Source organism: Musca vetustissima, unplaced genomic scaffold, assembly GCF_032173495.1.
Source record: "Musca vetustissima isolate MV318-11 ecotype Yass unplaced genomic scaffold, APGP_CSIRO_Mvet_v1 utg24613, whole genome shotgun sequence".
Classification (NCBI taxonomy): domain Eukaryota; kingdom Metazoa; phylum Arthropoda; class Insecta; order Diptera; family Muscidae; genus Musca; species Musca vetustissima.
This window is the reverse complement of record NW_026886464.1, coordinates 1-72089: the sequence shown is the minus strand read 5'-3', so window position 1 is coordinate 72089 and position 72089 is coordinate 1. Positions and strand designations below refer to the sequence as shown.

At 34.8% G+C, this 72089-nt stretch overlaps 3 non-coding genes across 3 annotated transcripts; 2 read left to right on the top strand and 1 right to left on the bottom strand.

Moving 5' to 3' along the window:
* Positions 1–41925: 41925 nt before the first annotated feature.
* Trnar-ccu (transfer RNA arginine (anticodon CCU)) lies at positions 41926–41998 on the bottom strand. Its single transcript has one exon. It is a non-coding gene; the product is annotated as a tRNA-Arg (tRNA).
* A 7340-nt stretch (positions 41999–49338) lies between these two features.
* On the top strand, positions 49339–49411 carry Trnar-ccu (transfer RNA arginine (anticodon CCU)). The gene has a single exon. It is a non-coding gene; the product is annotated as a tRNA-Arg (tRNA).
* A 298-nt stretch (positions 49412–49709) lies between these two features.
* Trnar-ccu (transfer RNA arginine (anticodon CCU)) lies at positions 49710–49782 on the top strand. Its single transcript has one exon. It is a non-coding gene; the product is annotated as a tRNA-Arg (tRNA).
* Positions 49783–72089: the final 22307 nt, after the last annotated feature.

The window sequence follows — 72089 nt, the reverse complement described above, 5'->3', positions numbered from 1 at the left end:
TTTATTTCAAGGACTAGTAGACCTGCAAATTTCCTGAATAATATAATTTTTATCCCTAATATTAACAATTTAAATCATGTTTTTATTTCACATTTCATTGACGTAATTCTACAAACCCTTTTTCCATTTTCCATCCCACACACTTTTCTTAAAGATTTTTAATAAAATCAAAAACTATTATATTTTATTTACTTGGCAACTAACTTTCCTCCTTCTTTTCTTTTATGTTTATTACTTTGTATTATGTCAGAAAAACTACTTCCATTTTCATGTTGGAAAACTTAAATCCTAAACAAGAGCCTGTCAATGCGATGTCATTGAAAAGAAAGACCTCATTTCTAAACCACAAACATGGTGCGTGTTTTCTGTCCCGCTCGTGTTTATGCACGTACAGTGTTCGGAAACCATTAACGAAAATGTTATTTGCTTGTAAATTTGTTTAAGTGGTTCTAAGTTGAAGAGCTTTACTTTTTTTTAAATTTTTATATGAGAAAAGTTCTGCAAATTTGTACACCTATCTCTTGCGGAAATCTGCAATCTTTGAGATTACACTTTACTTGAATTTGAAGGTGTATATCGTATAATGGTTTTGTGGTGATGTATGTGATGGTTGCGTTTTCGCACGAACTCAAATATTTACATATTGAAATCCGTAACCACTATGGGATGTGGTGACGACAAACAAGAAAAGTTGAAACATGTACAAACATGTTAAATCGTCGATTTCTTATGGAAATGCCATGGCAATTTGAAGGATTGTGCTGTTGTTGATGGATGTGTTAAGGGGCAGGCGAATGGAATGTGAATTAAAAGTGAAGTTGAAAAGTAAACTATATATTGTTAGAATATAATAAAGATTTAAAATTATAGGAAAATTTGATGAAAGGATTTGATTTTTTATAACAAGGACTTCCTGAGTCCCATGCCTCGATATTGAAAGGAAATTTCTTTGGAGGAGTATCTGAATCACAAGCACGCTGTTTAAGGGAACCCCCACCCCCCATTCACGATTTTAATTTTTCTAGATTTTCAATGGACTGGCAAATCAAAACCAATGCTTGTTAAGGTTTGTAACTTTGCACATATATATTTGAAGATTTAAAAAAGAAGAAAAATAATTTGCAAACATTTTTGTTATTGTTTTGTTGTTGTTTTTTGTAATTAAAGGAACGTCCTTATTTTTGATGGCGGGCATGATAACTCCTCACTGGAACATCGGAATCCGAAAATTCCAACGGTGTTAGAAAATATGTTTGGAAAATCACCGATTTTTGACCAAAAACCTAGTTAAAAAATAAGGAAGATCTTCACCGATTGGCTTTATCCTAGTTCATACGATAGCTATACAATCACAGAGAAACGTGTAAAAATTTGGAATCGATTGGGTTATTAGTTTTTGAGTTATCGTGCCCGCCATTCGCAAAAGAGAAAAGCGCGTTTAAAGTTTGAGAAGCCCTTTAGCCGTCACTTGATGCTGACACAATAAATCGGCTATATCTTCAAGAGTTCTTAAGATTTTCTCTTGCAATTTTGTAGGGACATTCTTGAATTAGTGTAGATTCGAATTAAATCAAAAAAAATGTTTGACCCCGAGAATGGGGGGTCCCCTTAAAGGTATTTTTTGGAGAGCTATCTAATATCATAGACAGACGACAGCCTTAATTTGCATTAAAAAATCTTAATTTGAATTAATATTTACCCTGACAGACGAGAGTTTCTGCGTTTTCAAACCTGTTTTTTGTTTCAAAACAATTGTTTGTCTGTGTGTATGAAGAAAATGTTGGCGATTGTTTCCAATACTATTCCGGATTAGATCTTTATGCCGTGTATAAAGGAAAAATAGGAGCTTTGATGTTAACAAAACAGTTCCGAATTTGAAAGAGTGTTGAAATTTGCCTTTATTTATAATTTTTATTTCTATAAACTAAACAAATTTGACAACAATTAATTGATTTTCGACAGCATTGCCATATTGAAATTGGTTAATTAAGTATATCAGTATATGAGGATAATACGGCATTTACATTAGAACTTTTTACCGGGTTAACCTACTTTATGAGGATTTATTTGGCATATATTCAAAGTAATTGAAAATTTAAACCCACTGGGTTAACAAAATCCGGTTCAATGTAAATGACCTTTAATGTACAAGTTAATTTGAATTAAGGCAGTTACTGTAAATTAAGGTTGTCCTCTGTCTAGGCTATAAGACACAAACTGGGATTTTTAAATAAATTTCTTTGGTTGGCTTGAATGAATTTATTTACAGGATTATGTGAACCCAAGCGTGGGTTTGACACAATAAATCGGTATATCTTCAAAATTTTTGATAAGTTCACTTGAAACTTTAAAGAGAAATGTTTGAGAGGTTATTGGTTTATATTAATGTCACATTTTTAAAAAAAAAAAAAACCTCCCAGGAGCTTCGAAATATAATTATAAGATCGGCTCTGGTAACAAATCATGGATCTATGCATACGCGATCGAAAAAAACGCTATGTGTCTTTCTTGGATAAAGCTCTAAAAAGGAAACGGTCGCATATTTCTTTGGCCAAGCTGTCGGACCACCGCGGCTCAGACTTTTGATACTGAAAAGTAATTGAAATGAACATATAAGGAACATAACAAAAAGTGCACATATACCGAGTATTATACTAACTGACGTATGTACACCAAATACATATTTCAGGGATTTTTAATGGGAATGTTTCCTAAAATCTGAAAACCCCAAAACGTGGACCGAATGGATATTTCATAGCAGAGTGTGTATAAAATCCTCAAACTACTGCAATTTAGAGTGCAATGTTGTATGAGGCTATGCCTAAAGGGCATGGAATTAGTGAATATTTGGGGTTATCATTATATGTGGAGCTATGCCTAATTAATGATCTATATAGCTCAATTTCGAACCCAATATTTTTGTATATCCCCCAAACAGTTTTGTATATCCCCCATACTATGGTAGAATACGCCTATATTAATATAAAAGTGGATTATATACAAATATTACAAATTTTTTGTAGGGAGATTTATTACCAAATACGACTACAAAACACCAAATTCCATCGAATTCGGTTGAAAAACGCGTTCAATAACCCAAAAATACCGAAAATTAGAGGATACCCTTATATGGGGGCTATCCGGAAAAAATGTACATATATTTAAAATTTTGTGGAGAGATTTGCTTCCCTATAAGAACTCAAAGTACTAAATTACAGCCTACTTAGTCGAAAAATACCCTTAAAACTTAAGAAAAGTGGACCTATATTTATAATTTGTATGCACGAAATTTTAGCGAATTTTGTTCAAAAACTCAAGAACCCCAAAGTACCGAATATTGGGGGGTACCTTTATATAATTTTGGCGATTTCTCTCAATTCGTTTAGGGGCTAGAGTAATTACAACAGACGGACGGACAGGACATGCTTAAAACGTCATAGACTTTTAACATGCGAATCAAGAATAGATACACTTTATTGGTTCGGAAATGATTATTTCGATGAGTTACAAACGAAAAACAAAATTAATATACCCTCCATACTATGGTGGAGGGTATAAAACTCCAACTCTTGTTTTGCCACATGACTTAATTAAGTATAGAACAAATTCGACGCAGTTACACCGACTTTTTAAAGAGTTTTTCAATCAGACCTTTTCCTTTCATGAACAAGTTATTTACCCTCATTAAATTTAAGAAATAATAATAAATGCGATTTTAAATTCCCATTTAATTCCTTTCCAAAAAACAAAATTCGGCAAAACCTACATTTACCATTTATTCCACAAAAGAAGTTCATTACAATCGAAATATCTATGTATGCTGATTCCTAAGAATGTAATTTCGTAAAGTAAATAATCGATTTGTAAAATTATCGAGGCCACATACAAACAAAAAAATAAATTTCTTCTTGTTACAAACTTCAAATATACGAATACACAAACAAACCTGACAAGGACATCAAAAAACAACTTTTCCTACAAAGAAATAAAGGAGCACCCACATCAACTGTTGAGAAAAACTTAATGAAATTCCTTCAAAGTCTATCCTCTCTTTCTACTCAAGTTCATAGAAATTCTCTGGTGAATGTGTGTCGGCTGACGACAATTGAAAAAACATCAGTCATTGAATATAAAATATCCATCCATCCATTTATCGGTTCAGAGATGAATGCAGATGATAGATGGATGGCAAGACACACACACACAAACACATCTTCTTACAATTGCGTATATCCGAATAACAACATAAACACAAGTCATGTAGAAATATCAATGGGAAATAAATAAAATGTAAACTGTAAAACCAACAACGACTATGGCGACAACAAGAACATCTGCTACAAGATGTAACAAAAAAATATACTAAGTACCTACCATAACGGAAAAAACATCTTTTTTCGACTTTACAAGTTCATGGCTTTATTTGTGCTACGCACAATTGGGTATAGCGAAGATGAAGAACTTTTCCTTAATATGCGGAAGTCATATAAAAGGAAAATCCTATCAAGGTTGTAATAAGCTTCTTTGTGTTTTGTGTATATTGGGGTGGAATGGTATATGAGTAAATAATGGATAATATTGGTGGTTTGGGTAATTTAGATTGAGTTATAAAAGGCCCACAGAACCTAATAGATAATATCTTCCTTAAATTGGCTTCTGGCCAAATAAAGTACCCACACGGTGATGGTTCGGAATCACAATTATTGATTTGTACACAGCATTTTATTTATGGCATCTCCATACACTTTATGACAATACACCCCCACATAAAACATTCACTTCAAAGATAACGAGTATGCCCCCAAGAGATTAAAGGTGGTTATTGGCATGTGAAAATAAAAAAATGTGAAGATACAATTTTAACTTTAAATTTACATAAAATATATATTGTTATATTCACTTTCCGGCTTTTTTGCTTTACATTTTTTATTTATTTCTTTTTTTTTTTTTTTTTTGGTTTGCAATAAAAATACGAAAAACATGTGAAAGATATAAAATCGTCAGTCATGTTTTTTTCTTATTTTGTTGGCAAAAAGAAAATTAAAAAATAACAGAAACAAATCCCTAAGGATACATGTATGTAAAAAAAATTCAAGGAAAGCCTTCAAAACGTCAACAGAGATGATTGTTGTTGGTTGGTTTTTATAAAGTGAAAAGCTTGTTTCCTAAATATTTTTGAGGATTATTTTTTCGGAAATATTTAAAGGATAATTGTTTTTAGATTTCTCTAAAAATAAATACGTTTTTTTTAGAATGTACACACTACAAAAATGGAGAAAACATTTTTAGGAAATCTTCAGAAACAAAAAAACTGTGCTATGCTTGTCCGTCTTTCCGTCGGTCCATGTATTTTTGTGAACAAAGTACAGATCGTATTTATGATCCGATTTGGATGAATGAACGATTTGGATGGCAGATGTCACCTATTTATCCTACTGAACAATATTGAAATTGGAGAAAATCGTTTCAGGTTTAGATATAGCTCCCATAAATAATTTCCTCCGATTTTATGTAAACGGCGTACCGTATTGTATTGACGACGTTTCAAGTTTAGATATATCTTCCATATATAAACGACTCTATCTTAGAGTCGTTTTAGACAATTTGGATTAAATTTACAAATGCCTGTCTACCTGGCTAGATGGCGCGCATGATATCTCTCGAAGGGAGTAACCGATTTTATCCAAACTTTGAACATCATAATCTATATTCCAAACATAATTTAAATTCGAAGATGGGGATGCGCTCACTCCTTCTGGTACCTCATGAATTGTGATGAAAATACTTACTTACTTAGCTGGCTTATGACAGAACGTTTGTTACATAAACCTAGTTTAAAAAGAAGATTTCCAAACGCGTCGGTCTTGCGCACATCTCATCTTATTTGAAAGACCTTTTTCGAGATGTTATCCTTTACTTGATCTTTCCACCGGATTCGTGGCTTCCCCTTATGCGCTTTTATATGCCTTTTGAGTTGGGGCATCTTCATCAGTTCTCAAAACATGGCCTACCCAACGTAGTCGCTGCAGCTCGATTCTTCTGACTATGTCGATATCAGAGAATATATGGTGAACCATGAGCTGTTCATTCGACGGCAATATTCACCGCCGACGCAGATCGATTCATAGATCTTTCGGATAATTTTTCTCTTAAACACTTGGAGAAAATCGTTTCAGATTTAGATATAGCTCTCAAATATAATTTCCTACGATTTTATGTAAACGGCGCACCGCATTGGATTGAAGACGTTTCAAGTTTAGATATTTCTTCCATATATAAACGACTCTTTCTTAGAGTCGTTTTAGGCAATTTGGAATAAATTTACAAATGCCAGTCTACCTGGCTGGATGGATAATCTATATTCCAAACATAGTTTAAATTCGAAGATGGGGATGCGTTCACTCCTTCTGGTACCTCATGAATTGTGATGAAAATACTTACTAACTTAGCTGGCTTGTGACAGAACGGTTGTTACATAAGCCTAGTTTAAAAAAAGATTTCCAAGCGCGTCGGTCTTGTGCACATCTCATCTTATTTGAAAGACCATTTTCCGAGATGTTATCCTCTACTTGATCTTTCCATCGGATTCGTGGCTTCCCCTTATGCGCTTTTATATGCCTTTTGAGTTGCGGCATCTTCATCAGTTCTCAAAACATGGCCTAGCCAACGTAGTCGCTGCAGCTCGATACTTCTGACTATGTCGATATCAGAGAATATATGGTGAACCATGAGCTGTTCATTCGACGGCAATATTCACCGTCGACACAGATCGGCTCATAGATCTTTCGGATAATTTTTCTCTCAAACACTCCAAGAGCTGCCTCATCTGCTTGTGCAAGTATGCAAACTTCAGATCCATACAACAGCCCGGCTAATATCAGCGTCTTGTAGAGTATGAGTTTCGTCTGGCGAGAGGTGGCCTTGCTTTTGAGTTGCTTACTCAGACCACATTAGCTTGGTCTTTTCGCCATTTACTGCCAGTCCCAATTTGACAGACTCCTTCTCAATTTATTTTAAAGGTGGCTGCTACCGCTCGCAATATTCGACCCATTATGTCGATGTCGTCGCAGTAGGCGAGTAAAATATGCGGTTAGGGTACAGAGTGCCATTTCTGTTCACATTTGCATCTCGTATGACCTTTTCCAGATGTGTTTTTCGTGGATCTTTTACAGGATTTGGCGCAGAGTGAAAATCTGGTCAATGGTGGATTTGCCAGGCCTGAAGCCGCATTGGTATGGTCCAATAATGGCATTGCCCATTGGCTCGTTCACACAGCATGATGGATAGCACTATACGCTAGTGGCTTATTTCACTATTGTTGCACATATCTTCTTGTCTTCTTTTTGTGCACGGGACATATGATGCTGAGGTTCCAATCATTAGCCAAATTGTGCTAATCAGATGGTGCATGCTCCGAGATGTTATCTGACCACCGCTCTTGAATAGTTCGGCTGGTAATCTATCGTCACCTGCTGTTTATTGTTCTTCAGCCGATTAATTGCAACTATGAAATCATCTTGGCTAGGTGGTATACACTCTATATCCTCATTTCTTATTAGTTCTGGGATATCTTCTTCACCGCCACTATTTAATCCCAGAAGCTTTTCAAAACGATCCTTTCAGATCCTCAACACCCTATATGTATCTGACATCAAGTTTCCATCCTCACCTCTACAGGAGCATGTGTCTGAGACAAAGTCTGCACCGTTTTGATGTTTTACTCGTTGGTAGAATTTTCGGACTTCATTCTGTCTCCTGTACATCTCGACTTGCTCAGGCTTACGTTTTTCTTGTTCTTTCTTCTTTTTTCCGAAAATACGTTTCTCCTCACTCCTTTTCTCCCGATAATTCTCCATCGCATTACGTGTTGCTACTGTCTGCAGCTACACGATCCATTCGCCTCAGTAGCATTACGACACTCCTGATCGTACCACAGGTTTCTTGATGAGGGCTTTGTGTTAGCCAAGTGTTTCTTTTGCTGCAGTTTGTAGGGATTGGGCAAATCTTTGTCGTTGTGCTTCTATTTTATTATCGGGACAATGGGTGCTTTCGTCAAGCAAGTGGGTAAGTTAAGTGGAGTAGGTTTCTGCTATCTGTTGTGTTTGCAGCTTTTCGGCGTCGAGTTTCCATGTTAAATTTGATCGCACCTTTGCTGCTACATTAAGACGGGTGCGAACTTTGGCTGGCACAAGGCAATGGTCGATATTCGCTCCCCGTATCTACCGTCTAAAACACTGGATTAATGCCTTCCGTCTATTACATTATGATCAATTTGATTTCTCGTTGCTTGATCCGGAGAAATCCAGTTGGCCTTGTGTATATCGAGATGCTTGAATCAGGAAAGAAACTTGTCGAGTTCTTGGACTTCAGGAGTGAATTAAAAAAAAAAAAAACTCCGGGGTATTTTATAGATTTTTTAGGCATTGAAGTTAAATTTTTAGACTTTTAGGGGTTTTATAATGTTTTTCTGGCCTTGAGGCTACGATTTTTGTGCAGACTATTTTAAGGCGTGATTTTTATTAGATTTTTTTATTAGAAAGGGGATCCCCATTCTCGGTTTCAAAAAATTTAATTTTGTGTTTTGATTTAATTCGAATCTATACTAATTTAAGAATATCTTTATGAAATTTCTAGTGAAAATCTTAACAACTCTTGAGGATATAGCCGATTTATTGTGCTAGCATCAAGTGATGGCAAGAGGGCTTCTCAAACTTTAAACGCATTTTTCTCTTTTGCGAATGGCGGGTACGATAACTCAAAAACTAATAATTCTCTGTGGGTGTATAGCTATTATATGAACTAGGATAAACTCAATCGGTCAAGATTTTTTAACTTGGTTTGTAGTAAAAAGTAGGCGATTTTCCAAAAATAATTGTTTAAAGGTCCGCATTTTTGTTGGTATTGATTTACAAGCCCATTGAAAATCTTGAGAATCTCGAGATTGGGGGGTCCCTTAAGGCGTGGATTCTTTGATAATTATCGGGAAATTCCAAAAAAAAAATATTATAGAAATAAATATAAAATTATGATAAATAGAAAACACGTGTATCGGCGTTTTGAAAATTTATGTCGGGATGTAGCCTCGAAATTCTCTAAATCCTTGCATTTTAGGTATATGGTTAAATCTCAGTCGACTCTCTGAAGGGATTTCATAGGGCCCCTTTTTCCAGAAACGATTGAAAACTCATTTAAAACGGTGTTATAGCAGGTCAGAATATTCTACAAAAATGTTCGCTATACAGTTTTACAATGTCTCAGAATATACCAAAAATCATAAATCAGCCCAAGCGCCAAAATTCATAAAAATACTAAAACTCATTTTAGGTTTAAAATCGATCTTATTCCGAATTTGTATCAATTTTCCCACTATATGTGGTTTTAGAAGTACGCTATAAAGAACAAAAAGTATTCTCTATTAAATTTTAGGATATTTTATTTTCATGTTGTTAAGGTATGATTTTTATACCCTACACAACTATGTTGTCAGGGTATTAAAGCTTTGTGCAGCCCCAAAAGTTTGTAACACCGCGAAATATTGGTCCTAGACCCACCTTTAAGTATACCGATCGTCATATCTCGACTAGCTGAGTCTATCTAGACATGTGTGTCCGTCTGTCCATTATAATTTGTAAACACGATACAGGCCACAGTTATGGACCAATCTTCACGAAATTTTGCATGTAGGATGGGTTCTGGCCAATGAAGACCCCTATTGTTTTTGGGAAAGATCGGTTAATATTTAGGGGATGAAATGGACCAAATACTAAATTTTTGTCGGGTTTTCTGGTCGCTCCAGAGGCCGCAATAATGGTCCGAGAAGGGGACCAGGCCATAGAATAAGCATGCTTGTTTTCATAAAGATCGATCAATATTTAGCGGGTCAAATGGATCCTGACCTTTGTGTGAAAAATTACAGAATTTGTATTACTCCTGAAGGAAATAGACCCGAGAAGTTTATATTATATCCAAGAGGAGTGGTCGACCTTTAAATTACTACCAATTATATTGTTGTGCTCGGATGTGGGAGTTACGCCTAAATATTTACAGGTATCTTCGTATTCGTATATTATTTAGTAACCCATTATCACTCTAGAGAGCGGAACTATAGCCCTGATCGCTCTGAAATGTTCCATGAGGTTCCAGTTATGGTGAAGGACAACGCCTATAATTTTCGGCGATGATCAGATAATAATTTTGGAATGAAGTGGACATAGACCACAAATGAAAGCCGAACATCACAACACAACCCACGGTGAAGGGAATCTGGACAATAGCTGTACTGAATACTCGTAATATTCGGAAAATATGTCAGTGTTAGGAAGAGGTGCTGTTTACCTCTAATCGGGCAAGAAGGTGCAAATATCACGAAATATTGCCCAGGCTCGGAATATACATCCGCAGAAAATTTGAGTTCCGTGGTAGTTATGTAGGGTATCGTATGGTTGGCTCCGTCCGACTATGTGGACTTCAAAGGTGAGGATATTCTGTTCATGGCAATAAAATGTGTAGTTTTTATATAATTTGCATACCTTTACTTCATGTATTTTTTGTGCTCTTACTATATGGAATTTAAATATTTTTTCAATCAAAAGTTTCCAAAATACGTTAATGGACATTTGTATATGGGGTCATACCGAAATGTGTTACTATATAACTCAAATGCTATTCTAAGCTGAAATATTTTTCTGATGGATCCATACCAAAAAAAATTTTAAATTTAAATTCAATTAATAATAAAAGCACACAGGTATTATAACAATAACACGACAAATTAAAAGTAAACATTTATATTTTATTAAATTTCAAAACAAAATACACCCACATAAGTAACTCCTTCTTGTGTGTGCGTTTGTGTTTTATTTCGGTCTACTGAAAACCGACTTTTTTATAATATCAACATTTTATTGAAACACACGTACCCACACACAAGGGTACAAAAAACACAAGGTTTGATTTAATACAATTGTTCTCCCTCTTCTCTTTCATTTTCAGGCGTTGCCCACATAACATCAGAATTAAGCTCATCCTCCAATCAAATTGATGTCAACCAGGTAAGTTCGAATTTAAAATGACAGAGCATGTGGAAGTTTCGAATTTGTTGTTTCTATTCTTTTTTGTTCATTTTTGCATTGTGATTTCAGCCGCCAGCCATATGTCAGTTATCCAAAAAACCTTCTCCCCCAGAATTCCCCATATTGAGGGACAAACTCATACACGCACACACACACACTCAGACATTCATGAACTACAATCTTTGTCAATGTCATTGTCACTGCGAGTTCATGAATATTCGCATAAAGCCTGTATGGCTCTGGTATCTGTCTGCTGGCGTTCTCTTCATTTGGAGACCGTCTGTGTCGGATGGTTGAGTTTTATTCGTGCTAATTTGAATATCCTTGAATGCATCCAAAAACAACCAATCCTTTCTATAGCCATTTATACCAAATGAACCCCCCCTCCCCAACCCGGACACATATAAAACACAATGGAGATGAATGGATGCATTCTCGCATTCGAAGAGGACATGGCTTGTTGATCCTTTATCTGTTTCTCGTTGTTGTTGTTTTTGTTGTTACTGTTGCTCAGACTGCAGTTGTTTCGTGCAAATTACCCATCATTTGTTTCTCTTGTTGCTCTACATGCACTTGACTCTATTCGTTTTGACAATAAATGACAACACAACATGAAAATTAGGCTTTTGGGAGACATTGGGTTGGGGCTACAATAAAAATGTTGACTATAATGACAATGCTTATTAGGCAATTTTAACTCAAATTTCAACCAAATGGCCATTTGATGAATGAAAATGAGAATTGTCGAAATTGTGATGGAAGACATTGATATAAACTAATGATATAAATGTATTCGTTTTCGATGAGCATAGATTACACAAAACTTTTAATTCGTAGAATCAATAATCAAATTATAAAAAAACATTTCATAAATATTTAATTTAATAAATATCATCTTTTTATAAAATCTAAAAACGACATACTAAAATTTCGATTTTAATATTTCTACCCTACACAACTATGTTGTCAGGGTATTATAGCTTTGTGCATCCCCAAAAGTTTGTAACGCCGCGAAATATTGGTCCTAGACCCACCTTTAAGTATACCGATCGTCATATCTCGACTAGCTGAGTCGATCTAGACATGTGTGTCCGTCCGTCCGTCTGTCCATTATAATTTGTAAACACGATACAGGCCACAGTTATGGACCAATCTTACAATCGAATTTTTGCATGTAGGATGGGTTCGGCCAATGAAAATCCCTATTGTTTTTGGTAAAGATCGGTTAATATTCAGGGGATGAAATGGACAAAATACTTAATTTTTGTCGGTTTTTCTGGTCGCTCAGAGTCTGCAATTATGGCCTAAACATCTCGATTTTTTTTACATGGAGAAAGACATTGGGCCAAAGAATAAGCATGTCTGTTTTAATAAAGATCGATTAATATTTAGTGGGTCAAATGGACCCCGACTTTTGTGTGAAAAATTACAACATTTTTATTCCGTATCCCCGAAGGATATAGACCCAATAAGTTGATAGTATCTCCAAGAGGAGTAGTTGATCTTTAAATTGATACCAATAACATTGTCGTATGTACTCGGATGCGGGAGTTACACTTAAATATTTACAGTTGCTTACGCATTCAGATATTATTTAGTAACGCATAACTACCCTAGAGGGCGGAAATATAGCGCTGATCGCTTTGAAATGTTCCGTGTGGTTCCAGGTAAGTACAAGGGTAACGCGTATAATTTTCGGTGATGATCAGAAAATAATATTGGGATAAAGTGGACCGAAAACTTATTTTTATACCCTTCACCACACTGTGGTACAGGGTATTATGTCATTGTGCATATGTTTGTAACAGGCAAAATTAAACGAGATAGGCTCATAGTTCCTTTTGAGAATATGCATAGAATCACTTTCTAAGTCGATTTTTTGCATGCCCGTCCGTCCGTCATCATTAGATATTTAGATATAGCCGCCATATATAGTTTCGTCCGATTTCATGTAAATGGTGCATCAAAGTCCCTATATATCTTTCGATTTGCACGAAATTTGGCATAAGATACTGACTTGAGCCTAGAGTGATGTCTGCCAAGTTTGAAAAAAATCAGTCCAGATTTAGATATAGCCCCCATATATAGTTTCGTCCGATTTAATGTAAATGGTGACATAGCGCACTGAATTTAGTCCAGAATGATGTGTGCCAAGTTTCGTGAGAGCTATATCTACTCCCATATAGCTATATCTACTCCCATATATTATAGATTGATTTTAAGTAAATGACGCACCAAGGAACCAATATATAGCTTCAATATATATTTTCGTCCGATTTTAAGTAAATTGGGCATAAAACTCCTCATGTTACTCAGATTGACATCAAATTTTGCACAACGTACAAAATTGAGCATAGAGTTTTGTAGTTACGTTTTCTAGACATAGCCCAACGGATGACCTATTGATATTAGTTTGAAGTCGATTTACATACTTTTGTCCCATTGTAACCAACGAATGTCATGTTTATAGATAGATCTAGGTAGATTCATTATTTCATCGAATTTCATGTTAATATTCCTGTTTAATATACCCATAGTGGTGAAGGGTATCATATAGTCGGTCCCGTCCGAATTTAATACTTTCCTTACTGCTTTTTTTTATTAATTTTTTTTTTAATTTTTTGAGTCGATCTATAGGCCACAATTGAAGGGAATCTGTACAAGTACAGCCTTGGCATCTAGTCGATCTAGATGGTAAAAATGTCGCGAAATATTGCCAAAACTCAGAATATAGAACCACAGAATGCTCGATTTTCGTGGAAGTTGTGTATGGTATCATATCGTCGGCCCCGTCCGAGTATACTGCTCCGCTCACTGGTTTTTACTGTTTAAATGGAGGAAGTCATTGTATTCAAATGTGCCCCCATAAGAAGCAGCTTTGAACAGAAATGTTGGGAAAAAATCAGACAAAAACTGTTAAACTTAAAAACCATTAAACTTCAGAAAAAATAAATCATACGATATTTTGCAAATGATATTCAAAAATTTAGAAAAATCGAAGCCGAACGCAGCCTTCTTCGGCGTTTCAGCTTTGCCTCAGCTTTGCCTTTCTTTGTATGGCATTTACGTATCTATCTCTTGCCTGTTATTAGAGAATTCTACTAAAGTGACCTCTTCTGATTTTTATCGGTCGTTGACTGAAATCGATGTATTCCTTTTCATGACACTCTACAACATTTCAGTCTTCGAAGTAGAAATCCAGATCAGTATCGTCACTCACCGAGATCGAGTTTTCAAGCGATTCTGGGCAGAAATCTATATACTATTATGGCTTTTCGGATCAGAGCTCTGGTTTTGGTCTGATTGTGACCTCTGAACATTCCAAATGTCATACCTGCCCACCTTATTCAAAGTACATTTTACGTAAATTTATAATATATATTATATATATTGTGCCTATGGACCATATTATGTGTCTTTGGTGTACCATTTACTTAAAATAGGACGAAACTATATATGCGAGCTATATTTAAATCTGAACCGATTTTAACGAAACTTTACACACGTTAGATTATAGTAACTTCATTAATTTTGTTATCAAGTAAACTAGTGTGAGCATATGGTTTGCAGATGTCTTCGGAATTACACACACATGTTTATACCCTACACAACTATGTTGTCAGCGCCAAAAGTTTGAAACGCCGCGAAATATTGGTCCACCTTTAAGTATACCGATCGTCATATCTCGACTAGCTGAGTCGATCTAGACATGTGTGTCCGTCCGTCTGTCCATTATAATTTGTAAACACGATACAGGCCACAGTTGTGGACCAATCTCCACGAAATTTTGCATGTAGGATGGGTTTTGGCCAATGAAGACCCCTATTGTTTTTTATAAAGATCGGTTAATATTTAGGGGATGAAATGGACCAAATACTAATTTTCTGTCCGTTTTTCTGGTCGCTCCAGAGGTCCGAACATCGTGAAATTTTACATGGAGAAGGGGATCGGGTCTAAGAATAAGCATGCCTGTTTTGATAAAGATCGGTCAATATTTAGCGGGTCAAATGGACCCTGACTTTTGTGTGAAAAATTACAAATTTTTTATTCTGGGGCGTATATACTTGCTCCTGAAGGACATATACTCGAGATGTTGATAGTATGTCCAAGATGAGTTGTTGAACTTCAAATTGATAACAATTATATGGCTGTATGTACTCCGATGCGGGAGTTATACGTAATTAATTAAAGGTGACTATGTGCATATTATTACTATTACTCCATTAGAGGACGGAAATCTCGCGCTGATCGCTTTGAAATTGTACATGAAGTTCCGATTTTGGTCAAGGACGACGCTTATAAATTTCGGTGAAGTTGAAATTTCATTCAGGCCGTACAATGAACCGAAAACTTTAATTTTGCCAGATTTTCTAGTCGCTCTAGAGGCAATTATTATATACAGAACATCATATATTTTACAAGGTGAAGGGGATCTGACCAAATACATAGAGCGGTTGTTTAGATGATGATCAGTCAATTTTCCGTGTGTCAAATCAACCAAAACCTAAAGTGACCAATTTTTTATTGTATGGCGTAAAAATTCACTTCAAGAAAAAACATTTTGGAATATATGCAAGACTTAGAAAGAGGAGTTGTTGATCTATAATCGGTAAAAAGGGTGCAAATATCACGAAATATTGCCCAGGCTTTTCGTAGTAGTTGTGTAGGGTATCATATGGTCGGCCCCGTCCGACTATACTGCTCCGCTCACTGGTTTATTATCCGCTTTATATAAGGTATATCGTCATCATAAATGCAAAAGCAAAAAACTTCATAAAATCTATAAAAATGAAGTGTGGGTGGAATTTCTTTCAAGGTTTAACTGACGTATTTATTTTTTGAAAAAAAAAAACAAATAATATTTTTTTGCGTTCCTAAAGGTTTTATGTCAGTTACGTCCTTTTGACTAGATATTTTCTGAAACAAAAAGACAAAAAGTAATAATTATCCGATTGAGACTAAAATTTGTACAGCGTACCAAATTGAGTATAGGGTGACGTGTGTTGAGTTTTGTTGAAATCTGTTCCGATTTAGAAATATAGCCCCCCATAGACATTTTCGACCGATTTTATGTAAATGCTGCATTAAAGACATAAAATATTTCTCTGATAGCGATAGAACTTTGCACAGCGTACTTTATGGAGACTAGAATGACAAGTACTGAGAAATACCTAATTAAAGATGATAATTTAAAATATGAAGAAAAGTCTTAAAATATTGTGCAAAGTTTGGTTGAAGTCGGACATTCCATTCGCTGATATTGGATTTATAAATATTGAACATGTTGACCCTATGTGGGGGAGGTACCAGAAAGAGTGGACCAAAAGGTCCAATCTTAGGACTTGATATAGGGTTGATAAAGATAATAGGATGTGCAAAATTTGGTTCAAATCGGACATAAGAATCCAAAATATATACTTACAAGTGTGACCAACATCTGCAAAATAATATCGGAGGTACCGTTATATGGGTGCCACCCCGGATAATGGGTCAACATTAATTATTTTGAGTAGGAAGGTTCGCTTTACATTGAGAAAAAAAATATATTCTCAAAATTACTTAGGGGACCACCATAGTGTGGTGAAAACTATAAAAACTTTCCCAGAGACTATGGGTATATTTTCCCCTAAGAACCTTTAAAATACATAAAATAGGAACGGACATATATAGAAAATGGTCGTTTATTCCCTGACAACTCGTAATTTAAAATTTCTGTCACTTCGTTTGAAAATGTCTCTAGAAACTTTACATTATATCTACATTGATGCGAACGAAAGTTTTCTGCCAGAATTTCCGCGAAACTGGTAGGAAAATTGCGAAATTGGTAGGAAAACATGGCTACCATCTCGGAATGAGAAATTTCAGCCACTTCGATTTCTAGAACTTTAAACATACCGAAAATATGGGGATACAGAACTATAAAAAATCTTAATTTCAACACACATAAATGACCAAATCGACATCGAATTTTACTGTGATTATCCATCGCAACAACAAAAATCTGCTCTGAAAAAGACTGTTTCTAGAATGAAGACAAATGTCGAACCTTGATAAATTTGAATTTAATCCTATATTAATCTTTCATAAATCCTGATTTACATTACGCACATTAAATTTTATCAATTTTGAAGTTTGGTTTTGCAAGAAAATTTTTTTAATTCAAAATATTGTCAGGTGGGTGCTATACAAGAAATGTTCGGACCAAAATATTCCACCGTTTCGTTATTTGTTTTTTTTTTTTTTTTTGGTTGAAAAAATACCGTTTAAGACCATCCGTTATATGGGGGCTATCCTAAAAAGCAATTCGTTTGAAAGACGTGTCCAAAATACAGAATATTTGGGAGTACAGACCTATACCAAAACGTAGACCAATATATCGATATATAAGGCGGGGATTATTACATTTTTGAAAGGTGTAATACCAAATTAAAATTTCCGCCAGTCATAAAAACACTGTTACGAGAAATCATCCAGTATATATTTCATCCAACAAAAACTCGCGTAAATTTATATTAGTAGACTTCATATACCAATTTGTTCGTATACTTTTATTTAATAATGGAGTATGAAAAATTGTAAGCTTACCTTTAGAGAGATATCCTTTCTATGATAATGACTGCGTAATTTTATCTAAAACGAAAAATAAAAAAAAATAATAAAATAAACACATATAACTTAATTATACATATTGTCTTAACTTTATATGAAATTAAAAATAACACTTTATTATATAATATACTATATAATTATTACAGCACTTAGAAATGTGCCGATGTTCTCGCTCCTCTTCTAGAATTAATTAACATCACATAAAAGAATTGTATTTAAGCCATACATTTTAAATAAGTGTATTTATGAACCTATTTAAAATTTACAAAAATATTTCAAGAAAAAATTGTTTATTATATGTATATACGGTTAGCTTCATAATGTCCACATTTAATGAAGCATATTTGCATTCCACTCAATATTAATGGTCTAAAGTTTTTTTTTTCGCATTTTTTGTACGTTAGAATTTATAAATGAAATGCTTCGTAGCACTGCATGGACGCTGGATGCCAACAGTGTACATTCACATTCATCAAAAGACACCTTTGTCATTTGCCATTAACTCGCCCCGTAGGGAGGAAGCACTCTAATAGTAACAGAGTATCATTCGATATGGCACTGTGCATCCATAAATAGTTTCAGTGAATTCCGTATGCTGGTATTTGCAGGGAGTCTGTAAATTATGGCGTTATACTGGTGGCAAATGTGTTGCAAGTAACGTTATAATTTTGTGAAAACAGCTTTCAATAGACAAAATTGGAATGATGGGAATTTGAGAAACATTCCGCGTATTTAGAAGGATATGTGTTGGCGAGCAAGCAGAGTTGCTTATTCAGATCATAGTAGCATATTTTGGCCAACACTATTCTCCTTCGGATTTCAAAGCTGATGTTATTATTTTTGTTTATGGCGGTACCTATGTATATAAAATCATTCACTCCCTCGAAGTTTTCATCTTTCTCAGTTGGTCCGAGTCTACTGGACGTCTTGCGCGTTGATACCATCAGCTTGGTCTTTTCGCCATTTACTGCCAGTCCAACTTTAGCAGACTCCTTTTCAATTCGTTCAAAAGTAGCTGTTACCGCTCACAATGTTCGACCCATTATGTCGATGGCTTCGGCGTAGGCGAATAATATGTGTTGTTTGGTGTACAGAGTGCCATTTCCGTTCACATTTGCATCTCGTATGACCTTTTCCAGTAAGATGTTGAACAGGTCACACGACAAACTGTCACCTTGTCTGAATCCTCGATATTGAGGGGGGAAAGGACCTCTTTCCTACTTTAACTGCTGACATTGTACCAGTTAAAGTTATCGTGCATAACCGTATTTATTTTGCAGGAATGCCAAACGCAGACATGACTTTAACCCTTTGAGCCCCGAATTTTTTCCGTAATCATAGAACAATTTGCTGTTCACAGATTTAATGCAAGTATCCTAGATAGGATATGGACAAAATTTGAGATCACTGCATCCTTGCACTCGGGAGATACAGTACATTCTTTCTGAAAAATAAAAGCCCAATATCAAGAAAACCAAATGCAAAATCGACGAAAAAATTTTAATTATTCTCTATATTCTGTTTTAAAAGAATCGAAAATAATTTGAAAGGCAGAATTCGTACATTTCGAATACAAAGCGATTTAAACAATTTGGACTGTATACACAAATTAGTAGTGTACACATTTTTGCCCTCTTCTCTATTTTAAAAAGCTCTTAACTTTACCAAAAATTTTAATTTTTTGATTTTTCTTGTGATATATTTCGTCCATAATTAGGACTTGACATATTAAATCTACTAGTTGGATTTTAAATATAAGCTCTTAAACATTTTGTTGGCCGTGGGCAACTTTGGCCCACAAAGGGTTAAACACATTGACCATTGGCTTCAATCGTTCACACAGCACACTGGATAGCACTTTATATGCGATGGGAAGAAGACTAATTCCTCTATAGTTGGCACATATCGTCTTGTCTCCTTTTTTTGTGCCCGGGACACAGAACGCTGAGGTTCCAATCATTGGGCATGCATTCCTCTAGCCACATTGTACTAATCAGCTGGTACATGCCCTGACCAGCATCTGACCAACAGTCTTGAATAGTTCGGCCGGTAATCCATCGGCAGCTGCTGCTTTATTATTCTTCAGCCGATTGGCTAGGTGATATACACTCTATACCGTCATCTCTTACTGTTCTGGGGTATCATCTTCACAGCTTCTATTTGATACCGGACGCTTTTAGAAATGTTCCTTAAAGATACTCGACACGCTATCTGTATCTGACACCAGGTTTCCATCTTCATTTCTACAGGAAGATGTGCATGCACCAAAGCCTTCGGTTTGGTTTTGGCAAAATTTCCGTACTACGTTCTGACTCCTGTACATCTCGATTTGTTCCCGCTCACGTTTTTCTTGTTTTTATACCCTTCACCACACTGTGGTACAGGGTATTATGTCCTTGTGCATATGTTTGTAACAGGCAAAAGGAAACGAGATAGACATATGGCTCCTTTTGAGAATATTTAAGTCGATCTATGTATGTCCGCCCGTCTGTCTGTCCATGATAAATTGTAAAAAAAGTACTGGTCGCATTTATGATCCGAATTGGATGAAATTTGACACAGCTCATTTATTTGGCCCAAGGACGAACGCTATTGAAATTGGGAAAAATCGATCCAGATTTATATATAGCTCCCATATATATTTTCGTCCGATTTAATGTAAATAGTGTACCAAAGTCCCTATATATCTGTCGATTTGCACGAAATTTGGCACAGCGTAATGAATTAGGTCTAGAATGACGTGTGTTCAGTTTCCTGAAAATCGGTTCAGATTTAGATATAGCTCTCATATATATTTTCGTCCGATTTATTGCAAATGAACTGAAGTTACTATAACATAATATGTGTTGAAATCGGTTTATATATATATATATTTGCTTTAAGGGGACCCCCCCATTCTCGGGGTCAAATTTTTTGTGATTTAATTCGATTCTACACTAATTCAAGAATGTCTCTACAAAATTTTTAAGAACTCTTGAAGATATAGACGATTTATTGTGTCAGCATCAAGTGGCGGCTAAAGGGCTTCTCAAAATTTAAACGCCTTTTTCTCTTTTGCGAATGGCGGGCACGATAACTAAAAAACTAATAATCCAATCGATTCCAAATTTTGGGACATTTCTCTGTGAGTGTATAGCTATCGTATGGACTTGGATAAAGCCAATCGGCGAAGATCTTCCTTATTTTTTAACTTGGATTTTTGGTAAAAATTGGCGATTTTCCAAAAATATTTTTTCAAAGGTCCGCCATTTTGTTAATTTTAGAGCGAAGTCAATAGTTCTAGTTCATACGAGAGCCAGACATGTACTCTTTCTAACACCGTTGGAATTTTCGGATTCCGATGTTCCAGTGAGGAGTTATCATGCCCGCCATCAAAAATAAAGACTTTTCTTTAATTACAAAAAACAATAACAAATTTTTTTTTGTAAATCATTTTTCTTCTCTTTTAAATCTTCAAATATATATATATATATATATATATATATGTGCAAAGTTACAAACCTTAACAAGCATTGGTATTGATTTACCAGCCCATTGAAAATCTTGAAAAATTAAAATCGAGAATGGGTGGGGTTCCCTTAAATTAATTTACATAACTTTGTCCCTGGCCCTTAAAAAATTCGACGTCGTTTAGGATTCATCTGTTGGATATACCCAAAGTGGTGGATATCGGCCCCGTCCGACTTTACTACTCTCCTTACTGTTTTTTTTTTCGGAAAATACGTTTCTGTATGAATAGATTAAGATAATTTTCGGGAATAAAGAAAACCTTTCCAAAATTGAAGTTGAGACCTATTTCCCAAAAAATTGTGGTAAATTCTTAAAATTGACTAATAAAATACCACACATGATTTGAGATATAGTAATAGTGTAGATTGGATATTTTAGATACATTTTTAATGATACACGTTTAAGCCTATGTTTCAGCACTAAAATAAAAACTGCTACCTTTGTAGTAAAATCTAAAAAAGCCTATCCAACTTTACGACATTCTTTGATGTTTATTTCTTTGCATGTACCCACAATAAATTTCCCTAACATGTCACCCATCAGTGAGCCAACTGTTATTAACATTATTATTTATATTGCCCTAGAATGTAAAACCTAGCAGACATATAAAAACATCAACAACATTCAAATCAAAGTCAAGGGAAAGAAATGCATACATTTTCTTTATATCTGTCATATAAATAAAAACATTCCTACATAGATACATATCACACATGTACTGTATAATAATATTTATTTCTTTCCTCTTTTCTCTCCTGCTTTTTATTACACAGTCCTTTATATGGCCTCTTGCACGTCCAGCCACAGATGAGGAGCCACTGATTGTCGAGCTACGCACACAAACAACAAAAACACTAATCAGAACAAGTTTAAGTCATGCCTCGGGCGGATGGATGGGCGGCAGTCCGGCCACTGGTACCATTACCAGCAGCAGTAAATGTGTCGGTCAATATATGATGCTGATGCAAGGTAAGTTTTCCAGTGCCAGTCTATGGGTGAAATATTTTAGGCACCTTTTTTTCATTGGGTCAATGGATGATGGTGATGCTGTCGATGATGATGATGATGTGTTTTTGGGGATTTGTCGTCCAACCCAATATGATGGCGTTAGTATCTTAATGCGTTTAATACTCTTAGGCGTAGATGTGTTTTAGTTTGGGCTTCACACAAAGAGAATATTTGATATTGTCAAAGACGATGAGTGTGGCCGGTTTAAGTGCTTAATGGTAGGTTTGATGTTGACTTAGATCTGCGCCATTTTTGTGAAATGAGAATGTTATGAAAAAGATTTTTTTGTTTTAGATAAAAGTTTTGGTTGAAATTACTTTTATCTTTTACGGAAGTTTGAAAAACTTTTGTTATTAAAAAAAAACTGATGAAAGGTGAACAGCAAAGTTTTGAGTACCAAGTTATCAATCGGTTAATCTGTTTACCTTTCCATTTAAATGTGAAATATTCAATCGATATATATAGACACATGGTGTTACAAATCTTTGTAGACAAAAAAATACTTTTGAAAGTATTTTTGTAGGATGTAATTCGATAAGTAACTTCAAAACTTATATGCTGTCAAGCTATGCCATATTGTATTTTGGATCTAACAAGGAAAATTAATTTTCTATTAAATCATATTGTAACGACATATCTACCACTCACAAGAATTTATTTTCGTTATGGGGTTTTTAGTAGAGAAAAAAATTTACTTTTAAAACGTAATAACAATTTTTTGTTTTCTATTAGTAAACGATAAGACACTACACTTAACACTTGATTTTTCTTAATCACACAAAACGAATCTGAGGAGGGGTAGACCACCGGACTTGTTTTTGATATTTGGGGTTAGATCGACGTCTATTGCAAGTAGATTGGAGTGAGATTAAGCAAGATGATGGTGGATAGCTGGGCACATCAGCAGGCCGATGAATGGTGATGGCATACAGAACATTGGTGACAGCCCGATGAATGGTGACGCACCCGAATATTGGCGGGAGCTAGGCACAGCGACAGCCCGATTTTTCGTCTTAAAGCTCAGATTTATTTCTCAAAACCACTTGACCCAGACCACAGCGACGGAATCCTTTCTGTTATAGTCGAGGGCTCGACTATTCAGCAGCTACTTCACTGGTAGTCGAGGGCTCCTTTGGCAACCCCACTTGATTCCACAGTCATCTACAGAAAACTGTTACCAAGAACATTCTTTTATACCTGCTATTACAATATTTCAGTGTTCAATTTTTTCTCCAAAAATAATTGTAGTTTTTGAAGGGATTAAAATATTTAGGTTTAAAAATAATCTAGTCCGAGATGTCTTATACCATAGACAGACGACAGCCTTAATTTGCATTAAAAATTTCTTAATTTGAATTAATATTTACCCCTGACAGACGAGAGTTTCTGCATTTACGAAACAGTTTTTTGCTTCAAAACAATTGTTTGTCTGTGTGTATGATGAAATTTTTTTACATTTGTTTCGATATTTTTCGGGATTACATCTTTGGGAAATAAATACATGACATAAAGGAGGAATAGCAATTATGATCTTAGCAAAACAGGTCCCAATTTAAAAAATGGTTGAAATTTGCCTTCATTTCTTATTTTTATTTTCATAAATATACATAAATTTGACAAGAAACAATTAATTTTCGACAGCATTGCCATATTGAAATTGCCTAATTCAGTATAAATTCAGTTTGATTTTGTGCATTAACAACACATAAAAATGAGGATAATTTACAAGTTAATTTGAATTAAGGCTGTTAATGCAAATTAAGGCTGTCGTCTGTCTAGGCTATTATACTTTATATTTTTCATCGGACTCATGGCCTTCCCATTCGGCGTGAACCATCATTTGACTCGCTTTTATATGCCTTTTGAGCTCATGTTTCATTCGACGATGATATTCACCATCGACGCGCATCGGCTCATAGATCTTCCAGAGAATTTTTCTCTCAAACACTCCAAGAGCTGCCTTATCTGCTTGGGCAAGTACCCATGCTTCAGATTAATGCTGGGCAAGCATGGGAACTGGTGCCCTTGTTTACATTGATCAATAAACTCGTTCTCTGCGTTCTCTTTTAGTAAGTCATTTCATATGGCAGTATCTCATTTGTTCTCTGAGAATTTTTTCGTTGTACAACTCTACTTCAGATCCATACAACAGCGTCTTGTAGAGTGTGAGTTTGGTCTGGCGAGAGCTGGCCTTGATTTTGAGTTACTTACTCAGACCATAGTTGCATCTGTTGGCCAACACAATTCTCCTCCGGATTTCAAAACTGATTTTAGTAGTTTTGTTTATGGCGGTACCGATGTATATAAAATCATTAAAATCACTCACTACATCGAAGCTGTAGTTTTCAAGTTCCCTAGTTGGTCCGAGTCTACTGGACGTCTTACGCGTTGATACCATCAGCTTGGTCTTCTCGCCATTTTCTGCCAGTCCCACTTTGGCAGACTCCTTCTCAATTCGTTCAAAGTTGGCTATTACCGCTCGCCATGTTCGACTTATTATGTCGATGTCGTCGGCATAAACGAGTAACATATGTTGTTTGACATGATGAACGCAAACATGGAATGATGAACGCAGACATGGCTTTATTCACCCCTAAACGGATAGGGCTGTCGAATTCGTCATTATATGTGGCAATGTGTTTTTCGCGGGTCTTTTACAGGATTTGGTGCAGAGTGAAAATCTGGTCAATGGTAGATTTGCCAGGTCTGAAGCTGCATTGGTATGGTCCAATAATGTCACTAACGATTGGCTTCAGTCGTTCCTACAGCACGCTGGATAGCACTTTATATGCAATGGGAAGGAGACTTGTTCCTCTATAGTTGGCACGTATCGTCTTGTCCCCCTTTTTTTGTGCATGGGACAAAGGATGCTGAGGTTCTGTTCTAATCAGTTGTTGCATGCTCCGAACTATTCAAGACCCGCGGTCAGACACTGATAACCACCGGTCTTGAATATTTCGACTGGTAATCCATCGGCACCTGCTGCTGTTTTTCAGCCGATTAATTGCTACTCTGACCTCATCTTGACTAGGTGATTTGACACTATTTGATACTAGAAGCTTTTGAAAATGCTCCTTCCAGATCCTCGATTCGTTATCTGTATCTGTCCATCTTCATATCTACAGAAGAATGTGCCTACACCAAAGCCTTCGGTTTGGTGTTTTATTCGTTGGTAAAATTTCGAGACTTCGTTCTGACTCCTGTACATCTCGATCCGCTCATGTTTTTCTTGTTCTTTATTTTTTCTGAAAACACGTTTCTCCTTTTCTCCCGATAATTCTCCATCGCACTACATGTAGCTACTGTCTAGCAAGTGGTTTAGTTGAGCGAAATAGGTTTCTGGTATCTGTTCTGGTTTCTGGTATCTGTTCTGTTTCCAGCTTTTCGGCGTCGAGTTTCTGTGTTACATTTAATCGAACCTTTGCTCCTACATTAAGCCGAGTGCCAACCTTGCCACAAGGTAGTGGTCCGAATCGATATTCGTTCCTCGTATCGAACGAACGTCTAAAACAGCACGTTTTGTAAAAAAGTAATAATACCGATATAAGATTTTCTGAGCAAGAATCGGGCAATGTAAAACATACGACGATGAATACATACGAATATCGAAGTCTTGTCTTTGAGGTCCATACGTAAAATGTTACGACCGACCTTTTTGTAGAATATTTGGAGGTCAAAAAAGCTCAACTTGTGGAAATTAGGAATTTAGCAGGATGTACTTTTCAAAAATATTCCTCATTCGATTTAGCTGAATACATGCCATCTCAAAAATAACCTTCAATAGAATCACGGTTTTAGAAAATAAGGACGAAAATGACACACAAGGTCTCGAGATAGAAGTAGGATGTGCTTTACAAAAATATTCTTTGTTCGATTTGACTGAAGACATGTCACCTGAAAAATAACCTACAATCACGCCGTAGCTAAAAGACTTGGCCTATTGTGAATTAGTCCTTCTGGGTCCTCAATACACTCGCCAATTGGCTTTCATCTACCCAAAGAATTGATACCCCCAGACCATGAGCTTCATTTTGTGTTACGGAATTAGTCTTAGTTTTCTTTTACTAAACCAATATTGTCATTTAATCAATTTCTATCTGTAATTGAGTTTCTTTGAAAATGATTCATTCCACTTTTTACATTAAGAGAATCATTACTAAATAGATATCTTGTTTCTATTGGTTTCCATATATAAAATATATTGCAAATGAATTAAAACTACTGACTATCACAAAGTCGAAATTCCACAGAAAACACATTTAACTCCTTCATTCTATCTATTTCCTATGGCAAGGTCGCATCAAATATAAATCAAATGAATATTAAAAAACTTGAATTTTTAACTCACTTTCAGGGTCAAGTGGTGATGGATTTCTGTTTTTTGTGTGTGCGTAACGAGAACTACATACATAACAACTTCTACAGAAAAAAAACTTGTTTACGGTTTTTTTTTTCTGTAGAAAATATTTCATTAACATAAATTCTTTGAAAGGATTTTTTGTGTCTGAGTACATCATAGCGTTCAGTGTGCTGTGAATATTCAACACTCAAAATGAATTTTATGTAAATTAGTTACAAAGAAATTTCCCGCTTTTTAATGTTTACAACAATTTTAATGGAAACTTGAAATTTACTTGACTTATATTTCATAACACTTCTATGAGCAGGCAAGTGTGGTATTCATTAGCAGTGGAGGATGAATTAAGGAAGCCTGAAAAAATTAAGGCCGTTTTTAAGTTCATGTAGTCCTTGAAAAGATATTCTTTAAAAAATCCACGCCTTGTATTGGTCCTTGAAAAGATATTCTTTAAAAAATCCACGCCTTGTATTGGTCCTTGAAAAGATATTCTTTAAAAAATCCACGCCTTGTATTGGTCCTTGAAAAGATATTCTTTAAAAAATCCACGCCTTGTATTGGTCCTTGAAAAGATATTCTTTAAAAAATCCACGCCTTGTATTGGTCCTTGAAAAGATATTCTTTAAAAAATCCACGCCTTGTAATGGTCCTTGAAAAGATATTCTTTAAAAAATCCACGCCTTGTATTGGTCCTTGAAAAGATATTCTTTAAAAAATCCACGCCTTGTATTGGTCCTTGAAAAGATATTCTTTAAAAAATCCACGCCTTGTATTGGTCCTTGAAAAGATATTCTTTAAAAAATCCACGCCTTGTATTGGTCCTTGAAAAGATATTCTTTAAAAAATCCACGCCTTGTATTGGTCCTTGAAAAGATATTCTTTAAAAAATCCACGCCTTGTATTGGTCCTTGAAAAGATATTCTTTAAAAAATCCACGCCTTGTATTGGTCCTTGAAAAGATATTCTTTAAAAAATCCACGCCTTGTATTGGTCCTTGAAAAGATATTCTTTAAAAAATCCACGCCTTGTATTGGTCCTTGAAAAGATATTCTTTAAAAAATCCACGCCTTGTATTGGTCCTTGAAAAGATATTCTTTAAAAAATCCACGCCTTGTATTGGTCCTTGAAAAGATATTCTTTAAAAAATCCACGCCTTGTATTGGTCCTTGAAAAGATATTCTTTAAAAAATCCACGCCTTGTATTGGTCCTTGAAAAGATATTCTTTAAAAAATCCACGCCTTGTATTGGTCCTTGAAAAGATATTCTTTAAAAAATCCACGCCTTGTATTGGTCCTTGAAAAGATATTCTTTAAAAAATCCACGCCTTGTATTGGTCCTTGAAAAGATATTCTTTAAAAAATCCACGCCTTGTATTGGTCCTTGAAAAGATATTCTTTAAAAAATCCACGCCTTGTATTGGTCCTTGAAAAGATATTCTTTAAAAAATCCACGCCTTGTATTGGTCCTTGAAAAGATATTCTTTAAAAAATCCACGCCTTGTATTGGTCCTTGAAAAGATATTCTTTAAAAAATCCACGCCTTGTATTGGTCCTTGAAAAGATATTCTTTAAAAAATCCACGCCTTGTATTGGTCCTTGAAAAGATATTCTTTAAAAAATCCACGCCTTGTATTGGTCCTTGAAAAGATATTCTTTAAAAAATCCACGCCTTGTATTGGTCCTTGAAAAGATATTCTTTAAAAAATCCACGCCTTGTATTGGTCCTTGAAAAGATATTCTTTAAAAAATCCACGCCTTGTATTGGTCCTTGAAAAGATATTCTTTAAAAAATCCACGCCTTGTATTGGTCCTTGAAAAGATATTCTTTAAAAAATCCACGCCTTGTATTGGTCCTTGAAAAGATATTCTTTAAAAAATCCACGCCTTGTATTGGTCCTTGAAAAGATATTCTTTAAAAAATCCACGCCTTGTATTGGTCCTTGAAAAGATATTCTTTAAAAAATCCACGCCTTGTATTGGTCCTTGAAAAGATATTCTTTAAAAAATCCACGCCTTGTATTGGTCCTTGAAAAGATATTCTTTAAAAAATCCACGCCTTGTATTGGTCCTTGAAAAGATATTCTTTAAAAAATCCACGCCTTGTATTGGTCCTTGAAAAGATATTCTTTAAAAAATCCACGCCTTGTATTGGTCCTTGAAAAGATATTCTTTAAAAAATCCACGCCTTGTATTGGTCCTTGAAAAGATATTCTTTAAAAAATCCACGCCTTGTATTGGTCCTTGAAAAGATATTCTTTAAAAAATCCACGCCTTGTATTGGTCCTTGAAAAGATATTCTTTAAAAAATCCACGCCTTGTATTGGTCCTTGAAAAGATATTCTTTAAAAAATCCACGCCTTGTATTGGTCCTTGAAAAGATATTCTTTAAAAAATCCACGCCTTGTATTGGTCCTTGAAAAGATATTCTTTAAAAAATCCACGCCTTGTATTGGTCCTTGAAAAGATATTCTTTAAAAAATCCACGCCTTGTATTGGTCCTTGAAAAGATATTCTTTAAAAAATCCACGCCTTGTATTGGTCCTTGAAAAGATATTCTTTAAAAAATCCACGCCTTGTATTGGTCCTTGAAAAGATATTCTTTAAAAAATCCACGCCTTGTATTGGTCCTTGAAAAGATATTCTTTAAAAAATCCACGCCTTGTATTGGTCCTTGAAAAGATATTCTTTAAAAAATCCACGCCTTGTATTGGTCCTTGAAAAGATATTCTTTAAAAAATCCACGCCTTGTATTGGTCCTTGAAAAGATATTCTTTAAAAAATCCACGCCTTGTATTGGTCCTTGAAAAGATATTCTTTAAAAAATCCACGCCTTGTATTGGTCCTTGAAAAGATATTCTTTAAAAAATCCACGCCTTGTATTGGTCCTTGAAAAGATATTCTTTAAAAAATCCACGCCTTGTATTGGTCCTTGAAAAGATATTCTTTAAAAAATCCACGCCTTGTATTGGTCCTTGAAAAGATATTCTTTAAAAAATCCACGCCTTGTATTGGTCCTTGAAAAGATATTCTTTAAAAAATCCACGCCTTGTATTGGTCCTTGAAAAGATATTCTTTAAAAAATCCACGCCTTGTATTGGTCCTTGAAAAGATATTCTTTAAAAAATCCACGCCTTGTATTGGTCCTTGAAAAGATATTCTTTAAAAAATCCACGCCTTGTATTGGTCCTTGAAAAGATATTCTTTAAAAAATCCACGCCTTGTATTGGTCCTTGAAAAGATATTCTTTAAAAAATCCACGCCTTGTATTGGTCCTTGAAAAGATATTCTTTAAACAAATCCACGCCTTTCGCTCTGAAGGTCCTTGAAAAGATATTCTTTAAACAAATCCACGCCTTTCGCTCTGATGGTCCTTGAAAAGATATTCTTTAAAAAATCCACGCCTTGTATTGGTCCTTGAAAAGATATTCTTTAAAAAATCCACGCCTTGTATTGGTCCTTGAAAAGATATTCTTTAAAAAATCCACGCCTTGTATTGGTCCTTGAAAAGATATTCTTTAAAAAATCCACGCCTTGTATTGGTCCTTGAAAAGATATTCTTTAAAAAATCCACGCCTTGTATTGGTCCTTGAAAAGATATTCTTTAAAAAATCCACGCCTTGTATTGGTCCTTGAAAAGATATTCTTTAAAAAATCCACGCCTTGTATTGGTCCTTGAAAAGATATTCTTTAAAAAATCCACGCCTTGTATTGGTCCTTGAAAAGATATTCTTTAAAAAATCCACGCCTTGTATTGGTCCTTGAAAAGATATTCTTTAAAAAATCCACGCCTTGTATTGGTCCTTGAAAAGATATTCTTTAAAAAATCCACGCCTTGTATTGGTCCTTGAAAAGATATTCTTTAAAAAATCCACGCCTTGTATTGGTCCTTGAAAAGATATTCTTTAAAAAATCCACGCCTTGTATTGGTCCTTGAAAAGATATTCTTTAAAAAATCCACGCCTTGTATTGGTCCTTGAAAAGATATTCTTTAAAAAATCCACGCCTTGTATTGGTCCTTGAAAAGATATTCTTTAAAAAATCCTCGCCTTGTATTGGTCCTTGAAAAGATATTCTTTAAAAAATCCACGCCTTGTATTGGTCCTTGAAAAGATATTCTTTAAAAAATCCACGCCTTGTATTGGTCCTTGAAAAAATATTCTTTAAAAAATCAACGCCTTGTATTGGTCCTCTTGAAAAATATTCTTTAAAAAATCCACGCCTTGTATTGGTCCTCTTGAAAAATATTCTTTAAAAAATCCACGCCTTGTATTGGTCCTCTTGAAAAATATTCTTTAAAAAATCCACGCCTTGTATTGGTCCTCTTCAAAAATATTCTTTAAAAAATCCACGCCTTGTATTGGTCCTCTTCAAAAATATTCTTTAAAAAATCCACGCCTTGTATTGGTCCTCTTCAAAAATATTCTTTAAAAAATCCACGCCTTGTATTGGTCCTCTTCAAAAATATTCTTTAAAAAATCCACGCCTTGTATTGGTCCTCTTCAAAAATATTCTTTAAAAAATCCACGCCTTGTATTGGTCCTCTTCAAAAATATTCTTTAAAAAATCTACGCCTTGTATTGGTCCTCTTCAAAAATATTCTTTAAAAAATCCACGCCTTGCATTGGTCCTTGAAAAAATAGTCTTTAAAAAATCCACGCCTTGCATTGGTCCTTGAAAAAATATTCTTTAAAAAATCCACGACTTAAAAAAGCTTTGAAAAACCAGTAAGGAAAGTAGTAAAGTCGGACGGGGCCGACTATATGATACCCTTCACCACTTTGGGTATATTCAACAGACGTCGCATTTTACCTAACATCGTGCACTATTTACCTAACATCGGACGAAAATATATATGGGAGTTATATCTAAACCTGAACCGATTTTCAAGAAAACTTAACACGCATCATTCTAGACCTAATTCATTATGCTGTGCCAAATTTTGTGCAAATTGAAATATATATAGGGACTTTGGTGTACCATTTACATAAAATCGGACGAAAATATATATGGGAGCTATATCTAAATCTGAACCGATTTTTTCCCATTTCAATAGGGTTCGTCCTTGGGCCAAATAAGTGACATATGCCAAATTTCATCTAAATCGGATCATAAATGCAACATGTAGTTTGTTCACAAAAATACATAGACAGACAGACAGACGGACGGACGGACAGACTGACATACGTAAATCGACTCAGAAAGTGATTCTATGCTTTTCCTTTGCCTGTTACAAACATATGCACCCTGTACCTCAGTGTGGTGAACGGTATAAATATTCTTTAAAAAATCCACGCTTTAAATAGTCCTTGAAATTTGGCTTTAACATTGCATTCCTGCAACTCATTTGCATTCCATAAGTCTCCGTCATTTACACAATAACCCACTGCGACCCTATACAATAAATCCAACATTTTTTTTTTCCTTTATAATTACAACCTCTTGTGCGAAATAGCTTAGAATTTCCGTCCACGGCTTCTACCCCACCCTTGTGGTTAAATACAAGTAAATATTTTTCGTACAAAATATTATAATCAAAAACAAAATGCATGACCAACTATATATAAACAAGCCAGCCCTGGGGCTAAGAATTTAAGATAGAAAGCAGTTGAAAAACAAAAAAATTCTATACAAGCCGAAAAGAAATGCAAAAATAACTTCATATTTGTTTGCTTTTCTTTCATGAGACCCTTGACCCACAAACAAATGCAAATATATGCAAAAATTGCCTTGTTCAAGAATAGATGAGGAAGAAGTGAGAAACAAAAAATGCAACCCTTTCCCCCTCCCCAAAAAGAATGTAAAATTTAAAATAACAAGTAAAACAACAACAAAAAACAGCAATCATCGTCTTCGTCGTAGTTGTAGCCATCACCATCATCATCTACACCATCATAAAAAAGCAACAATTTGCAGTAGCAGCAACAGCTCTGTTAACCAATTTGGTTCGGTTGCACAGATGCACTTCCGAAAATGACTTTTTTGTGCTGCTGTTGTTGTCGGTAAAGAACCAACAACTTGAGTACATGTTAGCATCCTGACAGAATGTGTACGGCATGTCACAGTGAATACAAGTGCAAGGTCACAAATCACAACATGATTTTATGGTAGAAAAATGTGAGTGATGGGATATAAAAGGGGGTGGGTGGTATGATAAGATTTTCGAAAAATAATTGTGAGAGATGCAGCTTTAAGTCGTCATGTCCGCTCGTCTGTTAGAATTACGATATAGCTAAGAATAATTAAGAGTTGTTGAGATAAATTGGTCCGCGATTTAAGAGTTCATCTGATAAAAATGTTCAATACAGGTGTCATGTTTTGACATAGTCTTTATTAAAGGTACCTCGTTCCATGTTCAATATAAAGTTGTTGTTATTTGGAATTTCTGTTTCTCAGAGTCTTTTGAGAAACCGAAGTTTTTTTTCGACCGATTCGGCCTGACCTTATTTTTCGACAGAATAACCTGTAATTGTGTATTTCTTTTTGATGGCGTGCATATCTCCTCACTGGATTATCGGAATCCAAAAACTTCGCACAAAAATACTCAAAATGGCGTACCTTTGACAACAAAGTAAGATAAAAAAGGAAGGTCTTTATCGATTGAATTAATCCTAGTTCATACTGGAAGCGATTGAATTAGTAGATCTTGGGTAATCGTGCCAGTCATTTTTTAAACCGGTGTTTCATAAAAATCCGTTTAAAGTTTGAGAAGGGCTGATGCTGAAACAATAAATTGGCTATATCTTCAAGAATTGTTGAGATGTTCAGTTGAAATTTTGAGGGGATTTATTGTATGTTGGAAGTTTCATCAAAAAATTAAATTGAAATTTTTTGAGAATGGGAGGCTCCCCTTAATAAATAAACATTTTTGAGAAAAAGTGCCTCGTTTAGGGATTTTTAAAATTCCATTTCGATTTCTCAGAATATAAAATAAGTAATCCTCGGAGAAAATGTTCAACTTAGGCCCATATATCCTACAAACATGTTCCGAACTATACACGTATAAACCTTACAATTTCACCATTAGACTATATTCAATATTCGAACACCTTCCTCGTCACCAAAGAAACAAAAAGAGCACATTATTGCCATGACCAAATTAAAGCAACAGCTGCTTAAATTTGCAAACCCACATAAAGGGAATGTGTAACAGATTTCCCCGAATGCCTAAAACATCAGCAAATGTGAAAGTAACATTAGGGTGGTATGGAAATGTAATTTAGATATTAAAATAAAGAATACTTTTAGAAGAAATATTAAATAAAGGCAACTTATAAAATATGATCTGCAGACACTCTATTTAGAATATATCCCAAGATTGGATATTTGGACGTACTACTCCTAAGATGTTTGAAAATATGATACTTAGCTCTACGTTTTGGAATAGCCTCCATTTCCGTCAGTTTACAAGTTTTAGGCGCATATTTCTACCAAAGATGACATTTGAGATGCCGGGTAGTTGGAGGGTGAAAAACATGTAGAACATAGCCCTCAAAGGGCCCTCGGTAGTTTTAAGATTTTGGCCGCATTTTCCCAAAGTGGCTTCCGGTTTCCTGGTGAATAATAAACTTCTTCCCCAAAAATGTTCTACATAGGTCAATTTTTTACATAGCCTCCATGTAAAGGCCAGTTTAATTTCCGACGACTACTCAAGCCTTAAGAGGATCCCCTTTCTCGGTTTCAAAAAATTCTCTAATCTTAATTTAAGAATGTCCCTATAAAATTTCAAGTGAAAATCTCAACAAATCTATTGTGTCAGCATCACGCGAGGACAGATTTGTTCCTCATATTTTAAACGGGGTTTTCTAAGTCGATTTATGCATGTCCGCCCGTCTCTCCATGTTAAATTGTAAACAAAGTGCAGGTTGCATTTACGATGCGGTTTGGACGAAATTTGGCGCAGCTCACTTATTTGGCCCAAGGACGAACCCTATTGAAATTGGTTCAAATTTAAATAAAGCTCCCCTATATTTTCGTCCAATTTAACGTAAATGGTGCACCAAAGTCCCTATATATATTTATTTGATTTGCACGAAATTTGGTAAAACGTACTGAATTAGGTCAAGAATGATGTGTGTTAAGTTTCCTGAAAATCGGTCCAGTTTTAGATATAGCTCCCATATATAGTTTCGTCCGATTTAAAGTAAATGGTGTACCAAATTCCCTATATATCTTTCGATTTGCACGAAATTTGGCATACCGTAATGAATTAGGTCTAGAATGATGTGTGTGAAGTTTCCTGAAAATTGGTTCAGTTTTAAATATAGCTCCTATATATATTTCCGTCCGATTTAATGTAAGTGGATTTAGATATAGCTCACACATATATTTTCGTCCGATTTGATGTAAATGGTTACCAATGTCCCTATATATCATTCGATTTGCACGAAATTTGGCATAGCGTAATAAATTAGGTCTAGGCTGATGTGTGTCAAGTTTTCTGAAAATCGGTTCAGATTTAGATATAGCTCCCATATATATTTTCGTCCGATTTATTGTAAATGGTGCACCAAAGTCCATCTATATCTTTCGATTTGCACGATATTTGGTATAGTGTACTGAATAAGGTCTAGAATGATGTGTGTTAAGTTTCCTGAAAATTGGTTCTGATTTAGATATTGCTCCCATATATATTTTCCTCCGATTTAATGTAAATGGTGCACTAAAGACCCACAGTTTGTCCGATTGCCACACAATTTTGTACAATGAACTGTAGTTAATATAAGTTAATCTCTGGCAAGTATCATTGAATTCGGTTCAGATTTTGATATAGCTAATATATATATATATATATACTCTTTAAATTGATTTACATAATTTTGTCCAATTGTAAGAAGCAACCCTATATCTGACCTAAAGAAAAAAATTAGTATAGCTTGTAGAATGACATGTTTATGGACCCATTTTTCGTGTTAATGGTCCTTTAACATCTGTTACGATTCATCTGTTTAATATACCCAAAGTGGTGAAGGGTATCACATAGTCGGCCCCGTCCGACTTTACTACTTTCCTTACTAGTTTTAACTATACAGATGAAGTTCAAAGGACACTCCTCCACAAACAGTCAAAATTTCGAAGAATTTGTTTTCTGACTAACAAATTACTTACTCAACTGGCTTGTGAAGAACATTTCTTCCAAAAGCAGAGCTTTTCCAATTTGAAAGACCATTTGCCAAAATGTTCTCTTCCATTTGATCTTTACATCTAATTCGTGGCCTTCACCTTCTGCGCGAGCCATCAGTTGGCTCGTTTTTATATGCCTTTTGTGCTGGGGCCATCATCCATTCTCATAACATGACCTGACCAACGTAGTCGCTGTAGCTCAATACGTCTGACAATGCCGATGTCCGAGAATTGATGGCTCATGGTTCATTCGACGACGATATTCACTGTCGACACAGATCGGCCCATATATCATTCAGAACTTTCTCATCTGCTTGCGCAAGCACTCATGCTTCAGATCCATATAACAGCACGGGTAGTATCAGTGTCTTATAGAGTGTGAGTTTGGTCTGGCGGGAAGGTGGCCCTGTTTCTAAACTGCTTACTTAGACCATAGTAGCATCTTTTGGCCAACACAATCCTTCCCTGAATTTCAAAACTGATGTTATTTGTTTTATTTATGGCGGTATCGCAAGTTTCACAGTTGGTCCGAGTCTACTGGACGTCTTGCCTATTGATACCATGAGCTTGGTCTTATCGCCATTTACGGCCAGACCCACATAGGCAGAGTCCTTCTCAATTTGTTTAAAGGTGGCTGTTACCGCTCTCAATATTCGACCCATTATGTCGATGTCATCGGCGTAGGCGAGTAAAACGTGTTATTTGGTGTACTGAGTGTCATTTCTATTCACATTTGCATCTCGTATGACCTTTTTCAGCATGATGTTAAATAGGTCACACGACAAACTGTCATCTTGTCTGAATCCTCGTTCGGTATTAAAGGGCTCCGATAGGTCTTTTCCGACTTTACTTGCTTATCTTGTGTCAGTTAAAGTTATCCTGCATAGCCGTATTATTGTTGCAGAAATGCCAAACGCAGACATGGCTTTAAACACCTCTGCCGAAAGCGGCTTTATTGTCAACGAATAGGTGGAATGTGTCGATGTGTTTTTCGTGGGCCTTTTCCAGGATTTGGCGCAGAGTGAAAATCTGGTCAATGTTGGATTTGGCAGGTCTGAAGCCGCATTTATATGGTCAATCATTGGGCATGCATCCCATGCATGCAAATTTTACTAATCAGCTGGTGCATGCTGCTGACCATCATCTGACCACCAGTCTTGAATAGTTCGGCTGGTAACCCATCAACAACTATTGATTTATTATTATTCAGCCGATTGATTGCTATTCTGACGTCAGATATGATGGTACACTCTATACCGTCATCTCTTATTGGTTCTGGGTATCATCTTCACGCATTACCACGTTCCCTTCCATATCTCTACAGGTGGTAAAATTTCCGGACTTCGCTTTAACTCCTGCACATCTCGATTTGCTCCCGCTAACTTTTTTCTTGTTCTTTCTTTTTTTCTCCTTTTCACCCTATTATTCTCTCCAGCCTTACGTGTCGCTACTGTCTGCAGGGTTGACCTATACGTTGCGTTTTTCATATCAATAGCTTCTTGATGGTGGTTTGGTACCCAATTGTCGCTTTTGATGCAGTTTGTAGGGAGTGGGCCAATCTTTGCCATTGTGCTTCTATATTCATATTGGGATATCATGTCAGGTATCAAGCGAATAAAATGTCGAATTTTATCCAAACTTTGTAATACTTTTACCAAACCTAGATCAAGTTCGAAGATGGGACCCATAGGTTCGTTCCTCCTTATACCTATCGAAAGTTGTCGTTCTCGGTCTCAAAGAATCCGATTTAAAAATTACAGAAATTTTTGTGAAAAATTATATTAAAACTTTAAAATTTCCGAGATCTTTATATGAAGATTATGTCAACATAGGAACCCTCTAAATTCCGAAATGTGGTTGGGATCTTTGGGTGGGCGCTATATCAAAAAATGGACAATTATCCGCAAAAAATTGTTTTACCCTCCAATATCTCGGAATGCCAATTTACAGGTTATACAATAGGAAAAAGTCGCTTAAAAACTTGATAATACTGACAATGAGGTGCTACCCTTATATAGGGACTGTGCCGAAACATGCCAGCCAGGGTTACCGTTGTGCGACTAAAGTAGCAAGTTGCCACCTTTTTGATGACCTGTGACTCTATGTAAACTGTGCGACTTTTAAACTGTGTGCGACTTTTAATAATTTCCTGAATAACCTAGTTTTATTTTCCACCAGTTTTTGTTATTGTAAATGTTTTCACTAAAGTGTGTAGTTTTAATTCGAAAATTTTTCGAATGCGCTCAATATAATATATAATCTTTTACATCCTTATATTCGTATATTTGTACAGATGTTCGCAAATGTTGTACTACTTTACATAGTACATGAATAGCAATCAAACAAAATAACAAATACTACTTACAAAGATATACACTAGAGATGAGATGAGTATCTGACAAAATGAGTAAAACCCTCGGCAACACGTTTGCTGGCCTCAAAACCACATTAAGTAGAGACTGTTTGTAATTTTAGGTCAAGTTCATGCCCCTATGGCATGTTTTTGGTATTTTTGACAAACCCCATAACAGCCTTAATAGAGAGAATCTAAACAAAGAGTGAAATTATTTCCGAAAAAATATCTCAAGGCGACATGTAGTGTATTCTCAGAGAACATAGAGAATGTAATAGCAAAAATATGTATTCATTTGGAATTTAAATTGAATTCGAAATATTTCATGTTAAAATTGTTTCATGAAAAAATATTTTAAAACATTGCATGTGAAAAAAAAATAAATATTTTACGTGAAAGCATTCAAGTGGCAAATATGAATTGTAATCCAATGTTGCTAAAGGATGTGAGAATGTTGCGAAAATTTGTCAATGGCAGCATGGTTGCAAAAAGCGCGGCAAATGCAACAAAGTATGTATGTGTGTGTGTGTCCCACTACCATGTATGAAGCAACATGTATAGCTTTTAACTGTTTCATTCATGCCACTCGCATGGCAATGACTGACTGATGCGGCGGCGGCGGAAACACGGTTGCCTTGAATCAACAGCAACAGCATCCTTGAAAGGTGATTATTTTTAAACACACACCCGAGGCGAATGCACTTAACAGCAAACACTTAACATTAGTAGTACCCCTCTAGTGTTGTCAGAACATTTTTCATAAAATAGTGCAAATCTCATGCACTAATTAACGTCGAGTACTTTGAGTAAATGGCAATGTTGGCGGTGATTAGAAAACACAAGGCAGATGCTAATGATTGGAAATAAACATAATTGCAAATGGGAAGTATTGAGGAAAATGTGAAATTTATTACATTATGCATGTGGAATGTTTGTTGTGTTTTATGTGTAGTGGAATGGGAGGTTGTTGCATATTTGATAAAATTTTATGTTGTCATTTAAATCAGCCAAAAATAAAAATTATTATATAAGGCATACAAATATCAATAAATTGCAAGCTTCATTGAATTTTTTAACGAATATTATTCCAAAGAACGAACTACACAAGGCATCGAATTTAAAAAAATGGTCTTTATTTATTTTTTTAAGAATAGTTTTCAAGGCCTTCCAAGGCGTGGATTTAAAAAAATATATTTTTAAGGTCCTTCTAAGGCATTGATTTAAAAAAAAATATATTTTTAAGGTCCTTCTAAGGCATCGATTAAAAAAAATATATATTACTAAGGTCCTTCAAATGCGTGTACTTTCTTAGAGAATATTTTTCAACATCCTTCTAAGGCGAATATTTTTTAAAGAATATGTTTTCAATGTCCTTCTAAGACCTAGTCAAAAATATATAGTTCTTCAAGGTGCTTCTAAGGCATGAATTAAAAAAATTGTAGGGTGCTTCTCAGGCGTGGATTAACAAAAATCGAAGTCTTTGATCCAAATTATGTACAACCTAACATTTTAAGCCTATATCCTGACCAAAGCTGGGGCCTATCGGTTTGTAAATATAATATCAAAGCAATGGAGTTTCCATTTTGATTCAAACATTGCATATCGTAATAATGGATTATTTATTTCATGATTTCATAAGCAATAATTTAGATAGAGCTCTGAATTTTTCAACACATTTTGCTTGTACTTCAAGGATATTTGGTATTGTAAATGGGGTATATTGGTCAACTTTTGAAGAAGACATCCCAGAACCAATAAGAGATGACGGTATAGAGTGTACACCACCTAGCTAAGATGAGGTCAGAATAGCAATCAATCGGCTAACGAATAATAAAGCAGCAGGTGGCGATGGGTTAACAGGCGAGCTACGAGTATTCAAGACTGGTGGTCAGATGCTGGTCAGGAGCATGCACCAGCTGATTATGATTGGAATCTCAAAATTCTGTGTCCCGTGCACAAAAAAGGAGACAAGACGATATGTGCCAACTATAGAAGAATAAGTCTAATAATAAGAATAATAAGAACTACAGCTTCGAGGTAATCAAAGATATTATATATACCTTGGTACCTCCATACAGCAACGTACATAGGATTTCATTTCGGGGAGGGCCCGGTAGTACAAAATGAAAAAATTCGCTGTTGCAGACATAAATTTACCGGGCCGTCCCCCTGCGTACGTCCCTGCCTCCATAAATAACACTAATGACATCAGTTTTGAAATTCGGAGGAGGATAGTGTTAGCCCCCTCCCGCCAGACCAAACTCACAATCCACAAGACGCTGATACTACCCGTGCTGTTATATGGATCTGAAGGTACTTACGCAAGCAGATGAGGCAGCTCTTGCAGTGTTTGGGAGAAAAATGATCAAAAAGATCTATGGGCCGGTCGGTCCCAGCTCAAAAGGCATATACAAACGATCTGATGGTTCACGCAAAAGGGAAGGTCACAACATTGCCGAACATGGTCTTTCAAATTGGAAAAACTACACAAAAGATCGACGCGCCTGGAAATCCTGGAAGCTCGGCTTATGAAACGAAAGTTCTGTCACAAGCTAGCTAAGTAATTAAGTTTATCAGTAGTGACAGTTCATCACTGAAGAAGGCTGCAAAAAACATCAGTTCGTACTGATCAACAAATTGTCATAGCAGAATTTGTGTGACGGTTATCGTTGGATATAACCCCAAGAACAGAGCGTGGTCGAGCTATGGTAGCAGATCTACATCAAAAAATCTATAAAAAAAAGCCATTTTATTTCTGCTCTCGGTTGAATTAAATTTAAATATTAAAGCCTCAGACATGAACAAAATTACCGTGAGAAAGTCCAAAAATGAAAGGTCATGCCACAGTATTGCAAGGGTACCGGGAAACCTGGAGGATGGTCAATAATGGTATTTAGCTGTTTTTCCTTTTATGGACTTAGATATATTTACGAAATTTATAAAGTAATGGATTGTTTATACAAATGTATTGGAAAACGCTATGATTCTCTTCGCTGAAGAAAATATGCCGTTTGTTTTGATGTTTCAGCTTGACAATTTTTTGGAGTAGCATGGATAGCAAAATAGAAAGAAGTTTTAAGAACAGACAGACATAGCCTCTTCCCACAGGTTCAGGATGCAAAGAAGGATCAAATTGAACATTTTATTGATTCAGTGCCTCGTAGGTGTGCTGTCGTAATGAAAAATATTGGTTTTTCAATTACTAGCAAAATTTGTTTATTTATAAGAAAAAAAAATCAAAAAGTTGCTTTAGTTTTGACCATGTACAAATTGGGTCAATTTAATTTCATGCGTTTTAAAAATGAATAAATTACCTATTTCTGAAAAAAACTTTCACTATAACTTTATTTTCAATAATGTTAGAGGTCATTTATTCAGTTTGCGATTTTTGTTGCTTTTGTTTTGGCCACCAGTGTATACGCCATAGATTGCAAATTTTGCCGTTTTTTCACACAAAAGGCTGGGTTCATTTATTATATACAATTGCTCATTAATATTCTATGACATTGAGAGCTTGGGATTGATTAGGTCTTATCAATACCATTGGATTGTAACCAGTCAGCTACCAACTGTCTATAGACACCTTACGTAATTTAAATTAGATCTGTTAAATATTTAATAGATAATAGAGACCAATAAAAGGTTTATTTAAATTTTTTTTTTTGAAATTTATTATTGTCATATTTTTAGGTCTTATACAAACTGGATTTGTTCATGTCGAAGACCATCTTGTGGATATTTCAACGAGTAGGGCTTTGCCGGTAAGTAAATGTCAAAATGAGCATTTAATATCTTACACAACGAATAATGTCTACCTTATAAAACAATGTCGTGGTACACATTTCAAAAAAAATATATTTTTTAATTAAAAAAATCAAAAAAAATTACACTAACTTTACCCCAGATGGGACTCGAACCCACAATCCCCGGCTTAGGAGGCCGATGCCGTATCCATTGGGCCACTGGGGCAGTTAGGCGCAATTGAAATAATTGCTGTTAATAAACTCATGAACACACACACAGTATATCATATCCACCACTGTGAACAAAATGGAATATGAAACATCACAGGTTCTATTTTTAGAACAGCAGCAGCAACAACAACGAACGATACGTCACGAATCCACCACCATGTATAGCAACAGCAGCCGCACAACACCTTGTTTTATAGAAAATAACAAAACAAAGAAAGAACCAGCAAACCGACAGACAGACCCCTTTATGGTGCTGCGATAGCACAAAACCATACAAAAGCAACAACGAGGTACGAGAATTCTGACAATGCGAACATGTTGGTATGTCTGTTGGTTTGTGACCACATTCCGCCCCAAGTTATAAATAAATAATAACAAATGAAACACACGTAGTCTGTCATAGCCGGGATGTGACGCAGCAATCGAAGAGAGGTTGTGAAGAGAATGTGTGTATGTGCTAACAAACGAAGAGAAAGTCTCTGGTGGCAGTGGAGCACGTTTTTTAAGAGTTTGGTACCCATACTTGTTTCTTTGGTGGATGCAAAGAATGAAATGCGAATGAAAGAGTTAATCAAAGTAAACAAAACTTCAACGGGCATACCTATGAAAGTTCTCTCTTTCTTTGTAAAACATGTGCTTTTTAAATGCAGAGGTGTCCAACAAAAATATATAGCTATAACCTTAAAATTTTGTTTTCCAAAACGGCATATACATTAGAACTTTTTACCGGGTTAACCCACTTTATGAGGATTTATTTGACATGTGTGCAAAGTAATTGACAATTGAAACCCACTGGGTTAACGAAATCCGGTTAAATGTAAACGATGTGTAAACAAATTGTTGCTACGATTTTATGGAGTTATATATATACTAAATGTTCAACCTATTCAAGTTTATTTAAATGAGCAGTTACTTGTAATGAACTAGTTCCCTAATAGGAATATGTGGTCCAAGGCACAATTCGATTTCAAGACTTTTCGATTGTAGAGACTGACCAAAATGTCGACTTTTTGATCATTCGATTTTGTCAAAGGTGTTAACAATCGATTTTCGACTTTTGGTAAATATCGCAAAGGTGTTAACAATCGATTTTCGACTTTTGGTAAATATCGCAAAGTCGATGAAAATCAATTTTCGACTTTTGAAAATGTATTTTCTTTGTATTTAAAGGATTATTGAACCGATCGTGTTTCACTATGGTAAATGAAAATTCTGAAATATTTGATTTTTGGTGCCATAAATTTCATGTGATAAAAACCAGTTATTTATATGGAAAATCATCTGTCTATCATAAAAAGTCGAATTCGGCTTTAATGCTTTCCAATCAATGATGAGTATATCAAAATTTTTTAAAGTGAATTTTTTGACTTATTTAATATAAACATAACATAACACGCCTTGAAATATATAATTAAAAAATATAAAGATAAATATTAAAAGCATTAGTTATATTCTTAGTAAATGGAAAACTTAACAGAATTAAACAGTCTTTCCAATACAAAAAGTCGACGTTATTTCAATTTAATTGCTAATGAAGGGACCCCAACCATTCTCAGTTTCCAAAAATTTTATTTTTTTGATTTGATTCGAACTTACACTAATTCAAGAATGTCATTATAAAATTTTAAATGAAAATCTCAACAACTTTTGAAGATATGGCCGATTTATTGTGTCAGCATCAAGCGACCAATCGGGTCTCTGTAAATGTATAGCTATCGTATGAACTTGGATAAATCCAATCGTTGAATATCTTCCTTGTTTTTAACTTAGTTTGTGGTATAAAATACATAGATTTTCAATAGACTTTTTTCAAATGTCCACCATTTTCATACGAGAGCCAGATATGTACTCTTTCTAACACTGTTGGAATTTTCGGATTCCGACTTTTCATTAATCACAAAATACAATAACAAATAATAACAAAATTTTTTGCAAATTATTTCTCTGCTCTTTCAAACCTTCAAACAAGCATTGGTATACATTTACCAGCACATTGGAAATCTTGAAAATTTTAAATCGAGAAGGGGGGTCCCTTAAGTAGAATTTTCCTCGTTTTACTATATAAAATTAAGTCCAATCAATTTGCTAGAAATCCAGTGCGTAATAGAGTTGGGTAGTTCCGTAACGAACTAGGTAATTTTAATTATTACGATAAAGGAACGATAGGAACTAGGGCCAGTTCTTATAATTCCTTTTTCTGATCTCGTTGCTTTATTCCCACATATGTTCACGTTCGTTTTTCAGTTGCCGCCAATTTTTTATTGTGTAAATTATAAAATTATTTATAACTTATATTTTTGTATCACAATGAATTAAGTGCTAAACAGAATGTTCGCGTTGGGCGTTTTTTGTTATCGCGTTAACGCACGCAAAAAGTTAAAATATATTTAACTCCGAAGCGCAGCGCACAACAAATTCGAGCGTTTGTTTTATCGTTTCCTTGTGGTTGTTGTATTTTCGATAACACATAACGCAACGGATGGCTCAAGGCGAGCATTCTGCTTAGCCCTTTACTCATGATGCATCGATAAATCGAAAACATCGAATTATGGAGATTCATTTTTGTCCACTTTATTTATTATAAGCCAAAAAGTATGCCAGAAAATTATGTTTCCCACAGGCAGTGTTGCCTTTTAAAACTCTTTAACACCAAAAAATTTATCTAGCACTTAGCATATTCTTTTGCATTTTTAATGAAAACCATTCGAATTTTGGCATAGCGTACTGAATTTTGGTTCAAATTTAGATATAGCTCCCATATATAGATTCGCCCGATTTTAGGTAAATGGTGCACCATAGACCCTGAAAATCATTCGATTTTGACGAATTTTTGCCATAGAGCACTAAATTAAGTCTAGAATGACGTGTGCTAAGTTTCATGAAAATCGGTTCAGATTTAGATATAGCCCAAAATATATATTCTCCCGATTTTAAGTAAATGGTGCACCAAAGTCCCTCAAAATCGTTCAATTTGTACGTAAATGGTGCACTTAAGATCCATAGCTAGGCCGATTGACAAAAAATACTCAAAATAATATAAATTAATCGCTGGCAAGTTTCCTTGAAATCGGTTCAGATATAGATATAGCATAGCTTCCATATACAATTTTGACTTAATCATATTAATTGTATACCATTGTATTGTAGAATCACATGTGTAGGGATTAATGTTAGTCGGTTTATATATAGGTTAAGATCACATATTTAAATTTGTTCAATTGCATGCCATTTAAGATACATAGGTAGAATATTCCCAAAGTGGTTAAGGGTATCATATAGTCGGCCCAGTCCGACTTTACTACTTTCCTTCATGATTTTATTTGCAAATATTCTTTAATTTTAACGTATATTGAAGCATACTTTAAGAACACGGTAGTTTCTTTTTCGAGAAACACGTCCTGCAAACACACGCTTATTTCATCTTGTCAAAACATAACCCATCGAATATCGAGTTATCAATTTTAACTAACAATTTTACAGCTAAATACCAAAACAAATAATATATTTTTTTTTTTTTGGTTTATCCTACACCATCGTTATCTATTGAATAGTTCTACGATTTTAAGGGTTTATAACGGAAATTCGTTCAAAAATTGAGGGCTTTTCCGTTTTCATACTATTTTCTATAAAATTGATGCTAGGAACCATTGCAAATAAATGTGATGAATAAATAAAAATTGATTGATTTAATTCTTAAACGTTATAGAATTTGAACGACCAGGATTAAAAAAGCACATCATCATATTGTTTTACTATGCATACACTTATTTTGAAATTTCACTTTATATTTCATACTGTAAATTGGAGGATGACCGTAATATAGGGGCCGCACTGAAGCGAGGACCAATGTTAATAATTTTTGGTAAACCCAAAATATCAAAATACAGCCGATTCTGTTAATAAATGTTTTAACAATACTCAAAATACGAGGTACCGTTACATGAGAGCTACCGTAAAATGTGGACCAATATTGACCATTTTTGGTAGGAATCTCCCCATTAAAATCCCCAAAAAAATAGAGCAAAAATGGTTAAAAGACTTGTCCATCATTTCCAACATACTGAAATTTTTATTGTATCGTTTTTGGGGGCTACACTGAAAAGTGGTTCAATAAATTTGTAAATGCCTTGTTAACCTCGAAGTGAGGCTCCAGCGAAATTCTCATGCAGTTTATATCGTTGGTCAGCTAAGTACTTCGCTTTGTTACAAGAGACATTTGGGTATGAAAGGTTTTTTGTATAAAAGCAAAAGCTTCTGGAGAGAATATCCCAACAAAAAACTAAGGGAACTGATGAGGATCAGTGGCGTGATCCGAAACTATAGTCTTCCCTGCCTTACCCCTCGGCAAACAATGTCATACATTCCCCACTAATAAATATAAACCGCCAACACTACTGTGGTTCAATATCGATAATTTTTGATACAGACATTTAATGCCTAATGAGAACCCAAAATATCAAATAACAGCCAATTCGGTTCAAAACGTGTTCAAAATAAAGAAAATTTGGAGGTACCGTTATATGGGGGATATGCATACACGTCGACTGATATATCTCTGGCAATTCTATGCAAATTTTTGGACAGCTAGCTCAGCTTCTGCAGATGCTAGAGTGATAACAACAGACTGATGGACATTGCTAGATCGTCTTAGAATTTTAAACTGAATATATATACTTCATGGGGTCAGAAATGATTATTTTGAAAAAAGAAACATACAACGATGGAGGGTCTAAAAATGGGTAAAATATGCTGAAGCCAACAATTTGTTTGCTTTTGCCAATTTATGACTAAAGTACACCATTTACAGACTTGTGCTCAACGACTGAATTGAAGAACACCATATTGGCAGTATAGTTCTCATGTATGATTTTTCCATATTTCCACCGCATTCAACTAAGCCGTATGCTGACATTTTGAAGCCGAAATTTCCCTGTTTTCGGACGAGCTAGTTGAAGCCCTAAACTTATTATAGGATCGTAGGACTCGTGATTTCACTTCGATTGATGTACATCTCAAGAACATTTTAATAAAAAACATATTTAATGCGTTGAACCCATTAAATGCTTAATCTACCGAGACCAGCCGTGTTCAAATCCGCCCAATAAAACTGCGGTCAAAAGTACTTTGAAAGTAGAAACATCTGGAAATACATAATTTGAGAATTCCGCGTGTATAATCCCTTTATTTTGTATATAAATATAAACTTTTATAAGCCATATTCCTGAGTAAATGCATCATAAAATATAGGGATACGTGAATAATTTTATCCAAAATAGATTGGGGAGGCATATATACGGTTCTTGATGGATATGAGCATATGAGATTTAAAAGCTTTCAAAATATTGACCCTTTGTAGGGAAGGTACTAGAAGGAGTGGACTAATGAGTCCCATCTTCCAACATTATACAGATTTCGATAAAATATTAGGTTTTGCAGAGTTTAGTTGAAATCGAATAGTCAGTTCGCATTATATTATAAAATTAATTTTCATCAAAATGTTGACCATTTTGTGGGGTAGCTTGATTTAAGTTTGGAAGAAATTTTACGATGTGCAAAGTTTGAAGGAAATCGGTTACTCCCTTCGAGAGTTATCTTGCACATCAGCCAGCCAGGGATACGTAGTCGAGCGTAATAGTCGACTTTTAGACTTTTCGATTTTTGTCTCTGACCAAAAAGTCGATTTTTAGACTTTTCGATTTGACTAAAAAATCGACTTTTCGATCTTTCGGTTTTTTTAAAACTGTTCAAAATCGATTTTCGACTTTTACAAACTTCTGCAAAATCGACTAAAAATTTTATTTTTTTAAATGAATTATTGTGAACAGATAGAATATAATTCCGGAAAGTGCAATTTTTGGGCAATTTGAACTTTGTGATAAAAAACCAAGTATTTATGAAAAATTCGAAAGTCGATCTTAAAAATATCGAATTTACGATTTTCTCATAGATCAAAAGTCGACTTCGACTTTTAGACTTTTCAATACAAAAAGTCGATTAATCGATTAGTCGAAAGTCGATTTACTTATCCCTACAGCCAGCCTGACAGACACGCAGACGGACGGGCGGATATTTGTAAATGAGTCCAGTTTGTCTGAAACGGATGTGGTCCAAAGAACCATGGAGTATAAAACCAATATTTCGATGAGGCACAGGTTACGTCGGTGGACATACATACAATTTTATGGAATTTTAACTGTATTTACATTAGAACTCTTTACCGGATTAATCTACTTTATAAAGATTTTTTAACATGAACAATGTAAACGCACTATTATTTTATTTGAAGTTGATAAATTATAATTTGATAACCCTTAATCAATTTCTATGAAACTACCTTCCACAATTATGCCATAATAAAATACATATTTAACAGGGTTGCCATTATCTATTTTTCAAATGAGACTACCTTCCATATTTGTGCGTTGCGATTTTTGTGCTTTTAGGAGAAGTGAAGATATTTTAGTGCCAAATCTGGGTTTTTTTTTAATGATATCGATTTGTCATAATCTTTCAAACAATTAGACATATTGAGTGGATTTAATTTTGTATTGCAAATTGATGATATAGCTGCATCTAAATCGGAAAAAAGTCACATCACGATTGAACGCCATGAGTTCCCATCTCTGATTTATGTGTTTAACAGAACGGGGTGTTTGCTTATATGCGTGCTTTTTTACAATTTACTCCAAACATATGCTCACAAATTCGTATCTTTATTTTTGTTCAAGGCTCTCAGTCAGTGAACATTCTGGGAGTACTAAAATACGTAAAGAATCACCATAGCAAAACAAAATAGAATGAAAGCACGCGCAGAAAATACTTATAATGCCGATAGTAGCTACACGTGTTGCCATTGTTATTGAGTTAGTTAGACGACATCGAAGAGATTTGTAGATACAAAATAGTGGTGTTGCCACGAAGAGACGCCAAAAAGAGTCACCATAAATTTTTACATTTGAGATGCGTAAAGTTTTGTTTTTTACATTTCGCTCTTAATTCCGTGTGTTATGTTCACATTCTGTTATGGTCGATTTTTCTTTCTGAATGTATCTAAGAGATATTCGTATACAACTCTCAAACGTTTATTTGCTTTGAGATATATTGTATTTAATTGTTCTTGTTGTTACGAAAGCTGGTGAATAAAACATGTGTACGGGTGTTTTCGGCCATCTCGGTTGGCCTTTCTCGCGGAGTGTTCGTGTGTATGATGTTCTTGTTATTATGGCCTTATTTGTTTCGTATATTTATAGCCAAAAAAGAAAATGCTTTAGAATTTTCTCTCGTTGGTGGGGTAATTAAACAACAGTTCACAACTTTGCTGGCAGTTTACCAACAGCCCCAGTGGCCCAATGGATACGGCATCGGCCTCCTAAGCCGGGGATTGTGGGTTCGAGTCCCATCTGGGGTAAAGACATGTGAGATTTTTTGTGAAATCTTTAACATAAAAACATAATCTTTAGAATCTTGTTAAGAATGTAAAATATTGATATTTATGTGCTTGTTATTACTCATTAACAGTGTAATAATAATAAAATAACAAATTATTGAATGATTGAATGACAATTGTTAATTTTTTTCTGGACTATATTAGCATCTTTAATTTTTATTACGACTCTATGGTAATTGGGTGATAGTTGTTTGTGATATTTTTACAAATTTGCATATCCTTTACTTTAAAATAACGTCCATATAAGGATTCATCACCAGCCCCAGTGGCCCAATGGATACGGCATCGGCCTCCTAAGCCGGGGATTGTGGGTTCGAGTCCCATCTGGGGTAAAGCTTGTAAGATTTTTTATTCACAATTATGATATTAATTACCCTATGTAGAGTTTAAAAATAGAGCAGTGTAAACGATGCATAAGGTGTGGAAGATGAGATACGCCCGACGCAGAACTAAACGTAACCTACCACTTTGCTATTATATGCATGAATAAAATATGTTTATCATTTGTTTCTCTCATATTTTGCAATTAAGATTACAGTAGACCACGGATATAAGAACATCTTATATAAGAAAAACACGGACATAAGAAAAGGTTACACCCATATAAGAATGCGTTTTATTATTTAAAATACATTCATATAAGAAAAACCCGCTTATAAGAACAAATTTCTCGATTTTTTTTTTTTTTTTGATATTCTTATATCCGTGGTCTACTGTAATTACAGATTCGAGAAATTCCTAACATGTATGTATTTGCTAGAATTTCGGAAATGTTGTTATTTTTCTTAAAAATCTCCAAAAAAGATTATTTATTTTATGTAAATTGTTTCGAGACGTTAATAAGTCTTTCAAACGACTACCTTTATATTATGAAACACGTGGAACCGCAAATTTTAATAAAAGTCTCCGTCCAAATGGTTGGTATGCAAAAATACATAACAAAGATAAATACCATATTTGGAGGAATTGCAAATTCGGTAAACAAATTTTTTGAAATTATAAAACTTACGGGCTCAAACTACGCAATTGAATAGTGTCTTTTCTCACAAAACTTTATCCCTGACAATGTAAACAGAAATATTGGAAATTAAATAAAGGAACATTTTTAAATCAATAAATAAAAACATCTTTCACTGACCTTAAGCCGAAATAAATCAACCAACAATTTTCGAACATCGATTTTGAAAAAACCACAGCGTCAGCAGAAATAAAATCATGGCTTTGTATAGAGATAAATCGACTTTCGACTAATCAATTAATCGACTTAAAAAGTCTAAAAGTCGAAGTCGACTTGTGATCTTTGAGGAAATTTCAATTTTCTTCATTAATACTTGGTTTATGCTCAAAAATCCATAAATTTCCAAAAAATTACATATTCCAGAAGTTTATTTCGTCGGATGACAACATATCATATAAAAAATACAATTTTATTTTTTTATTTTGCATTAGTCGGTAAAAGCCGAACATCGATTTTTAGCATCCCTAGCTTCGAAATCAAATACAAATCACAAGTTGTTCTTATTTACACCTTGTGGCGCAGACATGAATCTAGATAAATCTTAAAAATATGGTCCAAAAGAGGTTTTATTATCTGTATGTCGCTCTTGTAGCAATCTTTAAATAATCCTTAAATATTTCAACCGAATCCGGTAGCTCTTCATCATCTAAAATGTACACGAAATTTATTAGTGTACATAAATGTAAGGTTTTTTGAGCGAGGATCGGAAAAAATGTGAAAAGGAGCTGAAAACATTCGAATACTGATTTCTTATTTTCGAGGACCATATCTAAAATCGTATGAGAGATATTTTTGTAAAATATGTGGAGATCGAAAAATGTCGTCTTCTAGAGTTTTTCCATTCAAGGAAATAAATACGAAAATGATACACAAGAAATCGAATGCATATTATCTTAAAAATAAATGCATTTTATCACACCATGACCCAAAACCTTGACCTTATCCATAAGCGAAATAAAAACGCACACAGATGAATATTTTGCAAGTAAGCCTCAACAATTTTGGAAATAGGGCATAATGAGGCTTCCTGAGAAATGGAAGAAGGTTATAGAACAGAACGGTTCATATACAACACAATAAATCAACCTCTAACAACAAATATAGTGTATTAATTTCGCATCAAAAAAGGGAAGAAACTTATGGGGCAACCTAATATATATCCAAACAAAATTCGGCATCTGTAAAAACAAAATGTGTGTTACTTGAAATCGGACGAAATTATATATTGGAAATAATATTTTTATGTGTATCGGTGTATAGCTTACTTAACAAATATCGTACTGGACTTTATTGAGAAGTCTTTGCTAAATGGTGCTATGTGGCAAATCTGAAGAACTGTGTACTTATCGAGAATACAATTGTAATAAATAACCCCGCTAATTGAAGTCCCATACAAAGTTAATGAATTAAATTAATTCGATATTTGTACTAGACAAACGGAAGCCCTAAGAGATCATATCTTGCACATTACCAAATATTCTATACCCGTTCCTAATATTTGGCAAGCTAATCTAATAACTAACCAGTAAGGAAAGTAGTAAAGTCGGACGGTGCCGACTATATGATACCCTTCACCATTTTGGGAGTATTCAACAGATGAATCCAGACGTCGCATTTTAAAAGGTCCATCAACATGAAATTGGATCCATAAACATAATTTTTTCATTTGGTCTGATATATCATAATCTGAACCGATTTCAACGATTGCATGAAATTTAACACACATCATTCGAGACCTAATTCATTATGCTGCACCAAATTTCGTGCAAACCGAAAGATATTAAGGGACTTTGGTACACCATTTACCTTAAATTGGACGAAAATATATATGGGAGCTATATCTAAATCTGAACCGATTTTCAGGAAACTTAACACACATCAATCTATACTTCATTCAGTACGCTATACCAAAATTCGTGCAAATCAAAAGATTTGCAGGGACTTTGGTGGAACATTTACCTAAAATCGGGCGAAACTATATATGGGAGCTATATCTACATCTGAACCGATTTGTATGAAATTTAGCACACGTCATTCTACACTTAATTCAGTACGCTATACGTAAATTAGTGCAAATCTAATGATTTTCAGGGACTTTGGTGCACCATTTACCTAAAATTGGGCGAAACTATATATGGGATCTATATCTAAATTTGCACCGATTTTCACGAAACTTAGCACATGTCATTCTAGACTTAATTCAATACGCTATGCGAAAATTCGTGAAAATCGAATGATTTTCAGGGACTTGGGTCCACCATTTACCTAAAATCGAGCGAAACTATATATGGGAGCTATATCTAAATCTGAGCCGATTTTCACGAAACTTAACACACATCATCCTACACTTAATTCAGTACGCTTTACCAAAATTCGTTCAAATCAAACGAAATGTAGGGACTTTAATAGAACATTTAACTAAAATCGGGCGAAACTATATGTGGGAGCTACATCTAAATCTGAACCGATTTGCACGAAATTTAGCACAGGACATTCTACACTGAATTCAGTACGCTATGCCAAAATTTGTGCAAATCTAATGATTTTCAGGTACTTTGGTGCACCATTTAGCTAAAATCGGGAGAATCTATATATAGGAGCTATATCTAAATCTGAACCGATTTTCTCCAATTTCAATAGGCTTCGTCCTTGGGCCAAACCAATGGGCTGTGCCAAATTTCATCCAATTCGGATCATAAATGCGACCTGTACTTTGCTAACAAAAATACATGGACGGACGGACAGACGGACATGCATAAATCGACTCAGAATGTGATTTTATGCATATTCTCGAAAGGAACCATGGGTCTATCTCGATTCCTTTTGCCTGTTACAAACATATGCACAAAGACATAATCCTCTGTACAGTGTGGTGAAGGGCTTAAAAATAAACATAAATATGTCACCGTAAGCATAAGAGTAGCATACTTCTAGGCGTCTGTTTCGATTTTTCACTTTTAATAATTAAGAAATTTCTAACAATCGATTACAAAATTATTCCAATGCTTACCAAACTGTAGTATTTGCAGTGATTCAAAACTGAAAACTATGTTCGATGACTATGTGGCCGCATGGGTTGAAATAGAATCTTTAGCCACCATCAACTTACCCAAAATATGCCTCTTTATGGAGGCTATGCTAAATTTTCAAAGTTATTTACTAAATATTGAGAGTTCGGGATTGCAACAGAATGACGGACATGGCTAAATCGGCACAGAAATCGGATCAAGAATGTATTTACTTTAATGCGGTGCTGACTGTCCAACAACTATGCATATTTTTGGGGGTAACCTGATGAATGGCAAACATGAGAGGCTACACTATCAAACAAGCAAAAGTTGGGCAAGAATGCCGTTCGAAAGTGCTAGGTGTACAATGCTTCGATCTTCGACCAATATTTCGTGGTTTTCCAAACGGGATGGCAAATTTAATATTCGTTTCAACTTATAGTGGATGGTATTAACAAGTCGTTAACACAAGTAAAAAAGTGTCAGTCGGTGTTGCCTTCCGATATATACCCTAAGCCTATGGTTTGCCTATGGAGGTCTTCAGAATTACACACAGGTTTTATTATCCGCTTTATATAATTTATGTTTTTATCAAAGAGGGTTGAGATTGGCCAAATCGGTTATTCAAGTTAATAATAGTTACAAGTTGTTAAAATACTGACCCTTTTTGGGGGAGAACTTGATCTAGGCTTTGTAAAGATAATAGATAGTGCAAAGTTTGGTTCAATTCGGACATTACTTTCGCCAAATATGGGATTTATAAATACTGAAATTTTTTTTGGAAGTACTAAAAGGAGTGGACCAATGGGACCAATCCGATCATAGGACTTCATATACGCTTGGTAAAAGTAATAGGTTGTAAAAAGTTTGGTTAAAATTGGATAGTAGGTTCGCGTGATATTATATAACAATTTTTGCACAACGTTGATCATTTTGTGGGGGATTTATCTGAAGGAGTGGACCAATGGGTCTCATATTTGGATTTTATCTAGGTTTTATAGAGGTAATAAGTTGTGCAAAGTTTATTTAAAATTGGACATATTGTTCGCATAATATGGGATTTATAAATATTGGAAATTTTTACTATTTGTGGGTGGAGGTACGAGAAGGAGTGAACCAATTGGTACCCTCTTCGAACTTGTTATAGGTTTGGTAAAGTTGTACAAAATTTGGTTAAAATCGGATAGTCCGTTCGCATCATATTATAAAATTGTTTTTTTTTTTTTTACTAGAGGAAGTGGACCGATATACCCCATCTTCGAACTTAAACAAAGTTTGGAAGAAATATCAAGATGTGCAAAGTTTGGATGAAATCGATTATTCCCTTCGAGAGTTATAGTGCGCAACAGCCGGCCAGACGGACGGACATTTGTAAATCGACTCCAAATTTTCTGAAACGGATTTAGTTGAAAGATACATTTGGGGATAAAACCAATATTTCTGCGGGAATCATTCTCACAATCCACTTCCAAATAGAAGTGAGTGTGGGAGATTCACTTCTCTTACAATCCTTAACGACTATTTGAAAAAAAAAAAACAAATGAAACCAGTAAGGAAAGTAGTAAAGTCGGACGGGGCCGACTATATGATACCCTTCACCACTATGGGTATATTAAACCGCATTATTAACATGAAATTGTATAAAATAAAATATGTGATATTTATCTAAATGTGAATCGGACTACCTTCTTTGTTTACAATTTAACATCTATCCATAAACATGTCATTCGTTTGGGACAAAAATATGAAAATCGACTTCAAACAAATATCAATAGGTCATCCGTTGGGCTATGTCTGTACTTCTAGAAAACGTAACTACTCAATATTGTACGTTGTGCAAAATTTGATGTCAATCTGACAAACATGAGGAGTTTGATGTACAATTTACTTAAAATCGGACGAAAATATATACCCAAATATGAAACGATTTCAACGAAACTTGTCACAGGTTAAGATATACTAATTTCGGTACGTTTATATATTGGTTTCTTGGTGCGTCAATTACTTCATATCAGCTATATGTAAATCTCAACCGATTTTTACGAAACTTGGCACACACAATTCTGGACTAAATTCAGTACGTTATGCAACATAAGAACTTTGGCACATTATTTAAATTAAATCGGACGAAAAAATATATATCTAGATCTGAACCGATTTTCATGAAACTTGGCAGACATCGATCTAGGCTCAATTCAATACGTAATGCCATGGGAGATATATAGGGACTTTGGTGCACCATTTACATGATATCGGACGAAACTATATATGGTAGCTATATCTAAATCTGGGCCGATTTTCATGAAACTTGGCAGACTTCATTCTAGGCTCAATTCAGTACGTTATGCCAAATTTCGTGCAAATCGAAAGATATATAGGGACTTTGGTGCACCATTTACCTGAAATCGGACGAAACTATATATGGGAGTTATATCGAAATCTGAACCGATTTTCTCGAAACTTGGCACACATCATTCTGGACATAATTCAGTACGCTATGCCAAAATTCGTGCAAATCGAAAGATTTTCAGAGACTTTGGAGCACCATTTACCAAAAATCGGACAAAAATATATATGGGAGCTATATCTAAATCTGAACCGATTTTCTCGAAACTTGGCATACATCATTCTGGACATAATTTAGTACGCTATGTCAAAATTCGTGCAAATCGAAAGATTTTCAGGGACTTTGGAGCACCATTTACCAAAAATCGGACAAAAATATATGTGGGAGCTATATCTAAATCTGAACCGATTTGTCCCATTTTCAATAGGGTTCGTCCTTGGCCAAATAAATGAGCTGTACCAAATTTCAGCCTAATCGGATTATAAATGCGACCTGTACTTTGTTTACAATTTAACATCAAAAGACAGACGGGCGGACGGACGGACGGACGGAGAGAAAAAATTGGGGGTACCCTTATATGGGGGCTACCCGAAAAAATTGACTTATATTATAATTTTTAGTAGAGAGTTTTGTTACCCAATAATAACCCAATGTACCAAATTTCAGCGAATTCGGTAGTAAAATGCGCTCAAGAACCCCAAAATACCGAAAATTGGGGGTACACTCATAAGGGAGCTGTGCCCAAACTTGGACCGATATAGCCCATATTCGAACTTGACCTGCCTGCAGACAAAAGACGACTTTATTTTGGCGATCAATGTTTCAGAGGTCTATCTTAAATATTGCAATTTTTATTGTGGTTTCAACACACGACAGACAGACATAGAATTTTATTCTGGTGAAGAATATATACATATACTTTGTCGGGTCTGCGGATGAAATAAGAATTTGAAAATTTTATTGCATATACACTGGTGGCCAAAACTAAAGGAACTGCAATTGCAAACTGAATATATGACCTGTAACTTTATTGAAATTAAATTTATAGTGAAAGTTTTTTTCAGAAATAAATAGGTAATTTAATTGAATTTTGCAATCCCCGGTCAGGGTATTATAGCTTTGTGCAGCCCCAAAAGTTTGTAACGCCGCGAAATATTGGTCCTAGACATGTCTAGTCGATCTAGACATGTGTGTCCGTACGTCCGTCCGTTATAATTTGGAAACACGATACAGGCCACAGTTATGGACCAAATTTTGCATGTAGGATGGGTTCTGGCCAATGAAGATCCATATTGTTTTTGGAAAAGATCGGTTAATATTTAGGGGATGAAATGGACCAACAACTCCAGAGGCCGCAATTATGGCCCAAACACCGAGAATTTTTGTATGGAGAAGGGGATCGGGCCAAAGAATGAGCATGCCTGTTTTGATAAAGATCGGTCTATATTTAGCTGGTCAAATAGACCCTGACTTTTGTGTGAAAAATGACAAAATAAAGTGCTGATCGTTTTGAAATGTTCCATGAGGTTCCAGTTATGGTCAAGGACAACGCCTAAAATGTTAGGTGCTGATCAGATAATAATTTTTCGGATGAAGTGGACCGAAAACTTAATTATTTGTACTTCTCGAGTCGAAAGCCGAACATCATAACACAACCCACTGTGAAGAGAATCTGGACAAGTAATTAGAGGGGCTGTACGGATTATTAGTAATATTTGCTGACCTCTAGCCAGTCAAAAGTGTGCAAATATCGCGAAATATTGCCCAATCTCAGAATATAGAACCACAGAAAGTTAGATTTTCATGGAAGTTGTGTAGGGTATCGTATGGTCGGCCCCGTCTGACCATACTGCTCCGCTCACTGGTTTTTAATATGTATACCAAATTTTCTTTAAATTGTTCGCTTAAAATGAAGTCCATACAATACGCATTCTAGCCACTTCATACGACTTAAACTTAGAATATTTGACACAGTTAAAAGTTTTGCAACTGTAGGTCATACACAAGATTCAATTGAATTAAATTTTTACTATGCTAGGCGAATTTAAGTTTATTAACTAATTTTTGGTATTTGCTTTCTCTAACTAGATGAAATTTTCTAAGGCTTATTGAAAAAAATCAAGCATTTTCAAGCTTTCAACAACAGCGGTTTTGCTTATCATAATTATAATTCCTTTTTTTCTCATTATTGTTGTTATATAAACCCCTAAGAAAACAATGAAGCTGGTCCCTTGTTACCTGCTGTAAAACAAAAGCAAAAACAATATCTGGCTGAAAAAGCAGCAAGGTTAACTAAACTTATAAAGCGTCTGCCAAGATAATCATCCCTTAGAAAATATGCTAGCCTTCGGGCTATGAAAATCCTTTTATTGTTAAGTTTGCCTTTTTTCTATTAAACATTACTTTCATTCTTTTAAATAATTTACAATTTTCTTACTCTACTTCGAAATTTCTTGAGAACAAAAGGAAAAAAATGTTCCATGTCTAAGAAAAAATTCCACAGAAGGGGGAAGGGGTGCTATTTCTTTTTTCTGCTTCATATTTTCCACTTTTGTGCGTATAAAACTACTAGAAATTTGTTGAATTTTTTTCATCTGCTATTTTCTCAGTTTTAGGGTAGAATGCCGAACACTTGATATTCAGAAATTCTTGTTTGTCGAAAAAATGTTGAAGCTGTTGTAATGCGAGTGTGAGTGTTTTTAAAGACTAGAGTACCATGAATTGGCATTCTTTAGTTTGGTATTTTTTGTTGTTGTTTTTGGGTAAAATGACTTACCAGATTTTTTTTCTCATTTTAGGGTCTGATATAGTTGTCACTTGTTTGCTCAAGGCAAACATTTAATATAATATCAACGTTTGCATATTTTTCCATCGTAATCTTAACATCAGTTATTTTATTCGGTATTTACCTGTAAAGAGAATCAAAAAAAGAATGTGAATATTAAAATCAATTTTTGGCACATAAAATGTTAGGTTAGGTAAATGGAATTTTAAGGGGATATTGGGACAATCTTTGAATGGCATATTTAAGTTTTTTTTTAAGGAACGAATGCAGGCGATGATTTTTTTAAAGAATATTTTTTCCATGGCCTATTATAAGGCGTGGATTTATTAAAAAATATTTTCTTAAGGACCAAAAAACCTAAGGCGTGGATTTATTAAAGAATATTTTTTCAAGGCCTACTATAAGGAGTGGATTTATTAAAGAATATTTTTTCAAGGGCCAACTGAGGCGTGGATTTATTAAAGAATATTTTTCAAGGTCCAACTGAGGCCTGGATTTATTAAAGAATATTTTTTCAAGGCCTATTATAAGGCCTGGATTTATTAAAGAATATTTTTTCAAGGCCTATTATAAGGCGTGGATTTATTAAAAAATATTTTTTAAAAGGATGCGTCGTGTCTTATCCTTAATTTGGACCTTCTTGGTGGATCAAATTTGGTCCTTCTTGGTGGATCAAATTTGGTCCTTCTTGGTGGATCAAATTTGATCCTTCTTGGTGGATCAAATTTGGTCCTTCTTGGTGAATGAAATTTGGTCCTTCCAGCCTTGTTGACGGATGTGATGTCTCATACGTATACTGATACACATACGTGTCTTATCCTTAATATGGACCTTCTTGGTGGATCAAATTTGGTCCTTCTTGGTGGATCAAATTTGGTCCTTCTTGGTGGATCAAATTTGGACCTTCTTGGTGGATCAAATTTGGTCCTTCTTGGTGGATCAAATTTGGACCTTCTTGGTGGATCAAATTTGGTCCTTCCAGCCTTGTTGACGGATGTGATGTCTCATACGTATACTGATACACATACGTTTTCCGCTTGCAATTTTAAACACTATTTCAAAAGTTGACAAAAATTATGTTTGCTTTTCTCAACTGTCCCAAATGGCTTAACTTAAAGCCTTATTCCCTATGGTATATAGTGAAACAGGAAGAAAAATGATTCTCCTTTCTTGTTTTTCATTAAAAATTAAACTTTCTACATGACACTGACATCAATGGTAGCTAATGTTATAGACAAACAGGAAACCCACCCTCAAAGCATAAATAAAACAACAACGGCAACAACCCATAAATATCCAAGGAAGCATACAAAAACAAAATAGGAAAATAGCGAATAAACTTTTGTTCTTTTTCTACATTAAAGGCCACAACTTTAAACGATTAGAAAAGTTCTCTCTCTGTTCATACTTTGTTTGTTGTTTGATACCATATCAAACTTTAAGTTGAAACACAACGTTGGTTACGTTTAGAAGAAGGAAGCGACGTTGGATGGATGATTGTTATTGCGTGACCTGTGAGAAATGTTTGATCGATGCGATTGTCCAAGGTTTTTTTACGGGATAAATGTTTTTAAGGACTTTCCGTGCATTTTTTTAAATTAAATATTTTTAAAGACTTTCCAGAGGCGTGGATTTTTATACACTTCACTAATCTGTGGTACAGGGCATTATGTCTTTGTGCATATGTTTGTAACAGGCAAAAGGAAGCGAGATTTTCACATGGTTCCTTTGGGACATGCATAAATCGACTTAAAAGTGATTATATGCATGTCCGTCTGTCTGACCATGTTAAATTGTGAACAACGTACAGGTCGCATTTTTCATTCGAATTGAATGAAATTTGGCACAGCTTCTTTATTCGGCCCCAGGACGAACCCTATATATATTTTCGTCCGATTTTATGTAAATGGTACACCAAAGTCCCCATATATCATTCGATTTGCACAAAATTTGGCATAGCGTACTGAATAAGGTCTAGAACGATTTATTATAAATTTCGTGAAAATCGGTTCAGATTTAGATATAGCTCCCGTATATATTTTCGTCCGATTTAAGGTAAATTTTGCACGGAAGTCTCTATATATCCTTCGATTTGCACGAAATTTGGCATAGCGTACTGAGTAGGGTCTGGAATGATATGTGTAAAAATTCTTGAAAATCAGTTCAGATTTAAATACAGCTCCCATATATATTTTCGTCCGATTTTATGTAAATGGTGCATGGAAGTCTCTATATATTCTTCGATTTGCACGAAATTTGGCACAGCGCACTTAATTGGCTCTAGAATGATGTGTGGTAAGTTTCGTTAACATCGGTTCAGATTTAGCTATAGCTACCATATATATTTTTGTCCGATTTTATGTAAATAGTGCACCAAAGTCCCTATATATCGTTTGATTTGCACGAAATTTGACATAGCGTCCTGAATTGAGCCTTGAATGATGTGTGGTAAGTTTCGGAAAAATCAGTTCAGATGAAGGTATAGCTCCCATATATATTTTCGTCCGATTTTATGAATATGATGTACCAAAGTCAATATATATCTTTCGATTTGCACGAAATTTGGCACAGCGCACTTAATTGACTCTAGAATGATGTGTGCTAAGTTTCGTTAACATCGGTTCAGATTTAGCTATAGCTCCCATTTATATATTCGTCCGATTTTATGTAGATGGTGCACCAAAGTCCTTATAAATCGTTAGATTTGTACGAAATTTGGAACATCGCACTTAATTGAGTGTAGCCTCCATATATATTTTCCCCCGATTTAATGTAAATGGTGCACCAAAGCCCCTATAAATTTTCCGATTGGCACGAAATTTGGCAAAACGTTCTTAATTAAGTTTAGAATTATGTGTATTAAGTTTTGGACAAATTTAAAGATGATTTGTCTGTTCTATCTACAGCGCTTCTTGTATGTTAAAATGGTTAAAATTAGATAGATATTCCTACGGATTTTTGGTTTTTTTGGGTTTCCAACGGGCAGAAAATCGTAAGAAGTTCGTCCCGCCGAATTTAACTAGCTTTGCCGTTCAAAACTTTCCCAATCTCCTATTTCACATTGTTCTTCATCTTTCCTTCCTTTAGCTATATGGCACTCCTAAGTAATTACTAAAATTTCGCCTCCTGATTGTTTTGTTTCGCTTCTCAGTTGTTCTCTAGTTTCTATCGCTGACACATTTGAGAGAGATTCACAATCTTTTAATTCGAAAGTTTAAACAACAATTGTTAGTTAACCTTTAACAGTTTCATTTTTCATGTCATTGCACAATGAAAAGAAGAAGATTGTATCTGTGTCTGTCGTTCGGTCGCATGTCGTCTTAATTTTCCGTGTCATTAGCCAGCCTCTCCATTGAGAGTTGGTTGGTGTGTTCTTTTGTTTTTGTTGTTCCATCACGTTGTTGTTAACATAGTTGCAGTAGTCGTTCGTCCTTTCTTTCTTCCTTCCTCTTTTGTTATTTCGTTAGTTAAGCAAATAAATGAAATGTCAACGTAATAGGGAGACGGACGGGCGGACAGCCAGACAGACGACACTTTAGAGTCGCAATAACTTTTTGCGAAATCCCCAACCGCACGAGCATTTAAAAATTTTCCACCATTGGTGTCTGCTGGCGGTTAAGTAGGTGTATCCACGTGTATGTGTGAAATTATTTAAGTTGGTGTTTAAAAAAAAATCAAATTGTCAGTTACTTAAAAGTGACAATCAAAATGACAATTAAAGAAAGAAACTCAGATGAGGGACCAAACTTTTTATTGAGACACTTTTAAAAATATGAATATTACAACAAATATGTTAAGTATTTAAGATACCCTCGACGAGAAAAAATCTAGTTGTGTGTAACTACAGGCCTCATTTTTAAACAGATTGCCAAGTTTCTAATTTGTGATCGAGTGTTAATTTTATTATTCATTTAGCGTTCGTCAGTAACGCTATTACCAACCGAAGTGATTATAATTTGGCATATTGATTCTCAGAAGGAAAAAAATCACCTCCGAGAAAATGTTTATTATAGGTTCATGTTTTGACATAGTACTCCATATAAGGTTTGCATCATTTTAGAATTTTTGAAGTAATTTCGCACTTCGATCTCACAGGTGGTAATAACCTTCTGACTGACTTAACAATTCATCAACGCCCAGACGAAACGTCTGAAGCTATAATCTTGAAATTTGGTGAACCGGTAGAGCTAGAACTCTGGAACTTGGAATGAGAGTCACTATGTATTCGAAAAGTAGTAAAATGTACTAAATTTTGTACAATTTTGTAGCATGTGAATGGAATTTGGAAATAAGATTACTGTTGGCGTGTAGGATTGAGTTATGTAGATCTTTTGGAAATTCGTACTTATGTGTACTGAATTCGGTACAATTCAAATTATGGGTGAACCCTGTTGGGGTGTAGAATCGGGATATGTAGAAAGTTTTGGAAATTTTTACCAAATGATACAAAATGTGTATTTGAGTGGACCGATAGAGCGGGAATCTTGAAATTTGAAGTTAGGATCACTGTTGGGGTGTAGGATTGGGATATGTTGAAATTTTTAAAAATTTGTAAAAATGTGTACTAAATTTGGTACAATTTGAATTTTGGGTGAACCGATAGAGCTGAAATTCTGAAATTTGGAGTTAAGGTCACTGTTAAGTTTTAGGATTGAGATATGTAGGAAGTTTTGTAAATTTGTACTAATGAGTACTAAATGGGACCAAATGTGGATTTGGATGAACCGATAGAGCTGGAATCTTGAAATTTAAAGTTAGGATTGGGCTATGTAGGAAGTTTTGGAAATTTATGCTAATATTTTCTAAATTGTACAAAATTTGGTACAATTATATCTGGGTGTAGCGATCGGGTTGCAAATATGATTTCTATTAGATTTATATTAAAATTTATTAAATATCAGTACCAAATTTGGTAAAATTAAGATTTGAGCGAACGTATGAAGCTCGAATCATGTAGTTTTGAAAATAAGTACTATAAGAGAATAAAGGAACTAAATGGTACTAAAATTGTGATTACACGGTGCAATACAAAAAATCATTACTGGGTAATTCCAACAGATTATGAAAGAGGGTCTAAAAACAGGAGATACGTGCATCGGCGTTTTGAAAGTTTACGTCGGGAGGTAACATAAAAGAGGGGGCAATATTCCCCCTTTTAAAGAAATTTCATCATTTTCGAATTATGATTTCTTGAAATCCTTGCATTTTAGGTACATATATAGTGTCATCGGCGAAATTACTGATAAAATATCGAGGCATATTTTGGTATACAACTTTCACCCTAATCCGTGAAGTGGTCTTTTCGGTCCCCTTTTCCGGGAGTGATTGAAAACTCATTCAAAACGGGGTTAAAGCTGCTCAGAATGTTCTACAGAAATGTTCGCCATAATGTTTTACTATATATCTTCGATGAAATTTAACGAAAGTTATATAAGAAAATTGGTGCACAATTTCTATTAAATCGGACGAAAACTAAGAACACATCATTATACTCTCAATTCAGTACGCTATGCCAAATTTCGTGTCAATCGAAAGATATATAGGGACTTTGGCGCACCATTTACCTTAAATCGAACGAAAATATTTATGGGAGCTATATCTAAATCTGAACCGATTTTCACGAAACTTAACACACATAATTTTTGACTTAATTTAGTACGCTATGCCAAATTTCGTGCAAATCGAAAGATATTTAGGGACTATGGAGCAACATTTACTTTAAATCGGACGAAAATATATATGGGAGCTATATTCAAATCTGAAACGATTTTCACGAAACTTAACACACATAATTTTTGACTTAATTTAGTGCGCTATACCAAATTTCGTGTCAATCGAAAGATATTTAGGGACTATGGAACACCATTTACCTTATCTAAATCTGAACCGATTTTCACGAAACTTAGCAAACGTCATTCTAGACTTAATTTAGTGTGCTACATCAAATTTCGTGTCAGTCGAAGGATATATAGGGACTTTCGTTCACCATTTACATTAAATCGGACGAAAATATATATGAGAGCTATGCCTAAATCTGAACCGATTTTCAGGAAACTTAGCACACATCATTCTAGACTTAATTTAGTTTGCTACACCAAATTTCGGGTCAGTTTCAGCAGTTTTGAACACTTTGACTTCATCCATTAAAACAGTAATAAAAAATATTTAACAAATTTTATGAAGCCTGAAAGAAAAAAGTGTTCCAAGATGCCCCCTCTCCCCTACGCTATGCCAAATTTCGTGTAAATCGAAAATATATATGGGAGCTATATCCAAATCTGAAATAATTTTCTTCAATTTCAATAGGGTTCGTCATTGGGCTGTGCCAAATTTCATCCAAATCGGATCATAAATGCGACCTGTACTTTGTTTACAATTTCACATCTAGAGACGGACAGGCGCACGGACATGCATACATCGACTCAGAAAGTGATTCTATGCATATTCTCAAAAGGAACCGATAATCCGACAGCTGTCAAGAACTGCATTTACGATTCTAAGATTAGGGCATCTAGGGCAAGTTTCTCTCTTGTAAGACTCGATGAATGTGCCGAACAACATAGTTCCTTAATTTTTTAATCTAATGCTAGAATTTGTTCGATTGAAGTTATATACTTCTAATTAAATATGCTAATTTAAACCTCTCAGTCATTTAGAATTATCTCTTTCTCTCTACTAACAAATCATTGTCACCGTCATTTTAATAATTAATACAAAGCTAGTCTGATATTCCACTGGTGTTGTCATACAAAATACTCCCAGACTGACCCACCACCTACAACCCCTAGATTTCCACAAATTTAAAATTCACGTCTTTTGTGTGTGTGTGTGTGCAAAAAAATGAAATAACCTTACCTATTCTGTCACTTGCATTTACCGCCATTATTCTTAATCTGTGCTCATAACAAATTAGCTCAAATTATCCTTGTGAATTGTCCAATAAAAAACCAAACACAACATTGTTTCTAGATTTACCTTTCACGCAGCCAAGCAAGTATCCCATCAAATGTGTTCTCGTTTTGGGAGTGAATGGGTGGGTGGTTGTGTGTTACCATAAATCACATGCAACCATAAAGTCACACAATATGAAGAAGGAAATAAAATTAGCAACAACAACGAGAAAACAAACTATGGCAAATTGTCATTAACTTCTAACCTGTTGCTTGCAGAGTGACCCGCAAGAAACACACACATGTACTCTCTTTGGCTTACCCACACTCATAAATGCTGAAATATAATATAGAATTAGACTTTAAAGGAATTCCCTTGAGGAGGACAAGGTTGGAAACATTAATAACAGTCATCGTCGTCATACTCCGTGTAACTCCAGGATGAATTCGAGCAGACACAGGAAATACATGAGTTAACAAACCATGCCATGAGCCTAACAAAAACATCTCGCTCCCCTCCATCTGCTCTCTCATACTCCTCTGGAGAGTAAACAAGCTACTGTTAATGAAAAAGTCAAGGAAACAAAAAATACCAACATTTCAACAATGACCTTATCCCGGCAAAAATTCAAAATAGTACCGACGATGGCTGCTAGCTTGAAAAAATGAATAAAAATAACAATAGAAAGGATATCAGTGTCCTTTATATGAATGAGAGATATGGATATGGAGTGCTATACATTAAAGAGAACATGCAAAAAGTAGTCGTGATGAATGTGAAGAGAGAATAAAAAACGAAAAACACTTGTTGTGCGCAATGTAAACAAACTGTTGATTCACTCACCGACCTTTGCCTCTCACACTCCACCACACCTCCCCGATAGAAACCACAGCTACGACATTTACTACTTCATTTCACAGAAATCCCCCCTTTATTAGCTGACTAAATGGCTGCTTGGTTCCTTTGAAGGATATTGACAAAGAGAGGCAGAGAAGGGGATTTGTGGAGTACTTTATGAATACAATTTTCCCGCTCTTATTGTCTGATGAGTATGTGCGTGCGTGTGTATGCGCCTTGTTTGCCATTCTATGCCTGTTATGTTTATGTTTTTCTATTGGTATTCATGCTCTTTTGTGTTGCTACTGTTATTTTTTTTCTACTGCTACTACAACTTCTTCCTCTCCTTCTTTTCACATTCATTTCAGGTCCTTGTTGTTTTCGAAGCGAAATATGTATCTCCCGATGATGCTTCAGGCAATTTTGAGCCAACCAACTTGATACGCTCCATACAGCAGCAGCACAACATAAGTTGCAGCACACAAAGTTTGGATGATGATCAACAGATGCTACTTGACATCGAACAGAACATAGCGAACCTGGAGCGCACTCTAAATAAAGGTGAACGAAAAGAAATTTTTTAATTTTCAAAAAAAAAAAAAAAAATAATAATAATAGTAAAACGTAACAAGGAAAAATATTCCTTTTAAATTGTTTGGTTGCTTTAACAACATAGAGTACGCGTTTGAAAAAAAAAATATTGTAGCATAGTTTTCATTGAAAAATAAACAAACAAAAAATAGAAGCATACTTTCGCGTAGTTCGCGGAAAATCTATTGAAAACGTGGTTATCGGGTTGAGCAAATAAAAAAATAAATTTTTCGGCAATGAAGTGAAAATTAATTAGCTTCAAATTGGAAAATTTTTTAAAGTGAAAAGTAAAGTGTTTCCTAGAAAATCTAGGATTTTAATCAAATCGCTTTGAAGCATTAATGTAAATATAATTAAATTTTGTGAAAATTAAAATAAAAATTCTGTGGTCATAAGAAAATAAGATAGGAAATATTTAATAAAACAAGTGCAAAAATAGTAGTTACAAAAATATTCAAAAAAATATTACAATGGAATATCCAACAAGAATGCAAAAGAAAACCGTGAGATGTAAGTGGTGATATATTTATGGTATTAAATATTTATTGTTGCATCAAAAAAAAAAAAAAAATAATAATAATTAATTAATTAAAAATATTGAAGGAGTAGTAAATGGTATGGAGTTTCAACTTGTGATTTTTTAGGATTATTTCCAATCACAAATATAATAAATTAATACAATGATATCATAATTTATTTATATCTGAATAAATGTGTGGACAATCCAATAGTGCCAAAATTCTATATGTTTAAAGATGCAAAACAAAGATTTGTGTTAAAACGAAAGAATATAAAAATGGCCTAACTTAAATTTCAAAATCGATGCAGAATTTTAATTTTTGCTGCGAGCTTATCAATACAAACCAGTAAGGAAAGTAGTAAAGTCGGACGGAGCCGACTATATGATACCCTTCGCCACTTTGGGTATATTCAACACATGAATCCTAACAGACGAGGCATTTTTAAAGGACCAGTGAAATGAAATTGAATCCATAAACATGTCATTCTACAATTCATTACGCTGTGCCAAATTTCGTGTAAATCGAAAGATATTAGGGTACTTTGGAACAACATTTATCTAAACCGGACGAAAATATATATGGGAGCTATATCTAAATCTGAACCGATTTTCACGAAACATAACACACATCATTCTAGAACTAACTCATTACTCTGTGCCAAATTTCGTGCTAATCGAAAGATTTTAAGGGACTTTGGTGCACCATTTACATTAAATCGGACGAAAATATATATGGGAGCTATATCTAAATCTGAACCGATTTTCAGGAAACTTAACACACATCATTCTAGAACTAACTCATTACTCTGTGCCAAATTTCGTGCTAATCGAAAGATTTTAAGGGACTTTGGTGCACCATTTACATTAAATCGGACGAAAATATATATGGGAGCTATATCTAAATCTGAATCGATTTTCTGGAAACTTAACACACATCATTCTAGACCTTATTCATTACGCTATGCCAAAATTCGTGCAAATCAAAAGATATATAGGAACTTTGGTACACAATTTACCTTAAATCGGACGAAGATATATATGGGAGCTATATCTAAATTTGAACCGATTTTCCCGAAACTTAGCACACATCATTCTAGACTTAATGGAATACGATATGCTAAATTTCGTGCAAATCGAAGGATATATAGGGACACATCATTTTAGGCCTAATTCATTACGCTGTGCCAAATTTCGTGCAAATCGAAAGATATATAGGGACTTTGGTGAACCATTTACATTGAATCGGGTGAACCTATATATGGGAGCTATATCTAAATCTGAACCGATTTTTATGAAACTCAGCACACATCATTTTAGGCCTAATTCATTACGACTGTGCCAAATTTCGTGCAAATCGAAAGATATATAGGGACTTTGTTGCACCATTTACCTTAAATCGGACGAAAATATATATGGGAGCTATATCTAAATCTGAACCGATTTTTCCCAATTTCAATAGGGTTCGTCCTTGGGCCAAATAAGTGACATATGCCAAATTTCATCCAAATCGGATCATAAATGCGACCTGTACTTTGTTCACAAAAATACATGGACGGACGGACGGACAGACGGACATGCGTAAATCGACTCAGAAAGTGATTCTATTCTGATAGTGATATTCTCAAAACGAACCATGTGTCTATCTCGTTTCCTTTTGCCTGTTACAAACATATGCACAAAGACATAATACCCTGTACCACAGTGTGGTGAAGGATATAAATAGATTATATACTATCAATTTGTTTTTTTTTAATTAAAAACTCCTAAAATGAAATGAAATTAAATTCAAATTATCAAACAAATTAAACATTTTAAAAATGTTTCACAATTTGCAGACATGTATTTTTTGAACACAAATATGCCATAAAATCCTTTTCATTTGTGTTAACATTAACATTAAACATTTCGCCAAAAACCGCACAATAAATATTCACCATTTCACCGAATTTCCCACAAACAATATAATTTGTTTGTCGGGTCTGTCAAAAAGAATGATTTTCGGCAGTTAAAAGAACACAAACAAACATGAGAAACACAATCTACAAATAAATTCATCAAACAAAAGCGGACAAGTGGGTGACAAAAAAGGAAATTTAAAACAAACAAACAAACAAACAAACAATTCTTGGAATATTCCTTTGAAAAATGAAGATATTATATGAAATGTAAAAAATGAGTGTCATTGGATTACATTATGACTTTTGTGGACACAAATCAAATTAAAGGATGAGTTGGGAATTTTTTTTAAAGATAACTCGTGTAAAATCGTAGAAATAAAGATGAGTTTTCGTAAGGGGAAAAATAAACGTTTGTAGCAGTGAAAATGATAGCATCATGATGATAGTATCATGAAGTCATTGAATACTGTACATACCTTTGCAAAATATGATCTTTCTAAAGAGATCCCAAATAAGGATATCTAAAAAAATGAGTTGGCGGTTTCGTCCTATTTTAATGCTTCCGAAAGTCTTTTTAATAAACTTATCTCAAGGAAGGAATTCACATATATTCAAGCAAACGAATAATCTAAGAAAGTAAAAAATGACGTATCCTTACATATCCTTGTCGTGGCAAAATGCCATATACTTTTTTGGTGGGGAAGGCCTTAACATTTGGTAAATGTCCATAAAATTAGGATATTGTTTTAAATATTATTTTATTTTTTTTTTAGAAATAAAAGTTTGATGTTATTTCCTGTACCCTGTTGAGATATTTCACACGAGTACATCAGTCTTTTTCAACAGCATTGTTTCTTTAATAAACATTTCATGCATGCATAATTAATGTAATGAATTGTTCTTAATCGTTTCTTTATTGAATGGCATAGGAGGGCGGAGAAGGGTCTTCATGTTTATGCATGTTTATTTTTTTTTAATAGGAAGAAGGATATCAGGGAGAATTAATTAAAAAACGGCAATATTTTAATTAATTAAAATAATGACTGTTTACCTCCAAAGTTATTAAGCCATGTTAAATTTATGGGTAGAAATTAAATTTCAAAATTATGATACTGACATTTGGAATAATTTACATATTACCAAAAATAAAACCAGTGAGCGGAGCAGTATAGTCGGACGGGGCCGACCATGCGATACCCTACACAACTACCACGAACTCTAACTTTCTGAGGATGTTTATTCCGAGTCTGAGTAATATTTCGTGATATTTGCCCCCTCTTGTCCGATTAGAGGTTAACAACACCTCTTCCTTACTTTTTTCGAATATTCAGTACAATCCTTCTATTTACTTGTCCAGATTACCTTCACGGTAGGTTGTGTTGAGATTTTCGGATTATACTCTACTCGAAAACACACAAAAAATTATGTTTTCGGTCCATTTCATCCCAAAATTTTAATCTGATCATCACCGAAAATTGTAGGCGTTGTTCTTGACCATAACTGGAACTTCATGAAAAATGTCAAAGCCATCAGCGCGATATTTCTCCCTCTAATGTGGTAATGGGTTACTAAATAATATCTGAATACGTAAGCACCTGTAAATATTTGACTGTAACTCCCACATCTGAGTAGATACGTCACTATATTTGGTATCAATTTAAAGGAAAACCACTCCTCTTGGATATGCTATCAACTCCTGGGGTCTACATCCTCCAGGAGTAAATATATATGCCATAGAATACAAATTTTGTCATTTTTCACACAAAAGTCAGGGTCCATTTGACCCGCTAAATATTGACCGATCTTTATCAAAACATGCATGCTTATTCTCTGGCCCGATCCCCTTCTCCATGCAAAAATTCGCGGTGTTTGGGCCATAATTGCGGCCTCTGGAGCGACCAGAAAAACCGACAAAAATAATGTTTTTGGTCCATTTCATCCCCTAAATATTAACCGATCTTTTCCAAAAACAATAGGGGTCTTCATTGGCCAGAACCCATCCTACATGCAAAATTTCGTGAAGTTTGGTCCATAACTGTGGCCTGTATCGTGTTTACAAATTATAATGGACAGACGGACGGACGGACGGACACACATGTCTAGATCGACTCAGCTAATCGAGATATGACGATCGGTATACTTAAAGGTGGGTCTAGGACCAATATTTCGCGGCGTTACAAACATTTGGGGCTGCACAAAGCTATAATACCCTGACAACATAGTTGTGTAGGGTATAAATACAACAAAGAGGACCAATACAAGGCGTGGATTTTTTAAAGAATATTTTTCAAGAGGACCAATACAAGGCGTGGATTTTTTAAAGAATATTTTTCAAGAGGACCAATACAAGGCGTGGATTTTTTAAAGAATATTTTTCAAGAGGACCAATACAAGGCGTGGATTTTTTAAAGAATATTTTTCAAGAGGACCAATACAAGGCGTGGATTTTTTAAAGAATATTTTTCAAGAGGACCAATACAAGGCGTGGATTTTTTAAAGAATATTTTTCAAGAATATTTTTTTAAAGAATATTTTTCAAGAGGACCAATACAAGGCGTGGATTTTTTAAAGAATATTTTTCAAGAGGACCAATACAAGGCGTGGATTTTTTAAAGAATATTTTTCAAGAGAATATTTTTCAAGAGGACCAATACAAGGCGTGGATTTTTTAAAGAATATTTTTCAAGAGGACCAATACAAGGCGTGGATTTTTTAAAGAATATTTTTCAAGAGGACCAATACAA